The sequence below is a fragment of the Lolium perenne genome, chromosome 3 (genome assembly GCF_019359855.2).
Source record: "Lolium perenne isolate Kyuss_39 chromosome 3, Kyuss_2.0, whole genome shotgun sequence".
Classification (NCBI taxonomy): Eukaryota; Viridiplantae; Streptophyta; class Magnoliopsida; order Poales; family Poaceae; genus Lolium; species Lolium perenne.
The window spans coordinates 22,741,027-22,813,115 of NC_067246.2; the positions used below are offsets into that span (position 1 = coordinate 22,741,027).

At 47.8% G+C, this 72,089-nt stretch overlaps 1 protein-coding gene and 2 long non-coding RNA genes across 4 annotated transcripts; 2 read left to right on the forward strand and 1 right to left on the reverse strand.

Moving 5' to 3' along the window:
* Window positions 1-28,373: 28,373 nt before the first annotated feature.
* LOC127340924 (uncharacterized) lies at window positions 28,374-29,265 on the reverse strand. The gene has a single exon (XM_051366696.2). The coding sequence runs from the start codon at window positions 29,161-29,163 to the stop codon at window positions 28,633-28,635; it is 531 nt and encodes a 176-aa protein (XP_051222656.1). The 5' UTR covers window positions 29,164-29,265; the 3' UTR covers window positions 28,374-28,632.
* Window positions 29,266-35,133: 5,868 nt separating this feature from the next.
* On the forward strand, window positions 35,134-35,636 carry LOC139837491 (uncharacterized). Its single transcript, XR_011753970.1, has 3 exons — window positions 35,134-35,233; window positions 35,305-35,394; window positions 35,473-35,636. It is a non-coding gene; the product is annotated as an uncharacterized lncRNA (long non-coding RNA).
* A 10,671-nt stretch (window positions 35,637-46,307) lies between these two features.
* Window positions 46,308-51,035, forward strand: LOC127340925 (uncharacterized). Of its 2 annotated transcripts, none has more exons than XR_011754676.1 (4): window positions 46,308-47,526; window positions 47,636-47,887; window positions 48,494-48,861; window positions 49,901-51,035. It is a non-coding gene; the product is annotated as an uncharacterized lncRNA (long non-coding RNA). The 2 variants fall into 2 exon arrangements; XR_007875023.2 differs by having other exon boundaries at window positions 46,308-46,954.
* The last annotated feature ends 21,054 nt before the right edge of the window (window positions 51,036-72,089 follow it).

Here is a 72,089-nt window from a genome sequence, read left to right on the forward strand (position 1 = left end):
ATGTTAAAGTTTATATGGCACAACTTGCATACTCAATCATAATAGTCTCCTCATGATCATTGATAACTTTCAAAGCTATATTCATGCAGATAAAACTTGTACTAAACAAGGAAAAGTAAAAGACATGATGAGGTAAATCACAATATAGTTTGATCACAACAACTCAAATGCTTGCTTAAGATGGAGGGAAATAGGTTTACTGACTCAACATAAAGTAAAAGACAGGCCCTTCGCAGAGGGAAGCAGGGATTAAATCATGTGCTAGAGCTTTTTTTCAGTTTTGAAATCATATAAGGAGAATGAAAGTAACATTTTGAGAGGTGTTTGTTGTTGTCAACGACTGGTAGCGGGTACTCTAACCCCCTTGCCAGACAAACCTTCAAAGAGCGGCTCCCATTTTATTTTTGTGTGGCACTCCTTCCAACCTTTCTTTCACAAACCATGGCTAACCGAATCCTCGGGTGCCTGCCAACAATCTCATACCATGAAGGAGTGCCTTTTTATTTTAGTTTTATTATGATGACTGATACGTCTCCGACGTATCGATAATTTCTTATGTTCCATGCCACATTATTGATGTTATCTACATGTTTTATGCACACTTTATGTCATATTCGTGCATTTTCTGGAACTAACCTATTAACAAGATGCCGAAGTGCCGATTCTTTGTTTCTGCTGTTTTTGGTTTCAGAAATCCTAGTAAGGAAATATTCTCGGAATTGGACGAAATCAAAGCCCAGGGGCCTATTTTTCCACGAAGCTTCCAGAAGTCCGAAGACGAAACGAAGAGGGGCCACGAGGCAGCCAGAGCATAGGGCGGCGCGGCCCCTGCCCTGGCCGCGCGGCCCTATGGTCTGGGCACCTCGCGCCGCCTCTTGACCTACCCTTCCGCCTACTTAAAGCCTCCGTGACGAAACCCCCGATCACGAGAGCCACGATACGGAAAACCGTCCAGAGACGCCGCCAACGCCGATCCCATCTCGGGGGATCCAGGAGATCGCCTCCGGCACCCTGCCGGAGAGGGGAATCATCTCCCGGAGGACTCTACGCCGCCATGGTCGCCTCCGGTGTGATGTGTGAGTAGTCTACCCCTGGACTATGGGTCCATAGCAGTAGCTAGATGGTTGTCTTCTCCCCATTGTGCTATCATTGTCGGATCTTGTGAGCTGCCTAACATGATCAAGATCGTCTATCTGTAATTCTATATGTTGCGTTTGTTGGGATCCGATGAATAGAGAATACTTGTTATGTTGATTATCAAAGTTATATCTACGTGTTGTTTATGATCTTGCATGCTTTCCGTTACTAGTAGATGCTCTGGCCAAGTAGATGCTTGTAACTCCAAGAGGGAGTACTTATGCTCGATAGTGGGTTCATGCCTGCATTGACACATGGGACAAAGGATGAAAGTTCTATGGTTGTGTTGTGCTGTTGCCACTAGGGATAAAACATTGATGCTATGTCTAAGGATTAAGTTGTTGATTACATTACGCACAATATTTATTGCAATTGTCTGTTGCTTTGCAACTTAATACTGGAGGGGGTACGGATGATAACCTGAAGGTGGACTTTTTAGGCATAGATGCAGTTGGATGGCGGTCTATGTACTTTGTCGTAATGCCCAATTAAATCTCACTATACTCATCATGATATGTATGTGCATGGTCATGCCCTCTTTATTTGTTAATTGCCCAACTGTAATTTGTTCACCCAACATGCTGTTCGTCTTATGGGAGAGACACCTCTAGTGAACTGTGGACCCCGGTCCAATTCTCTTTACTGAAATACAATCATCTTGCAATCTTGTTCTCTTTGTTTTCGCAAACAATCATCTTCCACACAATACGGTTAATCCTTTGTTACAGCAAGCCGGTGAGATTGACAACCTCACTGTTTCGTTGGGGCAAAGTACTTTGGTTGTGTTGTGCAGGTTCCATGTTGGCGCCGGAATCCCTGGTGTTGCGCCGCACTACATCCCGCCGCCATCAACCTTCAACGTGCTTCTTGGCTCCTCCTGGTTCGATAAACCTTGGTTTCTTTCTGAGGGAAAACTTGCTGCTGTGCGCATCATACCTTCCTCTTGGGGTTCCCAACGAACGTGTGAGTTACACGCCATCAAGCATATTTTCTGGCGCCGTTGCCGGGGAGATCAAGACACGCTGCAAGGGGAGTCTCCACTTCTCAATCTGTTTACTTTGTTTTTGTCTTGCTTAGTTTTATTTACTACTTTGTTTGCTGCACTAAATCAAAATACAAAAAAATTAGTTGCTAGTTTTACTTTACTTGCTATCTTGTTTGCTATATCAAAAACACAAAAAAATTAGTTACTTGTATTTATTTTACTTATTTCATCATGTTTTCTTTTAATTTTACCACAAAAGATATACCGGTAGGACGTGGGTCTATAGTTGGGAGAAATAATATAGAAGAATTTTTCAATCATGTTAGTACCATTGAAAGTTTTGAAGATAGACACTTGGTAGACCTTGCGCCTACTTATGAAATTGCTGCTGCGCATTTAGTTCGCCTGTTGGAAACTTAATTTGTTAATCTCAATCCTATAATCCAACACATGTTTCTCACACTTGGTGATATGGAAGAAGGGGAAAAGAAAGATTTTGTTTTAGAAACCCTTCTTAGAGAATTTGGTGGTCTAGCAAGAGAAGCTAGAAAGGTCTTTGCTAAATTTAATATGCTTGGTTCACATACTAATTTTGTTAGTCTCCTTGAAAAGATGGACATGGATAGAATAAGATACACTAATAATATTGATGATGGTGGGGAGATCAAAGCACCAATACCATGTAAACTCTTAGCTATGAATGATGCACTAGAAAATAACTATGCTTGGCTTGTTGCTGAAAATTTGTTTGATGAGAGTAGCACACCTAAGACTAATGAAAAGGGGGATGCTAAAACTTATGTATCTAATATACTATGCCTGGTTGAGAAAACTCCACACCCCGCTGAGAATGTACCATCTTTCGATAATACTTGATACACACTTTCTGCGCCTAGCTGAAAGGCGTTAAAGAAAAACGCTTATGGGAGACAACCCATGTTTTTACCTACAGTATTTTGTTTTTATTTTGTGTCTTGGAAGTTGTTTACTACTGTAGCAACCTCTCCTTATCTTAGTTTTGTGTTTTGTTGTGCCAAGTTAAGCCGTTGATAGAAAAGTAAGTACTAGATTTGGATTACTGCACAGTTCCAGATTTCTTTGCTGTCACGAATCTGGGTCTACCTCCCTGTAGGTAGCTCAGAAAATTAAGCCAATTTACGTGCATGATCCTCAGATATGTACGCAACTTTCATTCAATTTGAGCATTTTCATTTGAGCAAGTCTGGTGCTATTTTAAAATTCGTCAATACGAACTGTTCTGTTTTGACAGATTCTGCCTTTTATTTCGCATTGCCTCTTTTGCTATGTTGGATGAATTTCTTTGATCCACTAATGTCCAGTAGCATTATGCAATGTCCAGAAGTGTTAAGAATGATTGTGTCACCTCTGAATATGTTAATTTTTATTGTGCACTAACCCTCTAATGAGTTGTTTCGAGTTTGGTGTGGAGGAAGTTTTCAAGGATGAAGAGAGGAGTATGATGCAACATGATCAAGGAGAGTGAAAGCTCTAAGCTTGGGGATGCCCCGGTGGTTCACCCCTGCATATATCAAGAAGACTCAAGCATCTAAGCTTGGGGATGCCCAAGGCATCCCCTTCTTCATCGACAACATTATCAGGTTCCTCCCCTGAAACTATATTTTTATTCCATCACATCTTATGTGCTTTTTCTTGGAGCGTCGGTTTGTTTTTGTTTTTGTTTTATTTGAATAAAATGGATCCTAACATTCACTTTATGGGAGAGAGACACGCTCCGCTGTAGCATATGGACAAGTATGTCCTTGGTTTCTACTCATAGTATTCATGGCGAAGTTTCTCCTTCGTTAAATTGTTATATGGTTGGAATTGGAAAATAATACATGTAGTAATTGCTATAAATGTCTTGGGTAATGTGATACTTGGCAATTGTTGTGCTCATGTTTAAGCTCTTGCATCATATGCTTTGCACCCATTAATGAAGAAATACATAGAGCATGCTAAAATTTGGTTTGCATATTTGGTTTCTCCAAGGTCTAGATAATTTCTAGTATTGAGTTTGAACAACAAGGAAGACGGTGTAGAGTCTTATAATGTTTTCAATATGTCTTTTATGTGAGTTTTGCTGCACCGGTTCATCCTTGTGTTTGTTTCAAATAACCTTGCTAGCCTAAACCTTGTATCGAGAGGGAATACTTCTCATGCATCCAAATACTTGAGCCAACCACTATGCCATTTGTGTCCACCATACCTACCTACTACATGGTATTTTCCGCCATTCCAAAGTAAATTGCTTGAGTGCTACCTTTAAAATTCCATCATTCACCTTTGCAATATATAGCTCATGGGACAAATAGCTTAAAAACTATTGTGGTATTGAATATGTAATTATGCACTTTATCTCTTATTAAGTTGCTTGTTGTGCGATAACCATGTTCACTGGGGACGCCATCAACTATTCATTGTTGAATTTCATGTGAGTTGCTATGCATGTCCGTCTTGTCTGAAGTAAGAGAGATCTACCACCTTATGGTTAAGCATGCATATGTTAGAGAAGAACATTGGGCCGCTAACTAAAGCCATGATCCATGGTGGAAGTTTCAGTTTTGGACATATATCCTCAATCTCAAATGAGAAAATTATTAATTGTTGTTACATGCTTATGCATAAAAGAGGAGTCCATTATCTGTTGTCTATGTTGTCCCGGTATGGATGTCTAAGTTGAAGAATAATCAATAGCGAGAAATCCAATGCGAGCTTTCTCCTTAGACCTTTGTACAGGCGGCATAGAGGTACCCCTTTGTGACACTTGGTAAAAACAATGCATTGTGATGATCCGGTAGTCCAAGCTAATTAGGACAAGGTGCGGGCACTATTAGTACACTATGCATGAGGCTTGCAACTTATAAGATATAATTTACATGATGCATATGCTTTATTACTACCGTTGACAAAATTGTTTCATGTTTTCAAAATCAAAGCTCTAGCACAAATATAGCAATCGATGCTTTTCCTCTATGGAGGACCATTCTTTTACTTTCAATGTTGAGTCAGTTCACCTATTTCTCTCCACCTCAAGAAGCAAACACTTGTGTGAACTGTGCATTGATTCCTACATACTTGCTTATTGCACTTATTATATTACTCTATGTTGACAATATCCATGAGATATACATGTTACAAGTTGAAAGCAACTGCTGAAACTTAATCTTCTTTTGTGTTGCTTCAATACTTTTACTTTGAATTATTGCTTTATGAGTTAACCCTTATGCAAGACTTATTAATGCTTGTCTTGAAGTGCTATTCATGAAAAGTCTTTGCTTTATGGTTCACTTGTTTACTCATGTCATATACATTGTTTTGATCGCTGCATTCACTACATATGCTTTACAAATAGTATGATCAAGGTTATGATGGCATGTCACTCCAGAAATTATCTGTGTTATCGTTTTACCTGCTCGGGACGAGCAGAACTAAGCTTGGGGATGCTGATACGTCTCCGACGTATCGATAATTTCTTATGTTCCATGCCACATTATTGATGTTATCTACATGTTTTATGCACACTTTATGTCATATTCGTGCATTTTCTGGAACTAACCTATTAACAAGATGCCGAAGTGCCGATTCTTTGTTTTCTGCTGTTTTTGGTTTCAGAAATCCTAGTAAGGAAATATTCTCGGAATTGGACGAAATCAAAGCCCAGGGGCCTATTTTTCCACGAAGCTTCCAGAAGTCCGAAGACGAAACGAAGAGGGGCCACGAGGCAGCCAGAGCATAGGCGGCGCGGCCCCCCTGGCCGCGGCCCTATGGTCCGGGCACCTCGCGCCGCCTCTTGACCTACCCTTCCGCCTACTTAAAGCCTCCGTGACGAAACCCCCGCATCGAGAGCCACGATACGGAAAACCTTCCAGAGACGCCGCCAACGCCGATCCCATCTCGGGGGATCCAGGAGATCGCCCCCGGCAACCTGCCGGAGAGGGGAATCATCTCCCGGAGGACTCTACGCCGCCATGGTCGCCTCCGGTGTGATGTGTGAGTAGTCTACCCCTGGACTATGGGTCCATAGCAGTAGCTAGATGGTTGTCTTCTCCCCATTGTGCTATCATTGTCGGATCTTGTGAGCTGCCTAACATGATCAAGATCGTCTATCTGTAATTCTATATGTTGCGTTTGTTGGGATCCGATGAATAGAGAATACTTGTTATGTTGATTATCAAAGTTATATCTACGTGTTGTTTATGATCTTGCATGCTTTCCGTTACTAGTAGATGCTCTGGCCAAGTAGATGCTTGTAACTCCAAGAGGGAGTACTTATGCTCGATAGTGGGTTCATGCCTCGCATTGACACCGGGACAATGTGAAAGTTCTAAGGTTGTGTTGTGCTGTTGCCACTAGGGATAAAACATTGATGCTATGTCTAAGGATGTAGTTGTTGATTACATTACGCACCATACTTAATGCAATTGTCTGTTGCTTTGCAACTTAATACTGGAGGGGGTTCGGATGATAACCTGAAGGTGGACTTTTTAGGCATAGATGCAGTTGGATGGCGGTCTATGTACTTTGTCGTAATGCCCAATTAAATCTCACTATACTCATCATGATATGTATGTTCATGGTCATGCCCTCTTTATTTGTCAATTGCCCAACTGTAATTTGTTCACCCAACATGCTGTTCGTCTTATGGGAGAGACACCTCTAGTGAACTGTGGACCCCGGTCCAATTCTCTTTCTTGAAATACAATCATCGCAATCTTGTTCTCTTGTTTCGCAAACAATCATCTTCCACACAATACGGTTAATCCTTTGTTACAGCAAGCCGGTGAGATTGACAACCTCACTGTTTCGTTGGGGCAAAGTACTTTGGTTGTGTTGTGCAGGTTCCACGTTGGCGCCGGAATCCCTGGTGTTGCGCCGCACTACATCCCGCCGCCATCAACCTTCAACGTGCTTCTTGGCTCCTCCTGGTTCGATAAACCTTGGTTTCTTTCTGAGGGAAAACTTGCTGCTGTGCGCATCATACCTTCCTCTTGGGGTTCCCAACGAACGTGTGAGTTACACGCCATCAATGACACTCCCCCCAACCTTTGCTTACACAAGCCATGGCTAACCGAATCCTTCGGGTGCCGTCCATCAATCACATACCATGGAGGAGTGTCTATTTAGGTTAATTAGTTTGGGACTGGGAATCCCATTGCCAGCTCTTTTTGCAAAGTTATTGGATAAGTGGACGAAGCCACTAGTCCACTGGTGAAAGTTGCCCAACAAGATTGAAAGATAAAACACCACATACTTCCTCATGAGCTATAAAACATTGACACAAATAAGAGATAGTAAATTTTGAATTATTTAAAGGTAGCACATGAAGTATTTACTTGGAATGGCCGGAAATACCATGTAGTAGGTAGTTATGGTGGACACAAATGACATAGGTTTGGGTTAAGGTTTGGATGCACGAGAAGTATTCCCTCTCAGTACAGGTCTTTGGCTAGCAAGGTTAATTAGCAAGCATAAGAGTCGAGGGAAACAAACAAATATACATGTGATAGAAACAATCATGCATCTTCCTTGCAAGCACAAACAGTTTTAACTTCAGAATAATAAGCTATGAGCTAACAAGAAAGAAAGATAATGAAACAACTACATGTATTTCTCTTTTCTACTTAAACCTCAAAGTGTTGTTGCTATTGACCAATGCTAAGTTTGCCAAAACCAAATAGATTTATTCAATGCTCCCAAAGTGATACCAATACTAATAACAAGATCAATCATATAATAAGGATTGCAAACTAAAATAAGATGTGCAATATGTAAATGATAAGACTTCTCATTAATATTCCATAACGATAACTCACACCAAGGGATACATAGACAACCAACTAAAGGAGAGATACTTCCACACTGCAACCCATCTTATATGATAACTTCCCTACTCATGATATAACACTACTTGACAGTAAAAAGTAAAGGGTAGTGATGATGTGATACCGCGGCACTCCCCCAAGCTTGGAACAAACCAAGGGGATGCCAATACCGATGATGAATTACTCCTTTGGCGATGGTGATGAATTCCTCCCGCGCTTCTTACAGATTTCCTTTAGCTTCAGCTTCTCAGTTTGGCAGTTCTGCACTAAGACTCGAAGAGATTCGTTGTTATCTGAAGTTGGCGGTGGCGGACTTGTGACGGGAACCGAGTAATATTCCAGCATTCTACGGAGTCGGTAATTCTCCTCATGAAGTATCTCCACTTCTCTTCTTAGAGCACGGTATTGATCACAAAACTCGTCGGTAACCCGTAGAGCTTCTTCCAACACAGGGAAAGAGTCGAGGCTGAGAGCAGGCGGTAAGGGTCCCTGCAAGTTATGAGAGAAAGAACGTCGAGTGTCAACAGATCCCACCAAGATTTGCTTACTCCCAACGGCTTGTTGCTCTTGTTTTGACGACACCCTCTTCACTTCTTCTTCCGAAAGCCCCTTGCCCTTGTTGTTGGAGGCCATGGTGCTCCTAGATTGAAAACAAATCCTGGCAAAAACAGCTCGAAACAAAACACGTCGAGAAAACGATATACGGACCTCCAGGGGTCCGGGGGATTATATAGCAGGAATTTGTATGTCATAAGGAAAGTACCAGGTCGAACCAGAGTCGGAGAGGGGCGACGAGGCAGCCAGCTCATAGGGCGGCACGGCCTGGCTGGGGCCCGCGCCGGCCTATGAGGGCACGCCCTCGTGCGTCTCCTCCACTCCGTTTCGATCTCGTAATTTTTCATATTTTCCAAAAATACCAAAAACATTGTTCGGAAAGTAAATTGCGAACTTTTTATTACCGATCGTTACCTATTCAAAGTCGAGTTCTGGCGGACTGTCAATTTATCCTTTGATGAAAGCCTCCGGTGTTTCCACTCGAATAACATCAACATCTACATTGTAAGAATCACCTGAGATATAATGCTTGAGTCTTTGTCCATTCACCACTTGTGTGGCATTGCCTTGGAGAGAGCTAATTTTAATTGCTCCTGAACAATACACCTCCTCAACAACATATGGCCCTTCCCATTTCGAGAGTAATTTTCCTGCAAAGAATCTGAGACGAGACCGATACAATAGGACTTTATCCCCAATATTAAATTCTCTTTTGATAATCCTTTTATCATGCCATTTTTTAACTTTCTCTTTAAAGAGTTTAGCATTTTCATAAGCTTCACTTCTCCATTCATCTAGAGAACTTAATTGCAGCAACCTCTTATTACCAGCTAGTTTAGGATCTTTATTTAATTCTCTAACTGCCCAATAAGCTTTGTGCTCTAGTTCTAAAGGTAAATGACAAGCTTTTCCATAAACCATTTTGTAAGGTGACATTCCCATGGGATTTTTATAAGCAGTTCTATAAGCCCATAGTGCTTCCTTCAATTTACTAGCCCAATTCTTTCTAGTTTTATTAACAGTCTTTTGCAAGATAGATTTAATTTCTCTATTTGATAATTCTACTTGCCCACTAGTTTGAGGATGATAAGCGGAAGCAATTCTATGATTAATACCATATTTAGCAAGAGTTTTCCTAAAACCACCATGAATAAAATGAGAACCTCCATCAGTCATAATATATCTAGGAACTCCAAATCTAGGAAAAATAATATCTAAAAGCATTCTTAAAGAGGTCTCACCATCAGCACTTTTTGTAGGTATGGCTTCCACCCATTTAGTAACATAATCAACAGAAACAAGTATATGAGTGTTACCTTCTGAAGAGGGAAAAGGTCCCATGAAGTCAAATCCCCAACAATCGAACGGTTCAATAACAAGAGTATAATTCATAGGCATTTCATTGCGTCTAGAGATATTACCAACCCTTTGACATTCATCACAAGATAAGATAAACTTCCTTGCATCTGTGAAGAGAGTCGGCCAATAAAAACCTGATTGTAGAACCTTTTGCGCGGTTCTATCTCTGGCGTGATGTCCTCCATAAGCACTACCATGACATTTACTCAATATCTCTTGTTGTTCATATTCGGGAACACATCTTCGCAGAATACCATCCACTCCTTCTTTATATAAGTGTGGGTCATCCCAGAAATAATGCCTCAAGTCATAAAAGAATTTCCGTCTTTGCTGGGCTGAAAAGGTTGGAGGCAAGTACTTGGAAACAATAAAGTTAGCATAATCAGCATACCAAGGACTGTCTCGCAAGCTCACCTTTATTACAGCCAATTGTTCATTCGGAAAACTATCATTAACAGGAACAGGATCATAAGCAATATTTTCCTATCTAGACAAGTTATCAGCAACAGGATTATCAGCACCTTTCCTATCTACAAGATGTAAATCAAATTCTTGCAACAGAAGCACCCATCTAATAAGCCTTGGCTTAGCATCTTTCTTTTGCATAAGGTATCTGATTGCAGCATGATCAGTATGAATAGTAACTTTTGAATCAACAATATAAGATCTAAACTTATCGCAAGCAAAGACTACAGCTAACAATTCTTTTTCAGTAGTAGCATAATTTCTTTGAGCAGCATCAAGGGTTTTACTAGCATAATGAATAACATTCAATTTTTTATTTACTCGCTGTCCAAGAACAGCGCCTACAGCAAAATCACTAGCATCACACATAATTTCAAATGGTAAGTTCCAATCAGGAGGTTCAACTATAGGAGCAGTTGTTAAGGCTTTCTTTAGAGTTTCAAAAGCTTCCTTACAATCATCATCAAAAACAAAAGGTACATCTTTTTGAAGAAGATTAGTAAGAGGCTTTGAAATCTTGGAGAAGTCTTTAATAAACCTCCTATAAAACCCAGCATGACCAAGAACACTACGAATACCTTTAACATCCCTAGGATAGGGCATCTTCTCAATTGCTTCAACTTTAGCTCTATCAACTTCAATACCTCTCTCGGAAATTTTATGTCCCAATACAATTCCTTCATTAACCATAAAGTGGCATTTCTCCCAATTAAGAACAAGGTTAGTTTCTTCACATCTCTGCAAAACTTTATCAAGGTTCCGCAAGCAATTATCAAAAGAATTCCCATAGACAGAAAAATCATCCATGAATACCTCTACAATACTCTCGCAAAAGCCATGAAAAATAGCAGACATGCATCTTTGAAAAGTAGCAGGGGCATTACATAAACCAAAAGGCATACGTCTATAAGCATAAGTTCCATAGGGACAAGTGAAAGTGGTTTTCTCTTGGTCCTTAGTTTTAACAGCAATTTGTGAAAACCCAGAATAACCATCAAGAAAGCAAAAATGATTATTTTTAGATAGCCTTTCTAACATTTGATCAATAAAAGGCAAAGGGTAATGATCTTTTTTAGTAACCTTATTAACTTTACGATAATCAATGCACATTCTATACCCTACAACTACTCTTTGAGGTATGAGCTCATCATTATCATTAGGCACAACAGTCATTCCTCCTTTCTTAGGAACACAATGCACAGGACTAACCCATCTACTATCAGCAATAGGATATATAATACCAGCTTCAAGAAGTCTTAATACCTCATTTCTTACCACATCCTTCATCTTAGGAATTAGACGACGCTGAGGTTCAACAACAGGCTTCGCATCATCTTCCATATTAATGGCGTGTTGGCAAATAGAGGGAGAAATCCCATTCAAGTCATCAAGAGTGTAGCCAATAGCACCTCGGTGTTTCTTCAATATTTCCAATAACCTTTCTTCTTCAAACTCTGTAAGCTTAGAACTAATAATAACAGGATATATTTTCTTATCATCAATATGAGCATATTTAAGATTATCAGGCAATGGTTTTAAATCAAAGACAGGATCTTCCTTTGGTGGCGGTGTTGTACCCAGATCTTCTACCGGTAAATCATGCTTAAGAATAGGTTGACGAAGGAAAATTTCATCAAGCTCATTTCTTTCTTCCCTAAAAACTTCACTCTCACTATTCTCCAAATGTTGCTGCAAAGGATTATTAGGAGCAAGAGCAATAGATGCACACTGTTCAACTTTAAAAGCATTATTAGGCAAATCAGCTTTATAAGGAGTTTTGGTAATTTAGAGAAGTTAAACTCATAAGATTCACCAGCAAATTTAGTCAAAATTTTCTCTTTCTTGCAATCTATAATAGCTCCACAAGTATTTAGAAAAGGTCTACCAAAAATGATAGGACAATATTTACTAGCAGCAGAACCAAGTACCAAAAAGTCAGCAGGATATTTAATCTTACCGCATAAAACTTCCACATCTCGAACAATACCAATTGGAGAGATAGTTTCTCTATTAGCCAGTCGAATAACCACATCAATATCTTCAAGTTCACAAGAACCAATTTCGTGCATAATCTCCGTGTAAAGCTCATAAGGAATAGCACTAATACTTGCACCAATATCACATAAACCATAGTAACAATGATCACCAATTCTAACAGATAGCATAGGAACACTAGCTTGCTTAGACGTATTAGGATGTGAAACAATATTAGAAGCATCTTCACAGAAAATAATATGACCATCCTCCACATTTTCAGTCACAAGATCTTTAACTATTGCAACAGCAGGTTCAACTTTTATTTGTTCTTCAGGTTCTATAGGTTTCTTTTCACTTTTATGAACCGCACTATTTATAACAGAGTACTCCTTCATTTTAGCAGGGAAAGGAGTTTTTTCAATATAAGCTTCAGGAATAACATGATCAACAGTTTCAACTACAACATATTTATTAATAGATGAATCAATTTTATCTTTATACGGTTCATGATACTTATCAAAATTCTTCTTAGGCAATTCATAATGAGAGGCAAAAGCTTTATAAAGATTTGCAGCAACTTGAGAATCAAGACCATAAGTAGCACTCATATTACGAAATTTATCAGTATCCATAAAAGCTTCAATGCATTTATAATCATAATTTATACCTGATTCTCTATCTTTGTCGTTCTCCCATCCTTCAGTATTTTCCTGGATCCGATTAAGAAGGTCCCTTTTAAACTCTTCTTTGTTGCGCGTGAATGATCCAGAACAGGAAGTATCCAGCAAGGTCTTGTCTTCAAAAGAAAGTCTTGCATAGAAATTATCAATAATAACATTACCAGGAAGCTCATGAATGGGGCATTTGAGCATTAAAGACTTCAATCTCCCCCACGCTTGGGCAATACTCTCTCCATCATGAGGCCAAAAATTATATATGCGGTTCCGATCCTTGTGAATTTCACTTGGAGGATAGAACTTAGAATAAAATCGGGGCACAATATCATTCCATTCAAGAGAATCCCCATTATCCAGTAATTTATACCAATGCGCCGCTTTACCAGACAGCGATATAGAGAATAGTTTCTTCCTCACTTCATCCATAGCAATACCTGCACACTTGAATAAACCGCATAATTCATGTAAGAACAGTAAATGATCTCCAGGGTGGACAGTTCCATCCACAGTATAACGATTTATCCACTACACGTTCAATAATTTTCATAGGTATTTTGTATGGTATTTCTTCCTCACCTGGCGCCTTATCCACTACCTTTGCAGTAGTAGCAGATTTTCCAAATAAAAACTCAAGAGAAGATCTCTCCATAATGAATTATGGCAGGCAGAAATAAAATCAGCACAAACAGTAGAAATTTCCCTTACCAATTCCACTTACCAATAGCGCTTCACTCCCCGGCAACGGCTCCAGAAAATAGTCTTGATGACCCACAAGTATAGGGGGTGTATCGTAGTATCTTCGATAAGTAAGAATGTCGATCCCAACGAGGAGCAGAAGGTGTTGATAAGCAGTTTCGATGAAGGATTCTCTGTAAATGCTCACAGACAAGTATTCAGGGGGTTTTGATGTAGCAGATGAATAAAGTACGAGTAAGTAAAGTGCGAGAGTAACAATTGCAGCGAGTGGCCCAATCCTTTTTAGCACAAAGGACAAGCCGGTTTGTTTACTTATAATGACCAAACGTTCCTGAGGACACACGGGATTTTAGTCTAGTGCTTTCGCTACATACGGCTAATTAATCTTCATTGTTTTGATAAGTGTTGTGTGGGTGAACCTATGCTAATGTATCGCCCTTCCTAGGACTAATACATACTTGTGATTATACCCCTTGCAAGCATCCGCAACTACAAGAAAGTAATTAAGATAAATCAAACCACAGCCTTAAACTCTGAGATCCTGCTATCCCTCCTGCATCGATATACCAACGGGGGTTTAGGTTTCTGTCACTCCGGCAACCCCGCAATTGGCAAACGAGTACAAGATGCATTCCCCTAGGCCCATAAAGGTGAAGTGTCGTGTAGTCGACGTTCACACGACACCACTAGAAGAATAACACCACAACTTAAATATCATAACATTGAATATTACTCAACCATACTTCACTACTAACATTTAGACTTCACCCATGTCCTCAAGAACTAAACGAACTACTCACAAGACATCATATGGAACATGATCAGAGGTGATATGATGATGAATAACAATCTGAACATAAACCTTGGTTCAACGGTTTCACTCAATAGCATCAATAACAAGTAGAAATCAACATCGGGAGAGTTTCCCCTATCAAACAATCAAGATCAAACCCAAATTGTTACAGCGGTGACGATGTGCAGCGGTGGAGACGGCGGTGATGATGATGAAGATGATGATGATGGTGATGGTGATGATGTCCAACTCGATGGCGGTGACGATGGCGTCGATTTCCCCGTCCGGGAGGGAATTTCCCCGGCGGATCTCAGCCTGCCGGAGAGCTCTTTTCTCTCTGGTGTTCTCCGCCCCGCAGAGGCGGCTGTGACTCTTCGCGACCTATCCCCTGGAGCTTAGGTTTTCGGGACGAAGACGTTCGCGAAGAAAAGGAGGCGAGAGGGGGCTGTGGGCCCCCTCCTCACAGGGCGGCGCGGCCAGGCCTTGGGCCGCGCCGGCCTATGAGGTGGGCCCACCTCGGGTCCCCTCGGCTCCCCCTTCTAGCTTCCTTCATCTTCTGGAAAAATAGGATTTTTCATATAATTTCCGTCAACTGTTGATCTTCCGAAATATTGCATTCTGATGGCGCTTTTTCCAGCAGAATCCTGACTCCGGTGCGCGATCCTCCAATAATCATGAATCATGCAAAATAGATGAAATAACATAAGTATCATCTCCAAATATGAAATATATCAATGAATAACAGCAAATTATGATATAAAATAGTGATGAAAATTGGACGTATCACGGGGGAGGGAGCGGGGCACGGGCTCGGGCTCGCGCGGGGCTCGCCGTCGCCGGCCTCGCACCTGCGCACCTGCGCACCGCCGGCCGCGCCACGCCCATGTCGTCGCCGGCCTCGCCCGCCTCGCACCTGCGCACCGCCGGCCTCTGCCTCTGTTTGTTCTAGTTTTGGGTTTTTTTAAACAAGTTTTGGGTTGGGGTCGTACGTAGCGTTGGGGATTAAAAATATAGCCGGATGTCTGTGAGCGTCCGGGCGACATCCGCATGTCCGCGCGGCGACCCAAACGACCCGAAGCGGTCCCCGCGACGCAAACCGCGCCCACGCGTTCGGATGGGTTCAACCGGACAACAACGCGGCCCAGCGCGCGGACCCATCCCTAGAACGGATGGCCGCGGCATCCGGGACGACCCAAACCCGGCCCAAATCTGGGACGAGTTTGCGTGGCCGCGGACGCCGGATGCTGGTCGCTCGCGTCCTCCCCTTGTACGTCCCTGGCCCGCCTGTCTGTCTCCCAAAACACAAACCCCTCGCACACATCTCCCGCCGCTGCGCCGCCAGCCAAGGACCGGCGATTTGGGAGAGGCGTCGACGCCGGCCACTGTCGTCGAGACGCCGGCATAGGTCGCGGCCCCGCGCTGCTTTCGCCGCGTCGTAGCAGAGTCCGAGGACGCCGTCGCCGTCGCCGCTGTCCTCCCACCATCGCGAGACCTCCCGCCGTTCGCAGCTGCGTCGTTGCCGCCGGAGGTGAGCTCTCGTGCACCGTGTTCGCAGACCGCAAGTCGGCCGAGACGGCCATGGCCTGCAGGTCCATACGGACGCATTGGATGGCCTCCGCGTGCGAGGTGTTCGATGAAATGGGCATACTAAAATTTGTCCCTTTTCATCTGTAGATCATGGTGGACAGCGACGACGACTATTTCTTCAAGAACTTCATCGACACGTCGTCCGACGAGGACATCGATCACATTGTCTCGCAGATCCCCGTGCACCGGGGGTCCTTACCGGGGCGCGCCGCCGCCTTGGACCGCAAAAGAGAACGCGGCCACGACCAGCTCTTCACCGATTACTTCCAACTCAAGGCATTGTACACGCCGGCCTTGTTTCGCCGTCGTTTTCGGATGTCCAGACCGTTGTTCCGCCGGATAATGGATGGCGTCAAGCTCTACGACGACTACTTCCACGTGAAAGTGGATGCAATTGGCAAGGTAGGCCTCTCTTCGTACCAGAAATGCACGGCAGCGATTAGGATGCTTGCATATGGCGTTGCCGGTGATTTCGTAGATGAGTACACGCGCATGAGTGAGTCTACCGGCTTGGAAGCGATGTACAGGTTCTGCAGAGCTGTGATCGGTTCGTTCGGAGAACAGTACCTCCGGCAACCTAATGCAGAGGACACAGCTCGTCTGTTGTCAATCAACGCTTCCAGAGGGTTTCCTGGGATGCTTGGCAGCATAGACTGCATACACTGGGAGTGAAAGAACTGCCCCTTTGGTTGGCAGGGGGCATACAGTGGCCATTCTGAGGGGTGCACAGTCATTCTTGAAGCTGTTGCTTCACAGGATACATGGATTTGGCACTCATTCTTCGGAATGGCTGGCTCGCACAATGACATCATTGTGCTGCAGCGCTCTCCGGTGTTTGATAGGCTAGCGTACGGTCAGTCCCCTGATGTGGATTTTGAGATCAATGGCCACCACTACACCAAGGGGTACTACCTTGCTGATGGTATCTATCCACCTTGGGCTACACTCGTGAAGACAATCCGAAAACCCAACTCAGAGCAGGAGGCAAGGTTTGCCAAAGAGCAGGAGGCAGCCCGGAAAGATGTCGAGCGGGCGTTTGGCATCCTCCAAGCTCGTTGGGCTATCGTCAGACAACCTGCCAGAGCCTGGGATGTGCAAACTCTGTGGGAGGTGATGACCGCATGTGTAATCATGCATAACATGATTGTTGAGGTAGAGCGGGATGATTCACTCTATGATAATGACTGGGAGGGCCAGGGAGAGTTGGTTACTCCTCAAAGTGGCCCGGCATCATTCCAGGAAATTCTTCATGCACATCATGAAATTCGAGATCTAGCTGTACACAACCAGCTGCAGGCAGATTTGATCGAGCACGTCTGGCAGCATGTAGGCAACAATGCTGCAAACAACAATGATGAAGAAAATCCGGAAGCCTAGATCATTTGTAACGTTTTTTCATTTTTTGAATAATACTTTATCCTTGATTACGTGGACAATGTAATGTGTAATAAATTTTGAGCATTTGAACTATTTTATATATTTTCTACAATTTATTTTGTGTTTTTATATTGAATTTACAAGAAAAAGTACTGTACGGGGACGCGACCCAAACCTGCCGCGTTGGGCGCAGGGCGCGACCCAAACGGACGCGCGTCCGCTCGGCCACCCAAACGGCCCAAAACGGATGGCCCAGCTTGTCCGTTTTGGTCGCCCGGTTGGAGATGCCCTAAGTAGCAGTGGAGTGGTAAGGGCATCTCAAGTGGCGCGATGCATTTGAAACGGACGCGTCGTGTCCGTTTGCGTCGAGCCAAATGGTTAAAACCATCCGGGTGTCCGTTTGCGTCGGGGTGGCTCCAGCGGCACAACGCATTTTTTTTCATTCATACGCCATAATTTTACATGAGATAAAAAGGACATAAAAGCGTGCTAAAATACGCGCTGTCTACTGGTCGTCGTCGCTGACGAGGTCAATCAGCTGCGGCGTCATGGAAGCTCGTACGCCAGCGGTGGAGGAGATATCGCCGCACGGGCAGGAGGCTGTGGCCAGGGATCCCACACTGGAGCAGCAGGCGGAACGCGGACGTTGGAACCCATCGGCGTGGCCGGAGGAGTCGTCGGCCTCCCCTGCGCGAGCGCTGACTCGCGGAGCTGGATTGCGAGTCCGTCCCGCAAAGCGAGCTCGTTGAGCTCGTCCTGCTCGCTGTTGGCCAGTGCCATGGCAATGGCCTCCTCCTCGGAAATGTCCGGCGGCTGGGTCTCCGGATCCCACGCCGGTCCGCTGTTGTCATGGTCGTACTGCGGCATGGTCATGTCGTCGTCCTCGTCCTCGTCCGCGTCCTCGTGGTCGTTTTGTACTTCTTCGGCGGCGATCTCGCGCTCGAAATAGTCTACGTCGGCGAGGTAGGCAGCGCGGCGCCGCGCGTCGAACTCCCACGTCCCGAAGGAAATCCAGTTGTAGGAGTTTAGCGCGTACGCCGGATCCTCCCGCAGTTCCGGCGGCAAGACCGCGTGGCGGCGGCGCACCTCGTCCCGCCGCTCTCGGCCCTCGCGCGGCACGGGGGGACCGGCACGCGCCGCGAGTTCAGGTACCAGCCCCCTCTTGGCAAGTTCGCGTCCGGCCATGGTACCAGCCGGTTTTCCTCCCATAGCTGCCGCGCGAGGTCAACGCGGACGTACCGGCCGACCCGTGCCTTCTTGCCGGAACGCGAGCCGCTAGCCTCCTGGTCGTTTTTCGTCGTCCGGAACGGCCAGCATTTCTTCCCCATGGCGTCGGTGTGGTGGCTACTGTGGGATTTTGGCAATGGTTTTGGTCGGGGAAATGGGCGCCGGCAGCGTCCCTTTAAGAGGCTTCAACGACATCTCGCCTTCAATGGCCTGCCAGTGCAACGCCTACTACCTGCGCACGCTCGCGGAAGCCAAGGCACGCCATTAACGCGACCCCCGCAAAGGCTGCAGCGCGCCGCACAGAAGTAATACCGCGGAAGACGAAGCAGTTGTGGCGGTACCAGGCGGGCCCGCGCGAGGACCAAGCGGACACTTTGCGCGTCCACGCAGCGTTCGCCGAGACGCAAACCTGGCGCATATTTGGACCAGGTTTGCGTCTCCGCGGACTGTCCGGTCATTTTATGTACCCCGCTGGAGGTGGTGTCAGAAGTATTTCCGGTCACGGCGGACATAAACGATCGCTCAGTGTCCGTTTGCGCCGCTGGAGATGCGCTGACATCGACATTGCAGCCAGGCCGTCGATGCGTACCGGAGAAGCAGTGGAGTACAACTACTGTGCCGCACATGTTCCGCCGTTCACGGCGGCAGCCGCACGGACCTGCAGCTGGCCACCTCGCCGGACACGACGGTTGCAGCATGGGCTGGAGCTGGACCCGTCGCGTCCACGTCAGGTGGCGACCGAACAGATCGACGGACCTCTCGCTCGTATCCATCCTGGTCCAGGCCGCCCCTACAAGATCCTGCCGACTGCCGCGCGCGCGGCGCCGTTGGCACGCGTCCATCCGTCCGTCGCCGTCGCTGCCGTGGATCACGTGAACGCGATGCCCATCATCGCCTGGAGCAGTGGTCCGCCGCAACTGGGCCTGGTCGCCGACGGAGCCAGTTGTGCGGCGCGACAAATTCCTCCGCGCGCTAGCTTCCCAGGACCAGCACCAACGACATCAAGTGGGGTTGCCGTCGGCACGAGTACGGCGTACAAACAGCTGATCTCCCTTTCTGACGCGGACATCCGTCTTTACAGTTCCGTGGCCGATCACGGGCGCCGGGACAGCTCCGTTAGCTCTGTACGTATTGTATGGGTGGGGCGTACCTCCCTGCCGACACACAAATCTTACGGTATTTCCAAAATAAATGTACTCCAGTCGACGTCGCCGGCGTACGTCCTCTGGCTCTGGATTGATCATCTTGACCGCTTTAACTCGCCCGCTCCAAAACGAACTTCTCTTTCTCATGCAACAACGGCCCGTAGAGTCACCAAAGCGAAAATGTACAGAAAAATTTCTCTCCAGAAAATGTTCGATGTCCCCGGTGGACAGCGTCTTTACGGTTCCTGGCCGGGACAGCGTATGTATGTGTCACTGTGTATGTATACGTGGGCGCACCTGCCTGCCGACACAGGCATTTTTATACGAATATGAATACTTGCGGCACAACTCTGGTCGATCTCCCCGGTGTAGGCAGAGGTCGTCCTCAGAGTTGATTTTTTTTTATATGGTTCTCAGAGTTGATGTTGACCGCTTTAACTCGCGCGCTTGAAAACGAACGTGGAATTTTCGTGTGCTCGCGGCGTCGAAAACGGCCTGTTGTAGACAGTCATCAACTGGCGGATGTGACTCATGACTGCAATGTCACGCTTTCATGGTGCAGCCACCACGGTCAAAACGTGCGCACTCTGATTAGTTAAACAAATTGGTTGCCGGCGCCAGGGTACGAATTAGGGTGACTTCTTTTGGGCTTCCCGCGCGGCTTCGAGGTTGTGGGCAGCACAAGCCCAAAAGAAGTGTCTGGCTTCTACCCACCGAGAAACGCCCCAGAAGCCCATGTACGTGTAGTGGGCAGAAACTGGTCTAGAGCAGTTTCCCGAGCTTCCCCACGAGTTCACCAAACGTTTTGTGGAAATGGACATGTCATTTCATGAATTTTACAACAAAATGCCACCGCCTAGGTACCTGAGTCAAAGCGAGAAAAAAAGAAAAATAAAAAACGAATCGCTCCCCACCCCCGTCCTTGCTCGAACGAAATCGAGCCCGCCACCACTCCCCAATGTCTCGATGCTGTTCCTCCGTCGCCGCCCTAACCCAGCCGCCGACCACAGATCCTGGCAGCGGATATTTCACAACTCAACCTATGAAATAAGCCAAACTTCTAAAAGCCTAAAAGAAGTCTCCAAACGGATTCTACAAGTTTCTCCTCACCGTAGTTTCCCCCCCCCCCCCCCCCAAAGTTTGCCATAAGCCGGCTTATGCATAAGCATAAGCCCAAAAGAAGTCACCCTTACCGCCGGCAACGACGAAGAGCAGCCGCAATGCGGCGCCGGAACAACACTTGCGCTAATCGGTCCACCTCATGACTGGTAACAGCTTAGCTAGCTCATCACGGGACCGAAGCCCGAATCGCCACCCTATGGGTTGCTCCCGAGGATTAGGGGTGGAATCGAGCCGAGCCGAGCCGGCTCGAGCAAGCTCGCTGAAATTCGAGCCGAGCCAGGCTCGACTTGCTGCAATTTCTGAATGAAAAGGTGGGCTCGAGGCTCGGCTCGTCGGCTCGTGAGCCGTCCAGAAAATAACCCCACGGTCACAGACTCACACAAATTTCCAAATCCCTCTGCCCCCACGAGACGAGATGAGCCGAGCGACTCCAGCATCGCCGCGCCCCGCGCACCGCCAGCCCGCCACCCGCCGCCGCCGTCCTCCACCTCCAACACCGGCCACCGCCGCCGCCCCCATCTCCTCTCCTCCAATGGATCCGGAGCCCCCAAGCTAGGAGTTGTCTCTGCGACTCTGCCCTCGACGCGTTGCCGGGCTGCAGGCTAGGGTTAGGCTGTTGGGGGCGCCCGGCGGTCGGCCCTCCGCCCCTCCCCAGGACGCGCCACCACCTCGCCGTCCTCCACCTCCAACGCCGGCCACCACCTCCTCACCCACCCAGCAGCCAGCAACATCCACCGAGCGACGCCGCGACGGACAGTCACGAACAGCTACACTCCAGCAGGTAGGGCAGTTCCTCCTTTCATTTCTTTTATTTTCTAGTAATTAAGCTTCTATAACGATTTTGTGCCATTGGTATTGTTATCTTGAACAACTTGCTTCTTGCAGTAGTAATTTTTCTGCCGACATGTTCTTGTTATCTTGTAGGTAGTACATAGTCTGTAGCTTAGTTGACTTCTTGTTGTTATCTTGTAGTTGCTAGTTGTTGTTTTAGAAGATGCAACCTGGACGGGATAGTGAAGGATCGCACGCACGTATGGCGAACCTGATACCGCAGGGAAGGAGACGCGCATACAACAATGCGATGAATTCGAAGACAGCTGGTTATTTGGGCATCAATACAACTAGACCAGGGTCATCGCAACCCGCAGCAGCGACCGAGTCAGAACCTGCAATAGAAGTTTCTTCACCAGTGGTAAGTTGCTTTTTGCCGTTTCAAAATTGATGCAACAACAATACTATATGTGCAGCTTGTAGATTGAATGATTGTCACTACTCTATATGCAGCCGGTAGATGATTCTGATGAGCAAGAAAATTCTTATGACAAGAATGATACCATGTCTGAGGAAGATGGATTTGGTGATGGTCATATTGAGATATCCGATGATGGAAATTGTGTAGATGATGGTGGAACTTCTCACAGAGGGAAGAAGCGGCAAAAGGGAATGAAGGTTGGTCCGAAGGTTACCGTTCAACCAAGCAGCAAGTCGGGTTCAAAAGTCTGGGATCACTTTGAGAAGGTTCCGGTGCCATCCACCACACAATCTGGTGTCATGGTGATTATGGCACAATGCAAGTATTGCAAAAAGTTCTTATCCTACAAGGCAGATCCAGGGGGTACCGGAGCCACTACACATCTCACAAGACACTACACAAAGTCATGTTCAGATTACAAGGTCGCAATGGCTCAGGTGGTTTCTCAAACCCTTCTCAACTTTCAGCCATCCAATGCAAGTGATACCAGTATTCCGGTTTTGCAATCTTCTAGGGAGTATAGTCAAGAGGAAGCTAAAAAGTTAATTGCTAAAATGGTGATATGTCATGATTATCCATTTAAGATGGTAGAGCACACTTGGTTCAACATAGTGATGAAATATATGAATCCTCGGTATGAGTTTATTGGTAGAAAAACCATTAGAAAGGAATGCTTAAAGGTGTTTGAAGCTGAAAGAGACAGCCTTATGAAGGTTCTTAAAAGTGTGGAAAACATTGCTTTAACTACTGATTTGTGGACATCCAACCAGACACTTTCCTATATGTGTTTAGTTGCTCACTTCATTGATAAAAATTGGAACATGCAATGTCGTGTGCTAAATTTTGTGGAGTTGGACCCTCCACATAGTGGGCATGTGATTTCTCAAGCTGTGTTTGAATGTGTGGTTGCATGGAAGATAGAAGATAAAATCATCTCAATTACATTAGATAATGCATCGAACAATGATGTAGCAGTCCGGAATTTGAAGGCTATGTTTGCTGCTAGAAGCTCCTATTGCTTTGTTCCAAAATATTTTCATGTTCGCTGTTGTGCCCATATTATCAACTTGGTTGTGACCGATGGTACTGCAACCATCTCCCATTTGACGGCCTAGGGATACCTCATTGGGGCTACCAGGCGTGCGCACACGGCGAGCTACTCCGAGTCGAGGTCGTTGTAGAAGGCGGATGACGACAGAGAGAACACTCCTGGAACGTACACCGGCACGTTCGTATTCCATGGGCTCGCGTTGGTGGCGGCGGGACACCCGGCCATTATGTGCTGGTGCTAGCGCGCCGCCAGAGCCTTCTTCTCCCGCTCCGCCGCCCTCCGTCCTTTCCGCTCCGCCGTCGCCATCCTCTGGCGCAGATAATCTTGCTGCCATTGATCTTCGGTCCATCCTTCTGGCTTCTTCTTCGGAGCCGGCGCCTTCCGCGGCTTCGCGAACGGCGCTTTCGCCCCATTCGTCGCATTGCCCGGCGGCTTCTTGGCCGCTTTCTTGGCCATCTTTTTGGGGGCTGTCGGCGGCGCCATGGAATGGGGAGAGGGTAGCGGCGGCGGGTGGACGGCGGGAGGGAGAAACAAATCGGCGGGATATGTGTTGGGAGGCCAGAAATGCGCGGCGGGGTAGGCGCGATGTGGCGGGAGGGGCGGGATTTGGCTGGAGTGGGAGACGATTTTTCACTGAGCCGCTGATGCGTCGGGCCTGCATCGCTTCGCCTCGCTTTTCGTTGTGTCCGGCGTGCCCGGAGCGTCCCCTGTGGGGCGGTGACAGGCTCGGGGTGCCGGACACCGTATCGGGGCGCGCCAGACAAAAATTGGCCTTTGGGGGACGCGGCTGGAACAGTTTTTTGGTCCGACGTGCCCCAAATTACTTTGGGGGACGTGACTTAGCTTGTGCACACCACCTGCTGGATGGATTTTGTACGCAGCTTTCTCGCTACCAGCATTTTAGCTGACAGTGTTGGAGCTGCTACATAACGCTACACATACATAAAACTTTTACCGAATTTTCTTACGTGTCTGAATATACTATGCGAACAAAAAAAACTCTAGCAGATACGGTAAATCTTGGGCGGTATAGATGCGAAAATCGAGGAAGCACACAACAAACACGACTGGAAACTTTGAAAAAACTCTGTTCCCGCGAGATTTTGAAAAACAATCGTTCCAATTCGCCACAACATTGTTCGGGATTCAAGTTCATCGATACATTTGCAAACGCAAACCCGCCGCAACACTAACTTGCCATAATTCGGCCTAGGGATGCCTCAATGGGGCTAGGAGGCGGGCGCAAACGGCGAGCTACTCCGAGTCGAGGTCGACGATCTCCTTTTTCATGCGGCGGATGTCGAGCTCCTTCTAAACCGCATCGTATGGCAGCACGTGGGGTCCTCTTTAGGGTGAAAACTAGGGTCTTTCGGGCCTCAAATTAATATATATTGTGTTAATTGTATTGGAGATGACCTAAATTTATGATTTTGATCCCGTTGGGTAGCCTCCTGCTGTAAATTTAAACAAGACCACTTGACTCAAACAAACTATTCTAAAAAAAAGTATGATGTGCGGCATTCCATTGGAGATGACCTAAATATGTACGAGTGGACGTACCTGCTTGCCGACATAGGCATTTTATACGAAATTAAATACTTGCGGCACTACTCTTGTCGACGTCCCCGGTATAGGCAGCGGTTCTTTTCAGAGACGACGTTGACCGCTTTAACTCGCGCGCCAGAAAACGAACTTGGAATTCTCGTGTGCGCGCGGCGTCGAAAACGGCCTGTTGTATGTAGACAGACACCAGCAGCTTGCGGATGTGACTGATGGCTACAAGGTGGCGCTCTCTCTGGGTGGTGCAGCCAATTCTCTCTTAACCACCACGGCCAAAACGTGCCTACTCCGAGCAGGAAACAGTTGTTTACTCGTTGCCGGCGCCGGAGTACCGCCGGGAACGAGGAAGAGCAGCCGGCCGCGATGCGCCGCCGGAAAAACACTTGTTGCGCTAATCGGTCCACCTCATGATTGGGAACATCTAGCTAGCTAGCTCATGACGGGACCGAACAAACGGCGGATCGCTCAGCTTCAACCTCCGTCTAGCTTGTGTTTTCTCGTTTTAATGATGACCAGAGAATCGGCTCTTACTACCGAGTGGTACACACAAAGGCAAAAGGGACGGAGAGCTGTGGCGTCGACAGGGACGGCGCACGCAATGCCGCCGCGGCGGCAGCCAACATGCGGAACACCCATCATGCCGTGCCGCACGACATGGCAGCCTGCCGTGCACTTCCCTTTCTCCCTCTCCGGCTCTCCCACCCATGTCGGCGCGCATGCTTCCGTGTCAATTCTGAAAAACAAAAAATAAGATGTTTGCTTTATCTAGGCAGGTAAGCCATCCTAAATAGCTTACATAGATAAAGCAAATAATACATTACCTTAAAAGGTAAAACTCTAAACTTCACATATGTTGCCGCCTCCACTTGTGTATTGTTGCTGCGAAACCCGAAACACCAAGCAAGTTTCTCAACAGTGCAGAGACTCGAACCTCCATTGTTAGTCCTCGAATCCGGCCTTCAAGATATTCTCCGCCTCTTTGTCTTCATCATGGACCAAAATGTCACTTCATGGCAACAAAGAACAGAGCTTCGCGCCGCTCCCTCTAGAACCAGACGGTCGGAATAAAAGCATGGGTGTGCACGACCGAATACCACCAAATCCAACAAACTCCAGGCAATAGGTGCACTATTACATTCGCCGGTGGAGCTTTCCGGAACTCAACACTCCGGTCAGATCAAGAAGGATAGACCTCAAGAAGGCTATCATTTTCGCACAAGAGAAACCCTAGAACCGCCACCTTTATTTAGGTCGGGCCCAACACTGCCGAAAATATCCATCACTCTTTCTACCATAATCTTTGATATGTTGCATGTACGTACATCCAAACAAGCACACACGCCACCAAGAAAAATTGTCGTGCGCGTGCCCGGCTAAAGCATCAACCGATGGTCTACCGACGTTCGCACGACGTGCCGACGCACTCGACCACATCACAGGTTCTTCATCAGCATGATCAGTAGACGTGGGCCCAAAGCACATCAGCTCCATCGACAACACACGCTGCAGATCCCACGAAACCTTGCAGCACAAGCACTCACCCTGCTCTCCAGATTGCATTGGCCAATCGGCCATGGCCTTGGACCTGCAGCATCAGCACACCGCGAAACGGGACATCAATGGACGAGCATGTCCGAGTATTCCTCCTGTTTACTTGGTTGTATGATTTTTTGCATATATATAAACACCTTCATGTCCACCCACCTCCTCCTTTAAATTAACACGTGTCTCATATTTTTCTCTACATTTGGTCCCCCATGGCGAGAAAAAGGAGGAAATATCACTTATTGTTTATACCAATCTTTTTAATTTACAATACAATACATTATATATATTAGCTTAACTACTAGTACTATTTTATATTATAGGAAGAGGATTAAACGTGGAGATACTACATATATAGACCAAGATACGGACATTTTTCCTATGTAATTTTATCTTCAAACGTAGAAATTGCATTTCCACTAAATATAAAATACTTACATGGTAGTTGTGTTTTATTTTTGAGACACTGCTTTTTAGATTGTTTTAGTTAAATTGTGTCCTTAATTGATTAGAGAAAAAAAAACACGTCTTCGGAGATGAATTCTTGGCACTTAACTATACTGACCATATATGTACGTGTATATATCTATTCAGTTTTCCTTGAATATATCATGAGTCATTTGTAAAGAAAATAGAGGTTTCTCGAATACATGATTGTATGAGGTGTTTGTATTCTAATTGCTGCATTGCTAGTTTACAGGTCTACTCATGGTACGTACCCTCCTGCCGCCACGGTTGACCGTCGTTTTGTTTAAGCAGCGAGAGCGAGGTCACGCCGTTCTGATTATTTGGGGAAGATAATGGCGGGAGGCGCGCTCGCGTCGTACGGAGTTCGTCGGGGCCGGCAACACGGTACCGATCGAGAATAGCTGACTTTGATCGATGATTCGACCAATCGTGGACGTGCTGTACTACCTTCGTGAACAGCTAAAGAACAGCGCTACGTCAATCCGGGAAGAATCCTAGGCCAATTCATTACCGCACGGACGGCGGGTGGATCGCGGGTAATGAACCTTTGCTCGATTTGTACGTCTGCGCGCGCGCAGGAAGCACCGGCAATACTTGCCGCTACAACTATAGCACGCCATGGAAAATCGGTTTTCGTATTTAACACAGCGTCCATAGCTACCAAGAACTAGGGCAGCTTACTCAAACGACATTTTATGTCCAGAACAAGAACGTGTTTATCAAAAACTGCAAAGGGACTCCGTGCTATATGTAGCCTTTTGTTTTTTTAAATCTGAAATCATAGTTTTAAGTTTCAAAAAAATCTAAAATAATAAAAATCTGAAATAATATCCCAGATGTATAGTACAATGATAAAATCCACAAACGTCCCTGAAGTTGGTTTTGCCAGGCTAGGGCCGGCCCTCCGGCAGCGGCAAGGAGAGGCCACGGAGCTAGGTGTTTGGAATCATGAGAAAATAATTTGATCCCCTTTGTCCTCAGCATGTTTGCAATCAACTACTGGGATTCACAGGTCGTATATAAAGCTTTACGTTTGCAAAATATGATAAAAATAAATGATAACAACTAAACAAGCGAACACTGTATAGTTCCAACGTTGTCAGAATAGAACTGAACAAATCCTTGTGGTCTAAGGAATTCTTAAAAATCCAATGACATTGACGAGACCCAACTGCTTCGTATAAGAAAACAGGGCAATGCCGAACGGCCTTTTTTTTAGGGAGGCGGTGCCGAATTGCTTTGCCACTTGCAGGAATGGAAATGCACTTCCTAATTACAAGCAGAATCTTGCAGCGCGAGCCCACTGTTTGCGTAAGCCAGGTGGAGTGCCGGGCAATTAGGCAGAAACGCATAAATCCATATCTGTATGATGAATTGATGATCAAGCAGCGCCTGCATTGCTGCAGAGTGCAGAAACCAGTTGAGAAGGTAAATTGGGTGACCTCGAGATGAACGAGCCACAGATTTGACACACCGAACAGAGAGAACCATCGGAGAGTCGCTGATGAGCGCCTGGAATAGCATTTCGCTGCAGCTTTGCATAAACATGGCGTTAAAACTAGTAGCTACAAGGTCGATTAGTCGGTTCTCCATCCCCCTTCCCCTCATGTACCAACATTTGGTTGCAACTTTGCATAAACATCGCGTTAAAACTGCTAGTGGCTACAGACTCCCCTACATGATGAATTAAGCCTGGATTAGTGGGTTCCCCATTCCCTTCCTGTACTGCCCGAGCAAGATGCGAAGCAACCAGCAGCTGCCCCGCTAATCTAACTTGTGCCGACACATTGGTAGACGCGTTGTCAATCGGCTCACTTGGCAGCGTAGCTCGGGATCTCGTAGATTTGGTGGATCCTCCAGATGTCGTCGTCGAACCCGGCCGGTTCGGGCTCGCGGGCGCCGCCTAGGCCGGCGTGGTACTGGCTCCCGCCGCCGAAGTCCTCCTCGACGAAGGGGAACCAGCCGAGCAGCTTCTCGTCCTCGACCCCGAAGGTCCACCAGGGCGAGACGTTGGCGCCGTCCATCTCGTCCCAGTCCGCCGGCAGGCCGCCCGCCGCCGCCTCGTGTACTCCTCCGCCGCCGCAGACGTCGGGGACGACGGGCGCCATCTCCGGTTCGACGGACGCCGCGGAGGCGCAGGCGGCGGTAGCAGCCGCGGCAGCCTCGCGCGCTGCGGCGGCGGAGGAGGTCTTCTTGCCGCCCGTGGCGGCCGCCTTGGGCTGCCTCGGCTGCTTTGCCTTGCGCTGCTGCTTGGTGGTCGGGGTGGTGGTGGCCAAGGCGGCGGCGGAGGAGGGGTCCTGCGGGTCCTGGAACTTGGGGTTGTGCGCCCTGGTTCGCTTCATGGCGCCGCCCTGCAGCGCTGGTTCGATGGGGAGGGAGGCGGCGAGGAAGAGGATGAGTAGAGTGAGAGTGGTGGGGGAGTGGGGGATACGAGGTGTGGCTTGGGCTTTGCGGCCGTTTTGTAGTCCCAGCCAGCCACCCGGGGAGGTGGGGTTCGGGTCTGGGCCGGGCTCGAACGTGGCTGAATGGATGGACTGGCCCGGTCGCCGCCGCCGCCGAGCAGGCCGTCGGCTCGCGATGTGGAGCTGTCACGGGCAACACGTCGCCGTTGTACTCCTGCCGGTAAACTTGTCGATCAACACATGGCTCGTAAAGTAGAATTTCACAAGGTACTAGTAGTGTCTCTCTAGCGTGACATGCACCGTCGGAACGAGAGAGACTTGTCGTTGTGTTCTCGTGCCTACTTGAGAGATGATGGGAACTGTCACGTAACTCACGTTCTGCCTGCGTGAGGAGCTGAGACGGCATGTGCACGTAGCCGCAGCCCGTCGATCCGATCATGGGTCACGTGCCATGTAGACTCTGGAAGGTGGGCGCCGAGAAGGGCGCATGTTCGTCGGTGCATGTGCTTGTTAGAGATTGTTTTGTATACGAATAGGACTCCTGATGTAACCGACTTAAACCCTGTAATCCTCCTATATATATACACGTGAATACAGAGCTCGGACTATCCGAGTAGATTTTACCTGATCACAATATTATGTTTTACATGGTATCAGAGCCGCCTTTTCCGCCGATAACCGATCAAACCCTAGATCGCAAGCTCCACGACGCAGCCGTCGTCATCGACCATGGCGTCCTCCTCTTCTTCCGCGCTGCCGATCAATCTCGGCCAGCCTCCGCGCACGCAGCTCACGCGTGACAACTATCCAATCTGGCGGTCCCAGGTGTTGCCCGCCATCCGCGGTGCTCAGCAGCTCGGTCTCCTGACCGGCGTCGAGTCTGCTCCACCGTCTCAGGTGGTTGACGTGCCCGCAGACAAAGACACCGGCGCTCCTGCCAAGATGAAAGCCAATCCAGAGTACGCGGACTAGCTCTCCCGCGATCAATTCGTGCTCTCCTATCTTCTGCAGTCCCTGTCCCTGGAAGTTCTTCCGCACGTACATCGCATCGAGTCGGCTCATGGTGTTTGGGCTGCTGTTGAAGAGATGTTTGCTGCACAATCTGAAGCCAAAGTTGATAATCTCCTTGTTGCTCTTGCCAATACAAAAAAGCTGCAGATGACCACCTCCGAGTTTTTAGCCAAGATGCAGGGTTTCGCCGACGAACTGGTTGCGGCTGGCCACCCTCTTCAAGATAGGCAATTGGTGTCCTACATCCTTGCCGGCCTAGGCAAGGACTACAATGCTCTTGTTGCTGCCCTTGGCGTGGCAACAGGTCCCATCACCCTCAGCCGCCTCTACTCGCAGCTTCATGCCTATGATCAGCGACAGATTCTTCTGGCTGAACCCTCTCCTCCTGAGTTTGAGTCCTCAGCCAATGCTGTTTCTCGTCAGTGGCGCTCCCGCAACGACGGCAATGCAAACTACAACAACAACAATGGCCGGTTTCGTGGGGATCGCCAAGACAACCGCCGTGACTCGCGGCGTGATGATCGTCCCTTCCAACAGGGGCGTGGTGCAGGCCGTGGACCACCCGGAGGAGGGCGCGGCCGCGGGCGTGGACGGCGCAGGACTACCCCCTGGGTTGATGCCACGTGCCAAATATGCAACAAGGAGGGGCACTATGCAAAGGATTGCTGGTCTCGCTATGCTAATGATGATGATTATAGTGAGAAAGAAGTTCATGCCGCCTATGGTGTGGACACCAACTGGTACCAGGACACTGGAGCTACCCACCACATCACAGGAGAGCTTAACAATTTGACTCTCCGGGACGCCTACAAAGGACATGACAAGGTCAACACTGCCAATGGGCAAGGTATGAATATTTCCCACATTGGTCATTCAGTAGTTCGTAACCCTACTCATGATTTTCATCTTCGTAATATACTCCATGTTCCCAATGCTTCCAAAAATTTGCTCTCTGTCCATCGCTTCACATACTCCATGTTCGGGGACGACGGGCGCCATCTCCTCTTCGACGGATGCCGCAGAGGCGCAGGCGGCGGTAGCAGCCGCGGCAGCCTCGCGGGTCGCGGCCGCGGCGGAGGAGGTCTTCTTGCCGCCCGTGGCGGCCGCCTTGGGCTGCCTCGGCTGCTTGGCCTTGCGCTGCGGCTTGGGGTTCAGGGTGGTGGTGGGGTTGGCGGCGGCGGAGGAGGGGTCCTGCGGGTCCTGGAGCTTGGGGTTCTGCGCCCTGGTTCGCTTCATGGCGGCGCCCTGCAGCGCTGGTTCGATGGGGAGGGAGGCGGCGAGGAAGAGGATGAGTAGAGTGAGAGTGGTGGGGGGTGTGGGGGATACGAGGTGTGGCTTGGGCTTTGCGGCCCTTTTGTAGTCCCAGCCAGCCACCCGGGTTCGGGTCTGGTTGGGCGCTGGGCCGGGCTCGAACATGGCTGGCTGGATATGGACTGGCCCGCTCACCGCCGCCGCCGAAGACACATGCAGCCGCTTTGCCGCCTGCGGCCGCTGCGTGCGGTGCACCGGGACGGGCAGGCCGTCGGCTCCTCGCGATGTGGACTCGATCGCGCGTGCTGTCACCGGGCACACATCGCTGTTGTACTCCTGCCGGTAAACTTGGCGATCAACACATGGCTCGTAAAGTAGAATTTCGCAAGCTACTGTCTGTCTAGCGTGGCATACATACGCCGTCGGAACAAGAGAGACTTCTGGACCTGTCACGTAACTCACGTTCTGCCTCCGTGAGGAGCTGAGAAAAATATGCACAGCATGTGCACGTAGCTGATGCCCGTCGATCCGATCATGGGTCACGTGCCGTGGAGACTCTGCAAGGGCGTGCGTCGGTCGGTGCATGTGCTCGCGCGAACCGCATGCCGACACAGTGATGAAGATCGGCCAAATTAAGGATCGTGTAACTACACAAGATCGTCCGACGCGTACAGCTGGGCTACTACAAGAACCTGCAGCTGTACAAATCCATCGTGATATTCCCTCCGCTGTACGGGTACACGTACCGGTCGTATCCCGTCATCAAAGCGAACTACTAGTATTTTAAGGGGCCGACATGGGTGTCGGCAAATCCATCCGAGAATGGCGATTTGCACAAAAATAACCCAAAACTGAAAGAAAAGCACAGACTGACCCTCCGGCGAAACTATTTCACCAATCTAACCCTTTTGTGTGGCGCCCCTCCCACGGGCGCCACATATGCCCATGTGGCTCCCTCACGGCGCCATCGACTCAGCTCGACGTGGCCCCCTCGCCGCCGAGCCGGGTGCGCCATCCGACGTGGCAGCATGTGTGGCGCCCCTCCCAACGGCGCCACACGTGCCAACTTATATCATGTTTTCGGTCCAAAACATCCAGGGGCTCCGGAACGTCTGGGACTTAGCCGTTTTGCGAGGCTCGATGTGTGGCGCCGATGCCACGGGCGCCACACTAGCATGTGTGGCGCCGATGCCACGGGCGCCACACATCCACTTAAGTGTGGCGCCCGCGCCCGCGCCCAGCCCGACCATCTTCTTCTCTGTTTCTTGGACGACCTCCCTCTCTCCCCCAAGGCGGCCGGCGGTTCCTCCTCCTCCCTCCCTCTCTCCCCCAACAAATCGGCCACAAATTCGTCAGATCTGACCGGCCAATCTCTTCCCCATCCATTCCTCAAGGTAATCCCCTTCGAATCCCTCACATTCATCCACTAATTTCATAGATCTTGCTAGATTTGCACATGAACCCTAGACATGGAAACTAGATTTGAAATGGCTATGTATGTGTTGAATGTGTATGTGTAGGAACCCTAGATATGTAGGAACCCTAGATATGTAGGAACCCTAGATGTGTTGAATGAAATTTTACATGTATGTGTTGAAATCCTATGTATGCATGTGTTGAAATGTCTAATATTTGCCTAGCAAATGCATTCAAATTTGCTACATATGCCTATTATTTGTGATGGAATAACTCATGTATTCTTGATCCAAATATTTGTATGTGTGTATGTATGGAACCTTATGTATGTATGTGGTGAAAGGCAAAATTGGAGCATGTATTTGGATATGAACTCTCATGTATGTGTGATGTATAGGTGATTCGAAAGTTAGATATATTCTCATGTATTCTTGATGGAATAACTCATATTTGTTAGGAATGTATGTGTGATGGCTTATTTGGATATATTCTCATGTATGTGTTGCTCATACATGTAGGATGGTGTGGCTTACGGATGAAGAGTACGACAGGTTGCACCGGGCTGTTCATATGACGGAGAAGGGAACGGATCTTCAACCTTTGAAGATTCGTTACCATGGCACATCGGATATACCGTATGACGAGAGGTACACGGAGTTCATCCGGCCTACCGGTCTTCTCCCGTTCATATCCCTTGTAAGCCGTGGGGGGCCACTCATGAACCCCTCGGCACTCACCGCCCTTGTCGACCGGTGGAGGCCGGAGACTCACACCTTCCACTTGAGGGCCGGCGAGATGGCCCCTACTCTCCAGGATGTTTCCATGATCCTTGGACTACCTATTCGGGGCGAGCCACCGTGTATGAACACGCCTTCGATGGGTGGCGCCAAAGCAGATGGAGGTGCTTATTGGCGGGGCTCCTCCGCCGCCAGCAGATCCAAAGAAGAGAGCTCCCGCCGGCGCGTCTTTCGAATGGATCGGGACTAACTTTGGAGAATGCCGGAAGAGGCCGACGAGGACACTCGGAGGACGTACGCCCGCGTGTACTTATGGTACATGATTTCGAGGACTCTCTTTCCTGACAGTGGGGGGAAGCTGGCCCATTGGTGTTGGCTGAAGGCGCTAACGGTGTTGGATAACCGTTGGAGTTGGGGAACAGCGGCACTTGCCTACCTCTACCGGCGAGGTGATGATTTGCTCTATGTACTATTTTCCTATAGTAGTGTGCTAGACAAAGTACTAACCAAATGTCTTACATGCGCGATTGGACGAAGCTTGTCGCAGAATCGGGAGCAGGACTGGGAGCGGCGGTATTGGTGGATGCATGCTCCTACTTTCCGTATGGAGCCGGGACCGCCTATCGGTTGGGCGGCCTAGGGTACTCAACGAGAGGCCATGGCCTCATTACCCTCACTCTCCGATCGGGAGCCCACTTGGGCATACCTTTGGGACAATGTCTCGGAGATGTCGGGCGATCCAAAGATCATGTACATGCAGTACACTGCGGAGTTGGACACTCTTACCGCTGAGCAGGTAACCGATCACTCTTTTGCAATCCTAGTTTTCATTGATTCTACTGGCATGTTCTAAATTCTGAGATGTTTGTATGCTGCAGGTGGAATGGGAGCCATATGGTAGCTACTACCGTATTGGCGCGTCGATGACTGACCTCAACCACAAGTGCACGGAGGAGGCGCGGTTCTGGCGTATGCGCTGCCCACTCATATGCATGTGGCTTGTTGAACACCACCAGCCGCAAAGAGTGATGAGACAGTTTGGGTCAGTATCAGAGTGCCCACCGGTGTGGCAAGACACGGACAAGGCGCTTCATAGGTAAACTTCGGAATCATGCGATGGAAGATTCTTGATAGAAGATGTACAAACTAACTTGTTGATTCTTGCAGGCTTGATAGGCGGCGGCAGAGGAAGATCACAAATTGGCGATCCATCATAGCGGCCACATCGCAGCGTTCCAACAGTGTTTGGAAGCGGCACGGAATGCTGGCCCTGAGCAGATTGTGCCTCACAACTTCGCCGCTTTCAACAACTACCTCGAGTGGTTCCATGAGAACACGCGTATCGAGTTAGTTAAGCACGCGTATCCTGAGGAGATCTTGGACGACCCCATCCAGTTCGATGAGGTTGGGCAAAGCCAGCACGACAGATTTGCTCGCAGAGGGAGATCGACTTCTATTGCTTCCGAGCTGAACTTCGTGGTATTCTATTGTCACAGCGGAAGGAGATCGAAAAAACAGCTGAGGAGTGCGAGGTTATGTGGGAGCAGAGCGGGAGAGATGACAAGCCTGTCCGACCGTTGCGGTATTTCATTAAGGTATGATCACCAACTTTGAATGTACGATACTATGATGTGGTGGATTTGTAACCATGAACGGGATGACGCAGAACACTGCACGAAAGATGCGGCGGTTAGCCAGCTTGCTAGGTTGCCGGGAAGCCGAAATCGCTACATCTTCCTCTTCAGAAGAGCGGGAGGTATGGACTATTTTGTTGCTGTCAAACATGTTCTTACTAATTTCAACTTTGTAATCTCATGTGTTCGTGTCTGTGAAGATTCCTGAGGACGAGCTAATTCTGAGTCAAGCCATACTTCCAAAGCGTACCTCCAAGCAAGCCGCACGGTCAGCTTACCAGTTGAAGCCAAGGGGCAAGGGTCCAAACCGGTACACTCCGGAAGATTATGTCAGCCGAGGAAAGAAGGTTGTCACTGAGGAGGATGAGGGGCGCGGCGGAGATCGGATATGTCGAGGATGAGGAACGACGAGCCGTTCTCTTCGAGAGGAGGAGGAGGATGAGGAGGAGGAGGAGGAGGAGCGAGGAGCGAGGAAGCAGCGAGAGAGCAGCGGGAAGCGAGGAGCAGCCACGGCAGCGGACGAAGAGGATGGCCGTCCGGAAGCAGCCCGCGAGGACGGCACGTCGAGGACGCTACTAGGATGTGCCCACGAGTTGTTGTGAACTCTATATTCATAAGTATCGATTTGTGAACCCTATGTCATGTCGAACCATGATGCCGTAATGCTACTTGTTGTTTGAATCTACGTGCTCCAATGTGTCCTATGTAGTGTTATATGGGTATGTGATGTAATTGCTAGTTGGTGTGTGCGATGTTGTACTCGTTACGGTTGGCGTTGGATAGGATTTTTCATGTTTTTAACAAAAGTCAATGTGTGGCGCCCTTCCAACTGGCGCCACAAGTGCTTGTGTGGCGCCCGTGGCATCGGCGCCACACATGCCAACTTATATCAACATTGGGTCGAAAACATCCAGGGGGCTCCGGACGATAAGTCCTTAGCCGTTTTCGCGAGCCTCTATGTGTGGCGCCCGTGGCATCGGCGCCACATATGCTAGTGTGGCGCCAGTGGAGTCGGCGCCACACATCGAGCCTCGCAAAATGGCTAAGTCCCAGAGGAATTGTCTCACAGTATGCTCGGGGGGATTACAAGTGCATGTGTGGCGCCGTTGGCAGGGGCGCCACACATGCTGCCACGACGGAAGGGCGCACCGGCTCGGACGAGGGGGCCACGTCGGCTGGGTCAGTGGCGCCGGCAGGTGGGGAGCCACATGGGCATGTGTGGCGCCCGTGGAAGGGGCGCCACACAAAAGGGTTAGATTGGTGAAATAGTTTCGCCGGAGGGTTAGTCTGTGCTTTTCTTTCAGTTTTGGGTTATTTTTGTGCAAATCGCCTCCGAGAATACGGCAACCGAACTGGCCGGATCGATCCGCAACTGCTGCATTTCGGTGGCTCTCCCTGGCCGCAAGCAAGAGCAAGTGGGCGGCGGCCGTAGCTGGCACTACTTTTCTTGTACGCTTGCGATGCGTTGAGTTGCGTGCGGCGCGCCGGATCGAACCGAACGGGATGTGCCACTCTGTCCGAAGAGGATCTCGGATTTGTCTGTTCGGTTTTGTTGTGTCCTCCCGATGTTTGGCTGGCGCGCGCGGCGTGCAACGCAACTTGGGCGGCGCGCGGTCCAGCACGCCACTGGCCTTGTCGGCCCCGATCGCCACCTAGTCGGACCAGCCACGGGAGAAGATAGACTAGTACACTCTACAGCATGTCGACCCGTTCTTTTTTTCCCGGCGTTGGGAGGATGTTTTCGCGAATCTGTCCGGCCACATGCGATTGCTCTACGGACCTCCCGTGCCTCGATCTCCGTGTTCATCATGCCCTGCCGACTACTGTGTCTGGCTACGTGGCCTCCGCAAGATATTTGGTGAGCCTGCCGGCCGGCCACATGCTATGCTGGGGACGAGCTCCGTGGCTTTGCGTTCGTCGTGCCGCCCCTGCCGACTACTACTGTGGCTTTCCGAAAATGGAAACGACGTACCCGACGTTAACGTTGCACGAGCGAATGGGCCGGAAGTATCTCACGGGAAATAGGCGGGCACCCACAAAACAGCCCATCTTCTTCCGGCCCAGCTGGATGGTACGGTAGTTCCGTGGCGTGGGCTGGACTGGCACCACGCCAGATGTAAGTTGACCCACCGCGCCCGTCTGCTTTTCCGTGTGCCAAGAGAGGTCAAACGCATCTAAAATAAAGAGAGGTCTAACGGACAGGATACTAAGAGGTTCAGAGCATCTCCAGCCGCGTTCTCAAGAGCGTCCTCCAAATCGCGCCGGATTGAGTGTTTGGGGGACGTGTTTCGTTCGTGCCGCGTTTGGGGGACATCGCTCCCCAGTCGCGTCCCCTAAATAAAATTTTGGAAATTTTAAACTTAACGAGATTCGATTAAGATTCGTCCAAACTTACATAGATTCGAACGAAATTTGACTAAATTTAAACTAAACCTAATCTACAACCACTTGCGGCGGCCGGAGGCATCGTAGTACTGCTGGAAGTTGTACATCTCGTCGGTGACGACCTCCTGCTTGACGCGCTCGTCGACGGGCTCGTCCTTCACCAAGCCGCTTGGTCATGCCTCGCCGTCGTCGGTGAGGTCCACCAGCGGCTTGCCAGAATCGCGGATGGACAAGGCGATCGCCGCGTCGAGGTTGCCCCTCCAGGCGTCCTTGTCGTTCATGGACGCCAAGAACGTCGCCCGCAGACCTGGGCAGTCCTCGGGGTCGTCGCTGCTGGCGATAAGCCGCTGCTGCCGCTCGTACTCCGCTAGCAGCGCCGCCTGTGACGGTTCCTCCGGCTCCTCCTTCACCTCCGGCTTCGGGATGAGGAGGGCGTCGCCGCGCCTCCCTTGCTGCCGCCGGCTGCCGCTGTCGCTTCCGCCACGCCTCGTGTTGACAGGCGTCGCCGGCTCCTCCTTCACCTCCCGTTTGGGGACGGTGTAGGGCGCCGACCTGTACGACGAGGATGGCGTCGATCGCGCCGGTCCTGAGGAAGAAGAGTGCGAGGAGGACGACGGCTGCCATTGAGGAGACGGCGGCGGTGACGACGGCATCTCCAACCTCGGAGCGCCGTTGCGGATGCCGCGGATGACGTTCTCGAGGGTGCGCCCCGGAACGCCCCAGAACAGGGTGCGGCCGTCCTTGTTCCAGCTGTTGGGGCCGCCGACGAGCCCGTCGGCGCTGTGCATCTCGACGTCGTACTTCGCCTTGAAGTACGTCGTCCACCAGGCGTCGTTGTCGTTGGCCGCCCACGTCGGATCCAACCGCTTCTCGGCGGTGAGTTGAGCCCGACGGGCCTTGATGGCGTCCCTCCATTGGTCCGTGCGCGGCTTCGGCGGCGGCGGAACGCCAATGCCATTCACGGCCATCTTCCAGCCACCGCTGCTTGGCAGCCGCATGTCCGGCGGGACTGGATACCGGGCGTTGTTCAGCGCCCACGCCTCCGACACGGTGAGGCTGCCACGGCCGAAGCCGTTCGCCGCGGCGATCTTGCGGGAGGATGAGCTCGACATTTTTGGAGCGGACCGGACAAGATCTGGGAGGGGGAAGGCGGCGACGACGAGAAGGTTTGTGAGCGGTGAGAACTGCAGGGCATCTTTAAACAGCGGCGGCAGCGGGCGGTTGCACGCAATAACGCCGACGCGGACGGCCACGCGGCCATGCACGACGAGACGCGTCCCTGCGTCGCCTGGGAAAACAGGGACGCCATTAACGTCGCTTGACCAAAGGTAGGCGACGGGGTTTTAGGCTTCCAAGCTGCTGACGCGTCGGGTCCGCGTCGCTTCGCCTCGCTTTTCGTTGTGTCCGGCGTGCCCGGTGCGTCCCATGTGGGACGGGGACGGGCTCGGGGCGCCGGACACCGTATCGGGGCGCGCCGGACAAAAATGGGCTTTGGGGGACGCGGCTGGAACCTTTTTTTTGTCCGGCGCGCCCCAAATCCCTTTGGGGGACGCTTTGGGGATGCGGCTGGAGATGCTTTCATGTACATCTAAAAAACAAATCCATGTAGGAAACATACCAGAAAGAGGAGAAGGTAATTTATAGATCGCAAGAGGGAAAAGAAAAGGATGTCTTGTATTAACCGCAACTTGCACCACAGGGACTTCACGTCGTTTTCTTCTTCTCTTGGTCTAGTTTGATACCTGGAAGCATTTCCTATTGTACCTACAGTTTTGTTCCCAACATTATGCACCAAGAGCACGCGCGACGAGAAAAATGTTTTTTATAGTGCGCTGGCAAACAATAGGGATCAAAACGATTGCGCGGGGGCTGCCCTTAAAGTGGGGAACCCAAATTGACGGTGTCATGAGCTTGGCATGTAGTAGTCGACACCAATTGAGTTGAAAATGTGGAGGATTTTAGAGACGGTGGTGACTAGAGAAAATGAGGAGGATCCATCTTCTCTCTCTCTTCTTTGATGCAATTTTGAGAGAAAGAGCAGGCACCAATTTCACTCCCTTCGGTCGGGATACTCCCGAGCCAGTGAAAAACGAAGTGCACTTTTGGAAATGACGAAATTTCTCAGTCAACTACGGAATTGTGAGTGAAACAAGAGAGCGGCGCGCTCAACACTATATACGTAGTATTCTCGAAAGGAAGGGAACTTTTGATTGAAAATCAAGGAAACTATCGATATCAGGAATTCAGCTAGAGAAAATGAGGAGAATGATATTGAGAGTGAAAATCAGAGGGAGACGAAAGTTTGTTCCCAATACCCTAAAATTATTATCGGTGTTGTATAGGTAGAAAAACAAACTTGTGAGTCAACTAAACACCGGCCTATATCTTCATTGCCAATACGATGAGTAGTTTTCTCATAAGTCATAGGTTTGACTGCTTCAAACCATTCCGTGAGTCCTGTGACTGAATTTGACATATTGACATGCACAAACATTTCTCCCTCTAAATCCACATTTCTTTGTTTGGTCCGAGGAGAGAACTATATCTTCGTATTTGCACCATATGTAGCTGTGGTCGTAGATGGCGGAAAATAATGGAAGGTGTAGCTCTTCTCCCCTATAAATACCTAAATACACAAATTACAAGATTAAATTATGATGAATCATATCAACATACACGCCATTCTCCTCTTCAATGCTTCAACATTGTACTTATTAGGAACTAAAAAGTCACATTGAGGAAAACTATTGCCTAGTCATGATTACGGAAAGTTATCATTTTTCTATGTGGTTGTTTATAATGGCTTTGTCTGACACACGGGCTAAAACCATGGAAACTGTAATTTTTAAAGATTTATTAAACTCCAACTTGTCAGCTGTTAGTGACTTTATGTTGGGGGAAACAGAGATGCAAACTAAGCAATCACACTAGCAACACACTTGTATGTCACTTTTGAGATAACTACCGTATATCGAATCATGAAACTCTCATGGGCATCTAAGCTTCTCATAGTTTGTAGGTTATCTTGGTGGTCGTTGGATTGGCACCAGGTGTCAAGCATCAAAATCTATGATACAAGACATGTTTTTCACATAGCACTCTATAGAAATATTCTGCCTCTAGAATATGGTAGTACCATCTGTCTTTAGGAATATTGAAGTATTTATTGTAGAACCTTCATGGCACAAATGTAGCCTTCTTGTAAATAGACAAAACATTGATTGTGCGCACGGAAAAAAGCAAAGGCAAACACACATGTATACATGCTTGTCATTAGTATGGAATTTTCTTACACAAACAACTATGGGAATCTACAACGATTTGTTAACTTTGTTCAACCCCACGAAAATAGTGTGGATGTGACAAAAGAGTACAAAGAGAAACTAGTTTTCCTAGCGAATATGTCTTGGACGATTACTGTCCTGGCTCTGTGTGTTCATCATGCCCTGCCGACTACTGTGGCTACGTAGTCATCGCAAGATATTTGGTGAGCCTGTTGGGCCACATGCTAGGGATCTCCATTGCATCGCGCCGTGCCGACTACTGCGACTTTCCGAAAATGGAAAGAGATTCCTACGTTGACGCGCACGAGAAATGGGCTAGAAATATATCACGGGAAATAGCTAGCCACTGATAAAACAGCCCATCTCCTTAGGGACCAGCTCGATGGTAGGATAGTTATGGGGTGTGGGCTGGGCTGGCACCACGGAACCCTAGAGTCCATTGGTGCATGGACCATGAAAAGGAACACGTGCAACACTGGCACAACATAGTTTACGCTCCACGTGTCTGTTATCGCGTTGACGCACTCCTCTTCCTCTCTTATCGCAATTTCTGGGCTAGCGCATTTCCATCGTTGCGATAGATTGAAGAGAACCAAGCAAGTATGGAAGAAGATGTACATAGAATAAAGTCGAGCTCGCAGATGTGGCTGGCCGTGACATTGCTAGGTAGGAAATAATGGACCTATGGGGCGGGATTTAGAGGGAGACCGGGGACGGAGGCAAACCGCTGGTGGGCTGCGGTGGAGGAGGGAGAGGGAGGGGGAGGGGTCAACGATGGTCATCATGTGGAAGAAGAAGGTGGGGGAGGAAAATGGCCATGCTATTAGGATGATAAGCCATGGCCCATTCTAGTCTTTGTGCGGGCGTCGACGCGCTTCCCCGATGCATCCAACCGTTAGCTAGGAGCTGCCCCAAGGGTGGCACATCATCTTAGGCCCGCATCTCTGATTCCACCAGGAACAACACATATTTACCTCTAATATGCACGGAACCTTGGTTATTGACCGATATCATGTCTGCTATTCCGTGTGCCAAAAGAGGTTAGACAGACATGATACTAGTATATAATCCACAATCCATGTAGGGAACATGCCACAAAGAGAGAAATGAAATGTATAGAAGCGGGAGAGAAAAGAAAGGTTGTCTTGTATTAGCCACAAATTGGAAAAGTAGCGCGGATTAGATGGGACTAAATAGCTTGCAAGTCTCATTGTCTGCACTACAGGGACTTCCCGTCATTTTCTTCTTCTCTTCGTCTAGTTTGAGACTAGAAAGCATTTTCTATCGTACCTACAGTTTTTTCTGGAAAGGCTGCGCTTGCTAGCTCGTATGGTGGTGGGATTTTATAATTTGTCACACTTTTCTTTGCACTTCTATCATTTATTATTTTATGTGTCACTAACAGGTAGTGGTCATGTGGCAAATAATAGACACTTTAAAGAAAAGTGTGGCAAATCATAAAATATCCCGGTGGTGGATACACGCTATAGCTTGAGAAAAATCTCTTTTTCATGGACTACTAAACAATGGGGGTCTAAAAAGATTACATGGCGCTGATCTTAAATCGTACAAACCCTGATTGAGGGCGTCAGGAGCTTGGCATATAGCCATCGACACCAGTTCACTTGAAAATAAGGAGAACAATATTGAGAGTGAAATGAGGGAGAGAGACGAAAATTTACCAGAAATATCTAAAAGTATGATCGATGTTGTATATGTACAAAAACAAACTCGTCAGTGATTCAACTCAGCACCTATATCTTCATACCAGAAGGTAATTTATAGACGAAAGAGGGAAAAGAAAAGGATGTCTTGTATTAACCGCAACTTGCACTACAGGGAGGGACTTGACGTCGTTTTCTTCTTCTCCTGGTCAAGTTTGATACCTGGAAGCATTCCCTACTGTACCTATAGTTTTGTTCCCAACATTATGCACCAAGAGCACGCGCGACGAGAAAAATGTTTTTTTATAGTGCGCTGGCAAACAATAGGGGTCAAAACAATTGCGCGGGGGCTGCCCTTAAAGTGGGAAACCCAAATTGACGGTGTCACGAGCTTGGCATGTAGTAGTCGACACCAATTGAGTTGAAAATGTGGAGGATTTTAGAGACGGTGGCGACTAGAGAAAATGAGGAGGATCCATCTTTTCTCTCTCTCTCTCTCTCTCTCTCTCTCTCTCTTCTTTGATGCAATTTTGAGAGAAAGAGCAGGCACCAATTTCACTCCCTTCGGTCGGGATACTCCCGAGCAAGTGAAAAACCGAAGTGCACTTTTGGAAATGACGAAATTTCTCAGTCAACTACGTAATTGTGAGTGAAACAAGAGAGCGGCGCGCTCAACACTATATACGCAGTATTCTCGAAAGGAAGGGAACTTTTGATTGAAAATCAAGGAAACTATCGATATCGGGAATTCAGCTAGAGAAAATGAGGAGAATGATATTGAGAGTGAAAATCAGACGGAGACGAAAGTTTGTTCCCAATACTGTAAAATTATTATCGGTGTTGTATAGGTAGAAAAACAAACTTGTGAGTCAACTAAACACCGGCCTATATCTTCATTGACAATACGATGAGTAATTTCCTCATAAGTCATAGGTTTGACTGCTTCAAACCATTCCGTGAGTCCTGTGACTGAATTTGACATATTGACATGCACAAACATTTCTCCCTCTAAATCCACATTTCTTTGTTTGGTCCCAGGAGAGAACTATATCTTCGTATTTGCACCAGATGTAGCTGTGGTCGTAGATGGCGGAAAATAATGGAAGGTGTAGCTCTTCTCCCCTATAAATACCTAAATACACAAATTACAAGATTAAATCATGATGAATCGTATCAACATACACGACAATCTCCTCTTCAATGCTTCAACATTGTACTTATATTAGGAACTAAAAAGTCACATTGAGGAAAACTATTGCCTAGTCATGATTACGGAAAGTTATCATTTTTCTATGTGGTTGTTTATAATGGATTCGTCTGACACACGGGCTGAAACCATGGAAACTGTAATTTTGAAATATTTATTAAACTCCAACTTGTCAGCTGTTAGTGACTTTATGTTGTGGGAAAACGGAGATGCAAACTAAGCATCACATTAGCAACACGCTTGTATGTCACTTTTGAGCCGTATATCGAATCATGAAACTCTCATGGGCATCTAAGCTTCTCATAGTTTGCAGGTTATCTTGGTGGTCGTTGGATTGGCACCGGGTGTCAAGCATCAAAATCTATGATACAAGACATGTTTTTCACATAGCACTCTATAGAAATATTCTGCCTCTAGAATATGGTAGTACCATTTGTCTTTAGGAATATTGAAGTATTTATTGTAGAACCTTCATGGCACAAATGTAGTCTTTTAGTAAATAGACAAAACATTGATTGTGCGCACGGAAAAAAGCAAAGGCAAACACACATGTATACATGCTTGTCATTAGTATGCGGAAATTCAATTCGGCTTCCGGGTGCGTATGCACCCTCTACCAAAAAATCATATTTCAAAATGTCGAAAAATTTTAACAAAATTTTTTACAAGTACATCTTCATAATATATGTTCGTTCGTCAAGTTTCACGAAAAACTAATATTTTTTGTGGTCTATATAAAAAAACAGAAAACTTATCTTGTGAAAAACATTATTTTTAGCACTGAGTTTTGTCTTTTTTACACACGTCACATGATAAGTCGATTTTTTATGAAACAACTTTGTAAGCGTGTAGCACGAGAAGATTTACATGCGAATTTTTGGTTTAAATTTTCTTGAAATTCAAAATATGTGTAAGATGCATTTCAAAATAGAGGGAGCATATGCTCTCATGTTCCAAAACACCACTCCCGTTAGTATGGACTTTTCGTACACAAACAACTATGGGAATCTACAATGATTTGTTAACTTTGTTCAACCCCACGAAAATAGTGTGGATGTGACAAAGGAGTACAAAGAAAAACCATTTTTCCTAGCGAATATGTTTGGCCGATTACTGTCCTGGCTCTGTGTGTTCATCATGTCCTGCTGATTACTGTGGCTACGTAGCCATCTCAAGATATTTGGTGAGCCTGTTGGGCCACATGCTAGGGATCTCCATTCCATCGCGCCGTCCCGACTACTGCGGCTTTCCGAAAATGGAAAGAGATTCCTACATTGACGTGCACGAGAAATGGGCTAGAAATATATCACGGGAAATAGCTAGCCACTGGTAAACATCCCATCTCCTTAGGGACCAGCTCGATGGTAGGATATTTTTAGGGTGTAGGCTGGGCTGGCACCACGGAACCCTAGAGTCCATTAGTGCATGGACCATGAAAAGGAACACGTGCAACAGTGGCACAACATAGTTTACGCTCCACGTGTTTGTTATCGTGTTGACGCACTCCTCTTCCTCTCTTATCGCAATTTTTGGGCTAGCGCATTTCCATCGCTGCAATAGAAGAGAACCAAGCAACTATGGAAGAAGATGTACATAGAATAAAGTTGAGCTCGCAGATGTGGCTGGTCGTGACATTGCTAGGTAGGAAAATAATAGACAAAACTTAGAATGTGCGCACGAAGAATCCAAAGGGAAACACGTATGTATACATGTTCGTCATTAATATGGAGTTTGCTAACACAAACAACTATGTGCATGTACAACGATATCTTAACTCCGTGTTCAACAGCACCAAAATAGTGTGGATGTGACGAAGGAGTACAAACAAAAAACATGTGTTCTTTGCAAATGGTCAATTGGATGTTATTAGTGCTATAGGATATTGAAAGAAACCTTTTATAAGAGATAACCTCTTGATGTTTCAGATAAAGAAGGACACATGCACATGGTAGCACTAAAACAATCGACTTCCGAAATGAGAATAGATTGCCAAACTAGGTGTTAAAATATGCCCGACTTTACATAACTAGTTTCAATATAACTATTTTTGTGAGGGTGTTCAATATAATTAGTGGTCACTCCATTTTGAAAAAAAAACATAGCAGTAGGAAATTTCTATTGCATGGGCTCAGCTGTCGCGACACAGTTTAAAGCCCATTAGTACAAGGCCCGTGAAAAAATGCAATTCAAGGCCTTTTTTTTTTCTTGAAGGGAGGGTCGCCCGTCTGCTTAATCATACATGATTCCATCAAGGAATGTCACGTTTCTCTTGAATCTGAATTGTCAGGACCTGCTGATCTTATTATCATTCGACCCATAACGTCTGCTTTCTTATCTCATCTGATGAAAGAGCAGAGGTCAAACCGATATGACAGTAGATACTCGGCGATCCATGCAAGAAACACGCGGAGAAAAACCCCACGACAAAGTGTAAAGGGAAAGTTAAAACGCAATTTCTAACTCTCGGTTGACCTTGTTCTGTCCTTACAGCGAGGTCAAGCTTCCTGGCCGCGGGATCGCGATCCGACGACTAGCGGAGAGCGGTGCGTCTTGTTCGCTTGGCCCCAGCGCACAGGTTGTAACCAGGAGAGTACCCGTAGCACATATTGTCTCGTCCATCTAAAAATAGTGTCTCGTCGGAGGGAGACTTTTTCCCCATTTCGCCTCCTCTTCCGATTGCTTCGATTTGCTCCGCCGATTCGCAGACCCAGTGGAGATTGAACGGTGCTGGTCGTCGGCGCCTGTTACATCCTTGCCGCGCCGGCTGAATCTTCGAGGTGGCGGCTTCCCCACGGTGGTTGCTGCTTCACATCGGCGGCGGCTTCTTCTTCCATGTGGCACCGGCTACATCGTTGCGGCGTCGATTACATTACTGTGGTGGTGTCTTCTTCCACGTGGCACCGGCTGCTCCCTAGCGCCGACGGCTTCTTCCACGTGGCGCCGGCTACGTCCCCGCTGCGCCGGCTGCTTCCTCGCGGCGGCGACGGCTGCTCCCTAGCGGCGGCGCCGGCTGCATCGTCGCGGCGCTGGCTACATCCGCATGGAGCCGGCTTCTTCCACGCGGCGTCAGCTACATCCACGCGGGGCCGGCTTCATCTCCCCGCCTCCGGCTACATCCCCCGGTGACTACATCCAATGCAATGTAATTGCCTGTTCTAGGATGTTTTCAGCTGTAACATAGTGTTTTTTCTTTGTAAAACTATATGGGAGTTTTATGGCGATGTGATTTTGGTATTGATGTAGGTTGTAGTATGAGTATTTCTTGATGTAACGGACAAGTTAACTCACAAGGATTTGTTCATAGATGACACTAGTTATATTTTTTCAGTGCAACCCTGGTGCGTGCTACATCTTTTCTTATTTGCGTGGTGCCATCAGTAGAATGTTATCTCTTCAAGGATAGTACATAGGTCTGTTCTACTGAAGGATGGTATATAGATGATGCATAGATTGAACTTCTCAACAAGCCATTTGATTTTGTTATCTAGATTTGGTAAGTTATCCTTTTTTGCTGGATCACTAGTTTCTGTGATATAAACTTTCTCGATGCAAACAAGATGGAGACCTTTTCGCGTAAATCGTTACATGCAGATTATTTTCCCACCTGCTAGATGGAAGCTAGCTTTCTATTTTAGTGATGGAAGATGTCAGTTGTAGCTTCCTAGATGGAAGCTAATTTTTCTGATGTCACTTTTTCTATTTTTACCACTTCAGGTCAATTCTCCATGATGCAGCTTATTTTTCCCTGTAATTATCTGCACATTTATCATTAGTTGATACAATGAGAAGTGGTCACAGGATAATGATTTTTCTGTATGTACAGGTTTACTACATTGACAATCTGAATTTCAGAGAGCACACCAACCCCACAGCGAGCTTCCAAAGATTTTGGCCTATGACATAAAGACCTTGAAAAAACTAATTGTTGTGGACAAGATTACATTCTGAGGGGCCAACAACGGATAGAGATCCAGGAACGGCGCGCCTTGCCCCGTAGTATCCACCATCTATAGAAGATGAACGGCCAACAGCATCCAACAGCTGAATGACTCGACACGTATTCAGACTCCAGCAGGTACCATACCTTTCTTCTGTTACTACTCCCATGGAGAAATCTGGGCCGTGATTTGATAGTTGTCGATTGTCAAGTATTTTGTACTGTCGAAAATTAATGAAGATTGAGCAATTGACACTTAACATGCCTTTCCAACGGAAATGCCTTCAGGGAAGTTGTGTTAAAAGTACACCATTACTAGAAATGTCTTCACTAGAATGATGCACTTATACTAAAGTCATGTGTGTGCTATTTTTCTGGTTGCCTCAATTGTTCGGTTTCACGTGTACAATCTGTCATTGTAATGTATGCCCCAGGTTTTCCTTTTTTGCTTGATGTTTGCTAAACTGAACTGAAGTGTCGTTGTTTTCTAAACTCAATTTATAGTGTGTTTGTGTTATTTACAGCCTTGTAATCTTCTTTTTTGCGAATAGCCTTGTAATCTTCTTGTTGTGCAGAACTGCTGCTATTCTGCTGAACTGAACTCATGTTTTGCTACTGAACTGCATTGCTTTTTGTTAACTGAACCGTGTTCTGCTCCGTGTGTTTTCTCCCTGAAAAAAAATTGTGATGTGGATTGTTGCCTGGCTCCTAGCTATAACTGGCAAGTAAAACGGATGTATTCAGGGGTCGGAAAGGGTTGTCGAAGGAAGCAGAAGCTGGCGTATGAAGTTCCGCTGAAGGGAGTTGTTGTTGGGGTTGGAGCGACCCGTCGGAGGAGCAGTCGGTGTGGGCCGAAAGGGGCGTCAAGGCCGTTTTCCAGTGCACGCCGCTGGCGCGGCTCTCCTCCCTTTCCCGCGGCGGTGGGAGCGGCAGAGCTCTGCCGTAGTGGCCGTGCAAAATTTTCCCATGACTGAAGGCGTTTGGTGTCTGGCTGAAAACATGAGCTTATTTCCCTTTGATTGAGTTGCTGGCGTCGGTTCTGGGAGGGACGGTGAATGTTGGGGGTTGAGGCACAGCCGCACAGCGCTCTGGAAGTGTACGGAAAATCACTGGTACTGAAGTGGCCCTTTTTTAATTTATCTTAGTTTTTATTCATGTTTGAAATCCTTGAGTACATGAATGTTTTTCCTACCACTGTGCTCCCAGATAAAATGAAAGCTTATTTTGCAGAATGTATGGATGACATCTAATCTAGTTACTGAATCAAAAATTCACTAGTAAAATTAAATCATCCACCTACTGGATGTGTACCCCAAGTAGATACTTGATTTATATGGATGTAGTAGCTCAATTTTCAAAGACATCACACTAATTAATTTTCTCAGACTGAAAAACAGTATGGCGTCCATTGAAGAGTCTAGGAGGCCTGTGGTTTCTCACTTCGTGTTGGACTACCTTAGGCTACAATCTGGACCAGTTTCTGGTGTCTTACTAGTCTGTGTCCCTTTCTGTTCCGATCCTGCGGGCATTTTCCATGTGTTGCACATACTCAAGACCATGGTTTCTGCTCCAATTACATGTCATAAACAAGCTCGCGTGAAACCCAGCTCCTAGCAATTGTTAGATGCATATGCCCTAGAGATTTCATATTCGCATGTGGTCTTCGACGCTTCAGTGCAGCCCATATATAGCAGGACTCTTCGCGAGAATGCTTGGCCTCGTGTTGTCTTAGGCTAGCTATAGTGTCAATGTTGAATGTGAGCTTGAAGGATATAAACCCTTAGGATGTGTCCTTGGATTTCAGAACTCCCTACTAGAGTGTCCACCTGAAGTGCCCTCGCCTGCATCTGCTGACCGACTACCAGAGTGTCCAGCCGAATTGCCTTCTTCGGGTGCTGCATTCGAATCAATGCCACTAAACGAATACTCAAAAGCCCTTGCCTTTTCTCTCTCAAAAAAAAAGCCCTTGCCTTTGGCATTTTTATAGATTAGTATTTGACCTGCATCAGTAAAAAGAAAGTAACTTAATCTCTAGGATAAATAAAACACTAATCATGACAACAAATAGTAGGATGTGACACAATCATATTCCAAGCATGTTTATTGGCATTATATCAGAACTAATGGTGTTTAATTCATGTTTTTTAACAGATGAAAGGCACACTTCCATCCAAGAAAAGTGAGTGCGACTAAAAGGTAGGAAGAATCTTCGAAAGTCGATCTCATCAAAGGGAATGAAGTAAGATGAAGTAAAGTTATACAATATACATGCTTATTTGTAGCGGATGTGATCGAGAGTACTTTCTTGTTCTAGATGTCATGCCTTTCGCAAACTTTCTGAACTATGTTCGTCTCGAAATCTGTTGCACTATGTAAAATGTTGTTCCTGGATGTTAGTAATATGGAACTATGGTCGAAGACAAATGTTGCTTACTTTTGCATGCATGAGCATAACTTCAATGTTTCAGTCCGTTGCACAAGGAGCCTCATATGCTGTTAATAGTTTTTCCAGCATTGCCTCCGATCATGTTTTGTTTACATCCTGTTGCATATAATTCAAGATGTCCTACATATGTTCCATTGCTTCTGAAGATAATCTTAGGTTACACCTACTAAACTAGACATGTTCCATCGCTTGTATATAATTCACTTTTACTCTACTGTAACTTTTTTTTGGCTCATGTCGTATTTACCAATCATGCATGCCTCATTTGTTTTACTACATGTTACTCTTTCTTAGATGTTACTATTCATCTATTGTAACCTTGATCTCATACTACTAGATGTTTTTCTTCATGTACTCTTCATATACTGTAACCTAAATCTACAACACCTTGTTACTTTATAGTAAACGTTCCATCTTAGATAGGATGTGACTTCAAATTAGATGTACATGCATGCTCATGTTTGTATGCAGTAAAAGTAGATGTAGCACAGACAAGCACGATTTAGTATGTCAAGGTTTTACCATGCATGTATCATACACAAGAAAAGAAAGATGATAGTTACAGAAGAAGCTGCGTGGGGAAAAAGCTTACAGGCTCCGCTGGAGGAGGTATAGTTTTTAGGATTTTGATGTAACAGCTCGAACTTATCTCTTATCTTTTTCGTTGTTCTTATCCGTTTTTTGACCGGGTGAGATGCAGATGTAACATCTCTGTGTTCTTTCTTCTGTTCTTCACCTCCTTCTCTCCGATTGAGATCCAGATGTAACAGCTATGTATTCTCCCTGCTGTTCTTCTACTGCTAGCTCGATTTGAGATCTGGATGTAACTGGATCGGGATCTGATTTTCAGTAATAGGAAGAATAGGCTGTCATCAAACCAAAACACACGTATCCCGCTCCCTCGGTCGCCTCCTCCAGGCGACGGGGGAGCCAAACCCGCGCCCCCCACCGCCGCCACCTAGCCTCCCCGCCCTCTCCCTCGTCGCCTCCCGAGGTCGCCGGCGGCTAAGCCGCCCGCCGCCGATGAAGGGGGCGGCGAGGATCTAGGCCTCTCGGGATCCCGCATGGCCCGTCTCGGAGGGAGGACGCCATGCCGGACCACGGAGGTCGTCGCCGTCCTCCGCCCCTGCTGCGCCCCTCGCCGTGGCTTCGCCCGCTTCGGCCTTCGCTGTAGCTTCCTGCAGCTCGCCGTCCGGCGACGCCCGGCCTTGGCGCGATCCGTGGGAGGGCCGATCCGGCCCGCCGGGCTCGATCTGGGCACGGAGGGCGTGGCTCGTGCGCCGCTCCCAGCTCTCCCGGTGTGCGCCGTTTCGTCTGTCGTTGCCGGGGCCTCCCGCGGTGTCCAGGGCGACGTCGTCGCTGCCTGGGCTACCGGCGGCTTGGCAGCCGGCGGCCGGTTACGTGCAGCGGCCTGGCCGGTTTGCGTTTCTCCGGCGAGTGTTGGATGTTTGGTGGACGGCGTCAAGGTACCCTGCTCGGCGGGCCACCTCTTCTGCCAGGGCCTACGTTGGTCCTTTCGACAGCGTTGACACTCCAGGCGAAAGCTTCGCACCATTCGGTGCCGATGTTGGCGGTGCCCTTGGGTACCGTTTTCCCTGTTGAGGGCTTCATCGGGGAGCTTGGTCTCCCGCTGTCGCGAGTTTCTTGCGTTCTCCGGGTGAAAACCTCTGCTCCTTGGAGCGGGCGGCGGCGACACACTGTGCCGTTACCTTCTTGAAGGCGCCGCTTTTGGAGTCCATAGTCCTCGTGGTGTGGTAGATGTGCGGTGGTTGTGCTTGGTTGCCTTGTCACCGAGGGTGGTGGTTGCCGGGGCGGCGGCCCCGGACGGTTGACGTGCGCCGAGGCGGCGGCCTCGGATGGTCTTGCAGCGATGACTCCATGGGGTGTGGTCATGGTCTTGCAAGGCATGGGTGGCGTGTTCGTGCTACGTGGGTAGCGAGCTCGTCGGCCCGGCCTACGCGACGGGGTGGTCGGTGTGGTCGCAGAGTCGGGCGGCGGCCCCGGACCTTTTGGCGCGGCGTTCGTGGTCTGCGGGTGGTCGCCTTGGTAGCTTGGGCTACAGGTCGTCCACGCCGTGCGGCGTTGCGGCTCGCCTCCGAGCAGGGGACGTCGGAGCAGCGGCTCCGGGTTTGGTGGTGTGTGATTGGTCGTCGGTGGTCTCGTTTCGTGTGGGCGTTGAGGCCCCGACTATTGTGCGGTTTTTTCGGCCGGTTTTCCTCATAAACTCGGCCACTCTGTATGGTTTTTGGGCCCGGTTTCCCTGATTAACTGAGCCAAATCTTCTTCTATTAATATATCGAGCAGCTCACCTGCCGAATTCTCAAAAAAGTAATAGGAAGAATATGGGATCGGATGGGTAGCAGGTATGTTCTGGACCACCGGGCGTTGCGCTCCCACGGCTTTAATGCAACGCTCCTATGGCTCCCGCGCGCTTTTACTTCTTTCTAATTTGGGAAAGCCTGGTCCCCACGCGTTGCTATTTTTGGTAATGTCAGACTGACCTCGCGTTAAGCAGAAACGAGGTCGACCTCGGTGTAGCACGGCCCATGTTAAAAAGCAAAGAGAAAGAAAGACAACAACTTGCATTCTCGCATGGATTAGATCGAACTGGCACGGCCTGCACACTTCCTTGTCTGGTTTGGGACCTGAAAATACCATTCTCCACCTCAACATTGGTAACCAGCAGAAGCTACCGCCGTTCTAAACAAAGAGTTTTGCGCTTAACTAGGGCTTGGCCGACCCGCTCCTCTGAATTAACTCATGTTTTTGCACTGTCAACACGAACGATTTCTTTCTTGACATCCTTCTGGATCGGAAGAACGTCGACGTTTGCATCTAGAAGGCAGACATCATCAGGTTTATCACATTTCCCTAAAAAAAGCAGGTGGAACACATCAGCCTTTTCTATTGGACGGCCGGCCGATGGGCATATTCTCTTGCTTAATGAACTGCCGGTTACTCAAAAACAAAAAGCTATTACTAGATAACTACCCTCGATGAGTGATAAAGGCTGGGTTAGACTACCCACAATGGGAGTATCATAAGGCTGCTCATAGTGGAGAGTAACTTAGGCTAGTAACATACTCCCTCCTTGCCAAGGCTTAGGGCGTATAAATCTCAGCGCAATTATCTAGGCAACGATCGGTGGAGAGAAAAAATTGACATCTTTCCCTGCTTGCCCCTGCATGCACGCATGTACTTCCTCTATTTTCTCTCTGTGCAATTAACTACCTCCTCGTTTCTCTCTCCCGCTTGCATTCCTTTTATTTCTCCCGCATGTACAGCCAATAGCTGGTCCACAATAACTACTCCCCATTAATTTCTCTCCTAATTTTCTGCTAATCTCTTGGCATGCGCCATGCATGGCCAATAGCAGTGTTGCTGCCGTCCCGATATTTTGGTGAGTGTTAACGGCAAGGAGGGGCAGTTCTGGGGGAAATGGAGCATAGCACACCCTGCGCCTTAAGCCTTGGCTAAAAACCAGAAAAAAAATTACGCCTTAATCCTTGGGAAGGAGGGAGTATATGTCATGTTACTAGTCTAGGTTACTATCTCCATAGTGGGTAGTAACTTAGATGTGGTGTCATGCAATGTGTCATTAATTATGTTGTAGACTCATTTTGCTTTGAGATGTGTGATGTTATGATAACATAGCTAGTTACCACCTCACTCTCTTTCTTCATTTATTGGCATGTCATGTCATCAAAATGTCTTGATATGTGTGATGTTACTAGCTAATGTTACTCCCACTATGAGCAGTCTAAGTGGTATCATGCATTTCATGCATGTAAAATGCTGATGTGGCAGTGCAATTAAGGATGAGAGAGAGGGTACTAGTATCATAGGTAGATACAGTATCATAGCACATACTACTAGAAAAATTAATGTCAAGTAAATCTTGTACATATATTTGCATTGAGATTCTACAAAACAATTAATATATGGAGACTATGATACTAATATATGATACTCCCTCTCTCACAGTTTATAAGGCACGCGCGTACCCCTAGGTCGCAAATTTGATCAAGTTAGCATTAGTTATATGTTATAAAAATTATATCATTAGAAAGTTCAGATGTTCTATTTTCTAATGATATAATTTTTGTATTATATAATTTAAATTATATAGGTTAAATTGATGACCTAGGGGTACGCGCGCGCCTAATAAACTGTGAAGGAGGGAGTACCATGCATTATGGAGATAGTAATATGTAGTAGTATCATACACATGATACTTCTATATGATACTATGCATTGTGACTACTCTTATCTGTTGTCACGTTGAGCCTGACAAACCGCTGCTTTACAGCTGTGGTTGGAAGAGGTACAATAAAGCAAGGAAGATTAGAGGATAATATTACAAGTCATGTTGTAGATCCTAACAAGTTGGTGTTGGCAATTGGCATAGTAACAGTACTTCGTAGGAGCAATACAAAATTAATTATGGATCCAGTCAACAGATCGGTCTGACTTCACATACAGGATTGACAAATTAAGTGCTAGGAATAATTTTCTTACAACTGGGCGTCCACCGAACATGTCGATCTCGACAAGTACAAATCGGCCATTACATATGCAGCATGTGTTGATGCGCTTTTGTATCTGATCAGGCCACACGACAGCATCAATAAGAAACCAATACATAATAGAAATGAGCCGCATACATACAATACAGGTTATCACGAGCTCTAGAATCTAGAGCGTTTCAGAATAACAAGAACGCGATATTTCCTCCAGCCTCGATCGATCCTCTAGCCGCCTGAAATCAGACCACACTCCGATCTACACGTACGGATGCGTGAACCGAAAAATAGAGAAAAAAATGGAAGCTGGTGCGCTAGAAAGTAGGAAGCAAAAGACAGAGTATCAAACACCAAAAATATTCAGAGCCGTTTACCTAAAAAAGATAATATTCGGAACTGAACAAATCCGAGAACGAATTTGTCGCCTGCCGGTACCTGCAATTTGCGGAGGAACCGGAGCACCCGGATATCGTCGTGTCACCCTTACGTGCCGTGGCATATCGATCTCTCATGATATCGAACCAACTTGAAGAGTACCTATCTAGGCAACGTGTGAATCGACTATGGTGGCCGTTTTGAAAAAAAAAACTATGCTTTTGGAGGCAGCAATCAACGGAAAAATGGTCAGATAACGCATCATCAACAACAAAAAAGGTTGGAGATTTATGTCAAACGTCAGAGTTGATTATGCAAGATGTTTGGGACCATGAAGAGAGAGATAGAGAGGTTGTACTGTATCGTAGAGAGGGTAGCTCTACCGGTTCTTCTGAACGAACTTTTGGTCTTTTTTCTAACTTAACGTGGCCTTTCTCTCAGATTTTTTTTCCTTTTTAAAAATGTTGGTGTTCGTGTCTCAAATATTTTAGATATTAATTAGCATGTTGATCACACCGGCGCTCTGGACAAGCTAGATTGAGTTAGGAGATCGACCAACTAGGGCGAGCAGGTGATGACCACCGATACCCCTAAGGAGGTGTAAAACACGTGACCTAGCAGAGGATGAACAATCCCATGGGTCATCAACATGAGCGGCAGCGGTGCATTTATAGCTCGACCTAGCTGGAGAACGGCCAAATACAACGATTCCCAACACCAACTGTGAGATCCTTTCCCCGTGGCGTAGAGAGCGAGATAGTGGGCAAGTAACCTAAGGGCGAATTCCATCCGATCAAATCAGGACCGTGGCTGCCGGTCAATGGGAGCCATCTGATCATGTCAATAAGTATTGAAGGTCATGTCCGAGAGGAAAGATCCGTTTGCTGGCCCACGCCAACCACCATCTCTCAACTAGAACTACACTACGAGATGTGTCCAGGCGAGAAAATCATGTATGATATGGCTCTTCTCCCTGAATCAATGTCTAAATACACAAATTACAAGGTTTCATTAATATCAAAATACACCACATTCTGTTGTTTGACATCATCTTTATTAGCACAATCACGACGAGGAAAATATTGTCTCATTATGATCATTTGTATCAACACTTTCTTAATATGACTCCTATTTTATAGCCATTTATCATTTTCTACAGATGATATAGTGCTACGAGTAATAGCTTTAGTGGTAGTTTACAACAGCATAACAAAAACACTATTCGTAATGGCACAAAAATCGTATTTGTAACATCGATTGGACACAAACTCACTAGATGCTAGTTATTTCACCTTGATGCAAACGTGGTTGCAAACCAAGTAGTATCACAGTAGCAAAAAAATATATGCCATAGGATAGCTACTGTATATCCTTTCATGGAACTCTCATGGTCATATCTAGGTATCTCATACTTGATAGTTTACCTTGATTGTTTCATGCGGAGAGGTGGCACCTCTATATCTCTGGATTGGCACCGTGTGGCAAGCTCAGCTTATCCTTATTTTCTTTCTTACCTAGCTATCTTTGGTTAGGTGGCAGATTTATTAAGGTTCATGTGTTATTTCTCGTGCCACATGCAAACACATAGTTTGGTTAGTTTTTGTGTTTGTAGTTGTCGTTGTATCGCCTGTCTTCTCTATTCATGAATTTTGCATTATGCGACTGAGAAGGACTTAATGCTCCCAAAGGCCAATTTAATATCGACCCATACATATATTCGATACTATTTGCACAAATTAAAATTCCTTGACAGTAAGCTTTGTCAATTGAATATAATTTAGTGATCAATTCAATTAAAAAGAAATATATGGCAAGTAAAAGGATAGGGTGTTTCTGCACCCGGGGTGCATATGCACCCTTTATTTGAAATGCATTTTAAATATATTTACAGATGTTAAAAAAATACAAAAAAATGTCTCGTGTATATCTTGGCATGTTACATGCTTACAAAGTTGTTTCCACAAAAATCGATATGTTTTATGTCATAATTTTTCTTTTTTAAACAGGGTACAAAAATTATCGGTGTTATGTGAAACTTTATGCATATATAGAACATGTCCTTCTACATGAGAAATTGTTTTCCTAAAATTTTTAAGTTTTTTAAAATATGTTTTGTACATACCGGGTGCATATGCACCCGATATCAGTTTTGGTATTCCGCAATTGCAAGTAAAATGAAAATTATATTACATGGGCTGGGTTGCCACGGTATAGCTCAGAGCCCATTAGTACGTGGATTGTGAAAAGAAAGGTATTTAAGCATGGGCGGTCAACTTTGGGCTTGGGCATATGAAATTCCACCGAAGAAGGAAGACACACGTTATGAACATGTCGATCTTTAGTCGAAGCATCAAAGCCTACTTTAGTTTATCTAAAAAAAAATAGCACACAGGTTAGATGATAGGATAATAGATACTCCAGGATTCATGTAAGAAACACGCAGAAAACAAATGCGACAAAGAGAAAAAAGCAAAGCTAAAACAGCAAAGAGAAAAGAGACGGTGTCTTCCAACTTCCAAGTTCCAACCACAACTTTCACTCCCACGGATTAGAGCACACTGGCGCAACCAACACGTACGTCTGCACTGCAGCGACTTCATGTCAGGATGTCACTTTGTCTTGTTTGTGAATTGAAAAAATCATTCCATGTTGTACCTACAGCCTTGTTCGCAACATTCTCCACCTCAACGTTCAACCATGATATTTGAGCTTAGCAACCTGCTTGCACTTGTTTTTCATGTGCTCATGTGTAAGCAGAAAATAGAGATGGTGGTGGTGCGAGGTGTGCACGGTGGAGCAGGAAGGGTTGGTCGAGCGGCTCCTCTGAATTAATAACTTCTTATTCAACACAACAATTATTTTGTTGATTCCCTTCCTGGATGAACGTCAACGACGTTTGCGTCTGGAATACAATACAAAGATCTACAGGTTGATCGCATATGCTTTTTTGCGAGTGTTGAACGGCGGGCCAATGAACGTGACAAGATTGACTTGATTGTTGTCACTTTGAGCACCCTCCTCCTCTCAAACCTCTCCTTTACAGCTGTGGATGGAATAGTAAAGTAAGGGCGATTAGAGGATCAAATTAGGAACAATGTTCTAGTAGATCCTAACTAGTAGGAACTGGTGTTGGCAACTAGCGAACGCTTAATAACATATCAATATAGGGATTCGGTCAGCAGATCGCAGCTGATCTGTCTGACTTCACAGACAGGATTGACAAGCATACATTCGTCGACCGTAGTGAATATTTTACATGTGAGCACCTACTATGTCGTTGTCGAAAAGTATAAATGTGCAATTACATATAAGAACACGTGTTGATGCCCTCATATCTGAACAGGTCAGACGGCATAAGCAACAACACACACATGAGTATTATATTCCCATGAAGAATCAACGGATAATAGAAACGAGGGGTGTGCAGGTTATCACGAGCTCTGGAGTCTAGACCATTTAGATGTGATATTTCCCTGCTGTCACGTTGGCGGGCAAATGGTCCTAGAAATCAACAGGGCGAGTACCAAAGAAAGGAAAGATTCCAAGCCAGTAAGCCCCACGAATCCGAGAGCGATGTTGCAACTTGCAGAGATCTGAAGATCACCGTGTCGCTCGTATGGTACCTGCCGTGGCATATTGATCTCTCCGACGTGACCGCGAAGGTATATATTTCCCCTGTGATATCTTGTCTAGCTAGCTAGCCTTTATCCGATCCAGCAGTGGGATTTGCTATAAAGTATAGGTGCTTGTACGACCTTGCCTTGATTGTACTCCCTGAAGGAGATGGAAATTGTCCATTGCCGTCAAAGTTCAGGTGAATGCAGCAGAGAAATTGTGTGTGAGTTCCAAAGTGGACCAAGAAGAGAGAAAAGTATGGCACGGTATGTGAGTGACCAAAGTAGCTAGGCTTCTGGAACCAGAGACGGTAGCTTTTCTGCCTAGTTTAGGTGCAATTGGATGCCATGGGCACTAACCAGGATGGACGGCTGTTCTTGGTAGCAGTTCCATCTATCCACTACGGGAAAACTCTTCAGATCGCACGGCAAAGACCCTATTTTTCCCGGTAAGACTTTGCCGTGCGTCGACGCACGGCAACGTCTGCACGGCAAAGCCTCCGATGGAAACGAAGACATTGCCGTGCGCATGACCAAACTGCACGGCAAAGGCCTTTGTCGTGCGTGCGCTATGTTGCCGTGCGGCAGATGCTTTGCCGTGCGAGTGATCTTTGCCGTGTGTGCGCCTCGTTGCCGTGCTGCAGATCTTTGCCGTGAGGCGAGACGTTGCGGTGCGCCAGACTCTGCCGTGTATGCTCCCTTTGCCGTGCGGCAACACCCCAGCCCGCATGGCAAAGCCTCCTCCAGGCACTCCCAGCGCCGTGCCAGGAGCACAGGCTGGTGACGCGTGGCGCCTTTGCCGTGTGTATGCACACGGCAAAGTGTCACTTTGCCGTGTGCATACACACGGCAAAGGCCCCTGGATTTTTCATTTTTTTTCCCTGTTTTTCACTAATCCCTGCTATTTCAAAATTGCATTTCACATATATATAACATATATAACATATATATTCACCATAGCATCACCAAACACATCAACAACACCACAAATACATCGAGCACACATAGTTCATGCATAACAAGTGCAATGTCCATTATTACAATCCATAACAAGTGCAATGTCCATTATTACAATCCATAACAAGTGCGAACAATCCATTACAACGATGACGAGTGCACGAAGACCATGCCATCAACCTTGTCCTCCTCCATTGCTTGCGCCCGCCTCATCGTCATTGCCTTGTGACACATAATCTACAAGGTTGATGGAATTAGCATTTGCACTTGCATATTGAACACTTGAATAAGTACAAGTAGCGGGTTGAGTGTAGGAGGACTCACCACGGTTCATGCTCCGGATGATGTTCGTGTTGTTCACGGTGAAAGGTGTCACCGGCTGACTGGACGGTGGCGGCATCCACGGCAAGGAGAAAGGAGGAGTAGAAAGACTCCCCGGTGGAGTAGACAGAGCCGTCTGGCTCATCAGCCAACTCATCTGTGCCTGATGCTGCTGCATCATCTGATTCTGCTGTTGGATTTGCTGCATTGTCTGCTGCTGATACTCCAGAATCTGCTGCTCCATGTGTCGTGCGTGCTCCTGGGCCGCCTGCTCCTTTGCTGCCATCTCCGCCTACGATGTGTTGCCGCAATGTCATTAACATTTCAATGGAAAGCATGTAAAGGAAAGGTAGAGGCCGGAGGAAGAACATACCTGTAACCGCTCGACAGCTAGATCTGAAGCCTGTGGCCGGGTCTCTACCTCAGGCTGGCCGCTCTTACGACCACGATAGATCTGGCGGAGAGAGGGAGAATGACCGCCGGAGCACCGGAACCCCACCAAATCTTGCATGTGGACATATGATATGTGTGAAAGTGTGGTGCAAGGTGTAATGGTGCAAAAGTAGCTCCCCTAAACCCTAATCCCTAGCCCTAAACCTACACCTAACCCTAACCAGTAGATCAGGCACACCCTCGATCGTGTGATAATGGCTCTAGCTGTGGGTGTATGTGCCAAAGGGTCCCAATCTTGGTTCTTCATGTGTATATGTTCTAAACAAACCTAAAAGAATGAAAAAGTACATTGGTGCACCCTCGCGCGGAGAAATCTAGGGGGTAGACCCGCCGGGGCACACATTCTGCTGTTTTGGGGGGAGGAGGGGGAGAACGACCGCCGGAGCACCGGAACCCCACCAAATATTGCATGTGGACCTATGATATGTGTGAAAGTGTGGTGCAAGGTGTAATAGTGCAAAAGTAGCTCCCCTAAACCCTAAACCCTAGCCCTAACCCTACACCTAACCCTAACCAGTAGATCAGCAGACCCTCGATCGTGTGATAATGGCTCTAGCTGCGGGGTATATGTGCCAAAGGGTCCCAATCTTGGTTCTCCATGTGTATATGTCCTAAACAAACCTAAAAGAATGAAAAAGTACATTGGTGCACCCTCGCACGGAGAAATCTAGGGGGTAGACCCGCCGGGGCACACATTCCGCTGTTTTGGGGGGAGGTGGGGGAGAACGACCGCCGGAGCACCGGAACCCCACCAAATATTGCATGTGGGCCTATGATATGTGTAAAAGTGTGGTGCAAGGTGTAATGGTGCAAAAGTAGCTCCCCTAAACCCTAAACCCTAAACCCTAAACTGGGGAGGCTTCGAGCCCTAAACCCCTCTAGACCCCCAAACCATTAACTACACGTGCTGACACACCAGAGCTGCAAAACCATGCATCATAAACCCTAACCATAACCCTAAACCCTAAACCTATTCCTAACCATAAATCCTTACCTTGAACCTAAACCCTAGCCCTACCCCCTAAACCCTAGCCCTAACCCTACACCTAACCCTAACCAGTAGATCAGGCACACCCTCGATCGTGTGATAATGGCTCTAGCTGTGCCAAAGGGTCTCAATCTTGGTTCTCCATGTGTATATGTCCTAAAAAAACCTAAAATAATGAAAAAGTACATTGGTGCACCCTCGCGCGGAGAAATCTAGGGGGTAGACCCGCCGGGGCACACATTCCGCTGTTTTGGGGGGAGGTGGGGTAGAACGACCGCCGGAGCACCGGAACCCCACCAAATCTTGCATGTGGACCTATGATATGTGTCAAAGTGTGGTGCAAGGTGTAATAGTGCAAAAGTTGGTCCCCTAAACCTTAAACCGTAAACTGGGGAGGCTTCGAGCCCTAAACCCCTCTAGACCCCCAAACCATTAACTACACGTGCTGACACACCGGAGCTGCAAAACCATGCATCATAAACCCTAACCCTAACTCTAAACCCTAAACCTATACCTAACCATAAATCCTCACCTTGAACCTAAACCCTAGCCCTACCCCCTAAACCCTAGCCCTACCCCCTAAACCCTAGCCCTAACCCTACACCTAACCCTAACCAGTAGATCAGGCACACTCTCGATCGTGTGATAATGGCTCTAGCTGCGGGGTATATGTGCCAAAGGGTCCCAATCTTAGTTCTCCATGTGCATATGTCCTAAACAAACCTATAAGAATGAAAAAGTACATTGGTGCATCCTCGCGTGGAGAAATCTAGGGGGGTAGACCCGCCGGGGCACACATTCCGCTGTTTTGGGGGAGGAGGGGGAGACCGACCGCCGGAGCACTGGAACCCCACCAAATCTTGCATGTGTACCTATGATATGTGTGAAAGTGTGGTGCAATATGTAATGGTGCAAAAGTAGCTCCCCGGTGTGACCTTCCTCACATTTGGGCGATAACACTTATCAGATTTTCCGAAGCGCGTATTAATTGCTCCGAAACCCTAATATATGTGGGGGATGAACATGGAGAGTAATTTTGTATTGCACATTATTTTAAGTAACACTAATAAATAGTCATCAAAAAGTAGAACTAATAAAAAAAATAAGTATTAGATGAAATAAAATAGAAAGAAAAACAAATAAAATGAATTATGGCGCACGGCAAAGAAGGAGTCGCATGCCAAAGGCGGCTTTGCCGCGCACTTTGCCTGGCCTCACGGCAACGTGCCAGTCCTTTGCCGAGCACATTTTCTTTGCCGTGCGGCGTTTATTGGCTTTGCCGTCCTGTCTTTTTTACCGTGCGCTTTTGAGGGACTTTGCCGTGCGGCACTGATGAGTTTGTCATGCTCTATAACTTTGTCGTGCGCCACCCTGTAACTTTGCTGTGCACATAGTCTTTGTCGTGCGTGCCTCTTGCGGCGCACGGCAAAGAAGTCTTTGTCGTGCGGTGTCTCACGGCAATGATAGGCTGCACGATGGCGCCTGATTTTTCCTGATTTTTCCGTAATGATCTAAATTAGCTTTAAAAGGATTAGATTTTGAAACGGAGGTAATATTACGAGGTATCATGGTCGGAGATGTGTAGGCTTGTAACTAGGCAACTTGTCAATAACTACACCGGCTGCTATACTTGCGGAAGCAGAAACTAAAAGGGCAAGTTGGTCAGATAATGCATCATCAACAAACAAACAAAGGTGACAGATGTTAAGGGTCTAGAGTTGATTAAGCAAAACTATTGGTAGGTTGAACCAAAAATTATCATTGAACCGATCAAGCCGTCAACGCGATATTACGTGAGCAGAGAGGTATAAGGTTTCAGGGGTGAAACAAAAAAAAAACATCGGCGCACCGCGGTTATGCTATTGTGAAGCTGAGCCGGACAAACTGCTGCTTTACAGCTGCAATTGAAGCTGCAAATCCAAGGGTTAGAGTAGTGTTAACATGGAGAGAAAGAAGAGTCGTACTAGTAAACGTCTCGAATTAGAAGTGATACCATGGATGATGCGGTCAGCAGATCGTGGAGATCTGTTTGACTCCACATAGAGTCAGTCGGACAGCATTGACAATTGTTCGTTCGGGATGGATTTATTTTCGAGCGAGGGCAACTAATGTTCGGGATGGTGCCTTGGCGTTTGATTATGGGCAGGCGGCTGCTTATACGAGCACTGGAATAAGAAAACAATGCACGGTGCGAACAAGACGAACCTCTCACAAGGCCTGGTCTAGAGAGTCTACACCGTTCAGACACAATACCTTCTCCTTGTGCCTCGGCGGATCCTAGCCATCTGAATTGCTAATCCGGCGGCCACAGAGAACCCACGTTTGCTCCCTTCTGTCTAGCGACGGATCAACACGTGCCCTAGAATACCAGAGTAGCAAATAAAGGAAAGATTCAAAGGCAGGCAGGCAGCTACAGATGCACGTCTTCAGCGGAGGACCATTTTTTCCTACTTTTTTTGATGTATCACGCGTACCTGCCATGGCATCGATCTCTCTAACGTGACACCAAGGTATCTCCGTCCATCTCTTCCCTAGCTTTGCCAGCCTGAACCTAAACGGGAGCATCGGAATTCAGAGAACAAGTTGCGATGGTGCGGATATCAAGAAAGTGAAAAGATGCCACACCGGGAGAACAAAGCAGCTAGGCTTCTGGAACTAGAAGTCGATGGCTTCTCTGTCTATTTTGGGTTGCCTGTTGAGCACTAGTGAAAGACAAAATAGGGGTCCATGTCAATGGCTTAAATTATTGTAGATTCTGCTACTTGCATGTCTACAGCTTCAGGATAAAGAAAGGCTCGTTCCACAGGCCAGTCCGTATAATATTAAGAAAATGAAAGGGAAAATGGAGCAATATCATGACTACATTTCGAAAAAAGATGTCTACATGCTGCTGTAGTGGTGATCTGTCATATCAACTTGGCACGCCGCAGCATTGCGGAACATGTTTTGCCGCGTCTGACCTCCAAGATCATGACGATTCCATACGCGAAAGATATGGCCGATAGTTACTCTGCTTTTTTTCTTCCCAGTGCCAAGCATTGCTACAACTGAGGGTACATGTGTCCGTGGGCGTATTGCAAGACATGAGATAAGTATTAGCAGAACAACTCGTTTGATTTGTCTATATGATTGCTGATGTTGGCTCAGTCACACTCCAGAGTTAGGCGTACGCGCCATGATCTTTCACCCCTTTGTTTGGTCTGTGACGTATTCTCTAGGCTAAATAAATGTGTGCTTGATCTAGATGAACCATGTTTCAAATCATTACTAACAAGGATCACAAAGCAACTTGAATTTAATTTTGTTTGTGGTTTATATTATTTTTGCATTATCCAAATCTTCTGCCTTGATAGTATAATGGGGAAGCAATGTTCGTTCGTCCAATGATCTTTGATTCTCACAGGTTGAGGTTGGATCTCATACTACTATTCAGTATCCTTGAGGTTAGTCCAACTGATGTTGGTTATGTCTTCTACGACTTCTCTATAATCACTATATACGTTTAGATGCAAATGTCAAGGTAGAGATGACACCATCAAAAGATCTTGGTGTAACTTAATGTTCTATCATGATTTTTGTTGTTCATATTTGTTTGATTTTGTGCTATTTGACGTACTTCATGTTGGAAATAATCACGCCCGGACGTCCGTACCGACGTCATGTGCTTCGACGTGTCCGAGTAGTAATCCATATAGTATACGTACATGTATAGGAGTAGGATTGAGTTACCGTCTGAGTCGATTTACTAGGTCGAATCGGTTAGCTAGTCCTAGCATATATATGCACTTGTAACCTGAGCTTGCAAAACCGTGAGTTGAATCAATAGAAGAGGCACAAGGACCGACAAGGCCCTTTGGCGATTAATCTATTTCGCGTTGTGTACGTGGGGTGCTGGTAGTGCTAGCTATCGATCGTTTAATCATAGACTAGCAGATTTGGTGTACGTGCGTGTAGACGAAAGTACTGTCTACATACATGCACGTCTCGCCGGAAGCTCATCGTCAGCGTCGTCGGAAAGCACTCGGCGGCAGGGGCTGTGTTTGGTATCAGATCGGCGAGAGTACTGCCGGGTCTGGGCCAACAATTGGTATCAGAGCCTCGTGGAGGATCTCCTAGTAACGGGAGGTCATGACGAAGGAGGTTCGGGTCTAATACTTCTTGCATGGAATGCCTTACTGTTGTGTTTCGAATCCATCCAGTAGTCTGAAGGGCAAGATGAATTTCGTTGGAACTTACAATCCAATGGAAAATTCGTAAATGCCATTATCCAACCGGAAATACCAGTTGATAAAAACAAGAAGATTTGGGAGATCAAGATACCACTCAAAATTAAGATTTTTTGCTGGTATTTGCGTCAAGGAGTAATCGTAACCAAAGATAATCTTGTGAAATGCAATTGACATGGGAATACGCAGTGTATTTTTTGTCAGCACAATGAGCCAATTAAACAATTGTTCTTCCAATGTCGCTTTACCAGATCTATATGGTCATGCATTCAAGTAGCTTCTGATCTATATCCCTCGAGTAGTGTGGCCAACATCTTTGGTAATTGGCTTCATATGATCGATCATAGATTTAGAACGTTTATTAGGGTGGGGACATTTGCCATTATATGGTCGCTATGGCTTTGTAGAAATTATAAAGTTTTTAATGACAAAAATTGTTCTCTCTTGCATGTTATCTACAGATGTACTGCTACTCTCCGTTTGTGGTTTGCGCTGCAGAAGGTGAAGAACCACGACCTATTTACGGAGGTCTGTACACAGTTGGAGGACACGGCGAGGGATACTTTTCCCTACATAGGTGGCAACATAATCTACAGATTGGGCCTCCGCCTTCACCTTAGGTGTTTTACATTTACTCTTGTCTGTTATGTAATTCGCCTTTTTAGCTCTCCAGATTTTTGAGACTTTTTGAACGGTTGTGTGTATGCAAATATCAGGTGTAATTGCTTCTTACGAGTAATAAAGCGCCCATTATCAAAAAAATCAACATTTACCGTTTTAGTTGAAAAAATGGCACTGATCAGCCCTTTAAAATTGTCTGGCCCTTAATTACTTTTAAGGCCCATCGTGAAAAGACACCAGCGACCCTTGTATTTAAGCTTTAGGAGGCAAAATTGAACAAAATTGTCAAACCATGTTTATCCGTCAATGCTGCGCCTGGCGAACAGGGGCGGGCGGCTCTGGCCGAGCTCGGAGTGCGGCGGCACGGTAGGCAGCGCGAGTGCGTGGGGTGGCTTCGAGCGCGGGCACGCGGGGATGTTGGGGCTGTGGTGCGGGCGAGGCCGCAACTAGCGGTGAAGAAGACGAGAAGGTGAGGGACGAAAAAATCGCTGATCGGCCACAAACAAGGTTTTACATGCCAACATTTACGGGATTGCTAGAGATGCTCTTATACTTTTTTTTACTTTGGCCTACACCGATCCTATCCATCTGAATTTCTGATCAAACGGCCATGGAAGCCCACGTCCATTCCCCTTGTTTAGCGTGATCAAAATAGGTGCCCAACAACGCCTAGAGGGATAGTATAGCAAATAAAGGAATGATTCATGGCTTCGAAAGTTCAAATCATTCCTTTATTTTTTTATTCGCAAAAAAATAAACGAATGATTCAAACTTTCAAAGCCATGAAGCTACATCCAAGAACGAGTCTGGCAAAGGACCATTGTTTTTTAATGCGCAAATCCAGGTCCGTTCCCCTTATTTAGCGACTGATCAACATGTTCCCCTTTTTTTGAGTTGGTTGCCGGAACCCACGCACGTCCCCCTTTGTTCCCATGTACCTGATTGCACCGGATACGATTGAAGAGGGTAGAGCTCTTTGGTCTTGCCAAGGCGATGTAGTGACGAACATGCCGTCATGTGGTCTGCATGTCTTCTTACTTTGCTCTTCTTCCCTTTCGACCCCTCTTTCCTCGGGGTAGTGAGCGAGCGCTTGTTCTCCTTCTTCCGGCTTCCAGGACGTCGGTGATCAGCATGTGGCTTTGTTGCCTCGCCCAATCTAGATGGAACTTGGGGACCCCATGGGTAGGTTCCCCGTCATAATTGACATACCGTTACATGTAAAAAATAAAAAATTCTCACCATTTATATGGATCCGATTTAACAGAATCCTAAAAAGCCCTCGGTGGGAAACACTCCCGCGAAACAGGAATTATACTGTTGTGGGTATACTTCATGGGTGTACCATCGACAGTGCCTAGATCCGGCAAGCCCGGGTGGCCCACAGACGGTGATGAGGCATGTGGCCCATCGGGCGGCCCAGTTGCTGTTGATCATGAAGGAAGAAGTCCAGCCCAGGATCAGCAGGCCGGATCCGCACCGACCTAGGAGTGACCCGGATCCAGGGAGGCCCATGAGGAACCCGGATCCAGTACGACATGTATGGAAGGCGGATCCGTGACGTGCACGGCAAGATATTGTACCGTAGCTAGGCTATCTGTAATCCGGCTAGGACTCTCCGTGTAAACCCTAGATCCGTGCGCCTTTATAAGCCGGATCCCGGGAGCCCTAGAGGCACAACCACAACTCATTGTAACAACGCGAAAGCGCCCAGATAATTCCAGACAAGCAGCAGTAGGCCCTGTCATCGTGCAGGTGTTCCGAAGCTGGGTAACTCGCGTACCACCGTCCCGTGTGCACTCCGCCCTATGGCCCCTACTTCTTCTCCCCCTCGTGAGGATCCCTCCTCCGAGGTACCGTCGATTAGGCAACGACAGTTGGCGCCCACCGTGGGGCTGTGGCGTCTGGAGGCCGGAACCGGGAGGGTTCCGCCATGGGAAGCTACGACGACACCATCGCTGTGGGGCGCGTCCTTTACGCCGGGAATCTGCCGATCGTCCCTCCGGATGAGTGCTGGATTCCGGCTAGGACAAACCCCGTCAAGCTCTCCATCGTCCCAATTGGCGGCATTCACATCTTCATCGGGGAAACCGTCGATTCCGACGGAAACCCACCGGTAAGTAATTGTGACGCGACCGCCGCAGAGCTGGACGCTGTCGCGAAGATCCGATACGAGATGCAGAGCTTCCCAAGGAAGATTCCGCCTCGGATCTGGAAATTTCAAAGCCCACCCAATCCGCCCCTGAGCAGAAACAAAGGTGGAAGACCAATGCGAATCCGCACAGGTTTCCCAGGTGTTAGAAAAGAGGTGCCACTTCGTACACTTCTTGGCCCAGACCGCCCGACCCGCCCCTCAAGAAGACGGAGCTGGTCCAGAGCAGGTAGAGGCACCGGAAAACGGCGCAGATCCGGATCAAGCTCAGCTTGTCGGAGAAAGCGAAGCTCCGGTTGAAGAGTCGATTTTGGGCAATCGAGCCCAATTTCCGGCGACACCCCGTCCACGGAATCTGATGACTTCGTTCGCAAGATAAGGGAGTACGGATACGGCGATCAGCACGAAGTCGACTCCGCCCAGCCCAAGCAGGTTCTCGCAACGGTAGCAGCGCTGGGACAAAGCGGATCCGGAGACCAAGTCAGCCAATCGACCCCCAACCATCCCATCAAGGATCTCCAATGTCTCGGGTGCGACCCCAAAGGGATTCTCCCTCGGAGGAAATCTTGTCGGCGAGAGGAGGTGGCCGCGCGAGCAGTTCTTAACACACCTATAACCCCGGCGACGCCGCAGATCCGGAGGCCCTAGAGACCGCCGAAAGGAAATGCTGGCCACAGCCAAGAGGCTCGCCGATACCGAAGCTGCGTTAAGGATAGGAAGGGCAGATCATGCAGCCTGGACGGAAAACTTCGAGAGACAGGACCGCGAGATTGCTGCCACACTCGAGCAGGTCAAGAGCATGAGGGCTGAGTGGGAGGTAAAGATGACCTATGCGCAGGCGGAGGCCGATCGAATTGTCAGAGAAGCAATTCCGCCTCGCAGAATACCCTTCAACACGCCCGCAGATCACCAGCTGGAAACTCCCAAGGACAACATACGAAAGCAGCGGAATTGCTGAAGAAGAAGGACGAAGAAGTTGACATCAACTATCTCCGCACACTTGTCGCTTCGGCAATGCAACGGCGAGCAAGGCGAGATACTTGCGCAGGTTGGAATCCAATCCGGATAATCGTGTATCTACCGCGCAGAAGGACGATGAGTCGCACACCGGATCGTCGGAGCGCGAGAAGAAGGGCCAGGGAGCACCCAAATCCGATCCCCGTTCCGTCACGAGCGCCTCCGTCGGATCCAAGGAAGGGAAAGGACGCGATGTACTCCGGAAGAGACAAATACCGCAACCCCTCACCTCCACCCAACGGTTACCCGCGACCCCCTCGCCGCCGTAGTCCAGCCGGAAACACCAGACCCGTAGGGCATGGTGCGCTTGTTATCCGCGACAACGTGCTGCCAAGGTACCGAAACAGGGAGCGCTCGCCGGAACCTCGCCGGAATCAGAACAATGTTCATGAGCCCGAGCCCAGGAGGAGTCGGAATGAAGACCGCGGTCCAGAGCCTCGCCGGAACCGCGATCCAGAACCTCGTAGGAGCCGGGACCCAGAGCCTCGTCGGAGCCGTGACCCGGAGCCTCGCCGGAACGACCAGGGCAGCCAGCGCCAAGGCGAAGGCAGCCACAGGAGCCGGAGTCAGCACCAGGAAGGCCGAGGAGATTCGGATGGCGGACGCAAGAAGTCAGACAGCCCACCTCGCAGGTCTCCTCCCCACCACCTAGCGGTGGCGGCGGAGGTGGAGGCGGAGGCAATGGTCGGAGATCTCGCTCTCGCTCAAAGTCTCCTCGCCACGGCTCGCGCGACGCGCGGGACCGCCTTAACGAGTACGTAACCGACTACATTGGCCCGAAGTGCTTTGGCAGGATGATTCGAGAGGAACCAAAGCCAAGGATGAACCTCAAGCTACCCGGAAATCTGAAGCACTATGATGGCACCGAAAGGCCGGATACCTGGATCGAGGATTACTACAATGCTGTAACCTTCGCCGGAGGAACCCCTAACATCGCCTGCCGCATGCTCCGATTGTACCTTGTAGGTCCAGCCCGGATCCTGCCTGACCTCGAGAAGAACTCCATCTTTTGCTGGTTCGACCTGAAGAATGCTTTTGAGAAACACTTCAGGGGCACCTACAAGAGACCTGCCACAACAAGCGACCTACAGGCTTGCATCCAGAAGAAGGGCGAAACATCGAGAAACTTCCTCACCCGATGGTTGGCATGCAGAAACGAGTGCGAGAACGTTGACAACCGCACAGCAATGCACGCCTTCATTGGGGGCTTGCAGCGAGGAGGATTGCTGCGACACAAGCTAACCTGCATGGTCAATGCAAATCAACTGACGTTGGATGACATGATCACCATCGCTAGCGACCACACTGCCGCCGATGACGACGCAGGCGGTGATCTCGCAGCTACTGACAATCCCCACTGCACCAACAAAAGAAGAACCGTGACAATGGCGGCGGCAGCCATAAGCGCAAGAACCCTGATGACCAGAAGAGTGGCGGATCCGAGATGGTCGCCATGGCGTTTCAACGCGGAGGTCCAGGAGGCGGAAGAGGACGCGGACGCGGAGGCGGAGCCGGCAGGGGTCAGCAGCATACCTCCGAGGTCACTGCTGCCGGATCCCGCGCACCGCAAACCTATGAGGAGTACAGAGACATGCCTGCTGGCCCATCCGGATCCGGTTACAGGGAAGTCCACTCATACCAACCGCAACTGCAAGTGGGTCAATGATCTAAAGAACGACCCGGAGGCCGGATACAAGCGCGCCCGGAAGCACCGCCCTCGCGGAAAAGGTGGCAAGGGCAAGAACAAGGACAAAGAGGATGATAGTTCCGAGGCGATGGATGAGGATGATAACTCGCCGGATCCCAAGGCAGGATCCGCAGGAAAATCCAACCCATTCGACAAAAAGAGCGTGGGGGCTTACCACACTTTCCTCGGAACCCCAACAGTACGCGCCTCCAAGTCAGCTACCCGGATCCTGAACGCCATAGTTCCGGCTGTGCCGCAGTACGTCAGGTGGTCGGAAATTCCGTGCACATTTGATCGGAAGGATCATCCCGCAATTGTGCCAAAGGAGTGCTACGCCTTGGTTGTAAGTCCCCGCATAGACGGGTATGACTTCTCCAAGTGCCTCATGGATGGCGGAGCTAGCCTGAACATCATGTACCTGGAGACTCTAGAGCGGATGAACCTCACCAAGGAACAGCTCAAACACAGCACCACTGAGTTTCATGGCGTGGTTCCGGGTAAGAAGGCGAACTCCCTCGGCAGCATCACACTTCCCGTGGCTTTTGGCGATGTTCATAATTTCCGCGAAGAGAAGATCACGTTTGAAGTTGTGCCCTTCAAGAGCTCCTACCACGTCATCTTCGGCAGGCCCACCTACCACAAGTTCCACGCAAGAGCGTGCTACATCTACAACAAGCTCAAGATTCCGGGTCCTAAAGGTATGATTACCGTATCCGGAGACTATAAAAAGGCTCATGAGTGCGAGTTAGGCGAAGCCGCCTTCGCAGAGTCTGTGATATCCGGCGAAGAGCTGAAAGGCTATAGAGCCGCGGTGGATCCGACTGAGATGCAGACCACCAAGAAGCAAATCTCCGAGCAGAAAACCTCCTTCAAGCCCGCGATAGAAACCAAGAAGCATGACCTCATTCCAGGTGACTCTTCCAAGCAGGTTTCAGTCGGAGCCAACATGGACCCCAAATAGGA

What these genes read in the sequence shown, in the direction of transcription:
- LOC127340924 (XM_051366696.2), bottom strand. Translation starts at nt 29,163, where the DNA reads ATGAAGCGAACCAGGGCGCACAACCCCAAGTTCCAGGACCCGCAGGAC.